The sequence below is a fragment of the Brachionichthys hirsutus genome, chromosome 3, assembly GCF_040956055.1.
Source record: "Brachionichthys hirsutus isolate HB-005 chromosome 3, CSIRO-AGI_Bhir_v1, whole genome shotgun sequence".
In the NCBI taxonomy this organism is placed as follows: Eukaryota; Metazoa; Chordata; class Actinopteri; order Lophiiformes; family Brachionichthyidae; genus Brachionichthys; species Brachionichthys hirsutus.
The window spans coordinates 11,918,502-11,980,795 of NC_090899.1; the positions used below are offsets into that span (position 1 = coordinate 11,918,502).

The window sequence follows — 62,294 nt, forward strand, 5'->3', positions numbered from 1 at the left end:
CTTATTTTTAGAAACTATTTGGTGAGACATCTATTTCACTGGCTGTAAGCATAAAACAGATCTCTGTAAAACTAACTTATTTTTCTGACCCTCTTGCAGTCCTCTTCAACCTTTTTGTGGAAACTGAAGCAAGTAAGGCCAGCACTTCAGACTTCTCTTTTACCTAGTAACAGAGGAACAAACACAAGCAGATATTTTGTTCTTCACAATTATGGCAATATCTGTAAACATGAGGCTTCGGCACTGATTGAGCCTGAAGTTTTTGAAAATCTGATATTATTTAGGCCATTTATTAGTGAAGACATATCTAAATGTCTGCTTGTCATTCAGTCACTATGGAAGCTGAAGTGAGTTTGTGTAAAATCTGTCTCTAATTTGTCTTTTCCTTTGTTATTTATCTTCCTCCTCTTGAATTTGTTCTTTAGATCCATTTGTTTACAGTAAGTACAAAGACTTATCTCATACATACATATCATCATTTCACATGGATCTTAAAGGATTCCTGCAGAGTATCCTCTATTCTGTTGTATTTTCTTAAGGCCAAAAGCAGCCACTGCAAATGTGACTTTGTGGCATTTTAAAAGCCATGCCAGCAATGTTTTAGATCACATTTCACAGTCTCTTGAATTATCTTTATACTTGGTCAATTTTGGAATTAAATAGTTATTTTGCACCAGGAGTCTGATTATTTCCAACATTTTTGTCTAACAGATTACGAAAGGCTACGAATCGCAGGCCTGATCTGTGCCTGCTTGTTGATGGTTGGAGGAATCAGCATTATAATTTGTAAGTCCTGACAACACACGGGTCAATAAACAGTATGGTAAGCCTATAAATGAAATTTATTAAATTAGTTATTCATACTGGCACACACAGACAGATTAAACTAAAATTAATTAATTAATTCTAAGCTTTTTTTTTATGTCACATATTTCATTCTGGTTTGTTTTAGTAGATTTGAATTTAAAAAAAAGTTAAATTGACTCAGTTAAAAGTAAATGGAAAACGCGTGTGCAATTTAACGTCCCCAGACTGTCATGTCTGTGCATGTTGAGGCTGAGGGACTTGTTGCTGGAGCGGTGGTTCGGGCACTTCACGCCCACAGCCTGCACACATACAATGCAAATGAAGTGGCGACTTTAGAGCTACGTTATATAGTTTCTAAAATAGTATATTTAACTCAATAAAGCATATTTTCCAGTGCAGCAAAATGTGTGTATTATTTCTAAAGTGTTTTGCCAGTATAAGAACCAGAGTTGTATTAAAGACATACATGTTTACTGAAATTAGTTCCGTGACACGCCCTGCTTTGCCTTTACAGATAACAGGTGTACCAGGAAGGAAAGGTAAGATTTCTCATTATCTTCTCTGCATAATGCATGTGTGTTAACGCTCTCTTTTTTTATGCATGACTTGTTCTCCCATTTGGTGTCTCCCTCTCTGTCTTTCTTTCCAAGCTGCCATGATCACTGCCTTTGTTCTATCCTTGTAGAAAAGTGGAAGATGACAACAGTGAAATCTGAAACCCAGCCTGACAAACCGGTTTGGACCAGGAAGAGGAGCTGACAGACAATGCAATGGAGAGATTTAGCGTGTGGTGAGGGGGTTCGGAGAAAACACATCACTGCTGGTGATTTTAGCTCAACAGACCAGTGGAAAGCATTACAGTAAAGTTATGTGCTGCAGCAATTATGGAAGATATGCATGCAGTCCTATATACTCACATGTCATGAATAAGATTAAATAAAAAGAAGCCCCCATCATGTTTTCCTACTTTCAATCTGTGTCTGTATTGTGTGTAAATCAGTGTCATTTGCCTTTCCCTACACATCAACCTCCATAGCATATTTAATGTGTCTCACATGTTCTGCTCCGTTCAGTCTTTAGCATAATGCTGAATATAATTATTGAAGTAGAACATCATTCAGAACATAATTTGGTGTTTAGTCATTCAGGCCTTCTGCTTTCTTTTATGATTAAATGAAGACTCAGATTATCCATGTGATGAACCATTGCATTATAGAGAATATAATAAGTACCGGTAAGTAAGTCATCCATGACCTACAGTGACCTTAACTACTACTGACCTTCAAAAGAATTAATTATCTCTGAATTATACATGAACTGGAACTTTCGTTATTACCTTATGTAATTAAGATTTTGAGCTTTTGTTACAGCCGTTGCGTCATTTTTTTTACCTAAAAAAGTAAGCAGCCTAGAATTTACATCTCAAAAACATCTGCCTCAATTTTACAAATTTCGACGACTTCGTTCCCGTCAAACCGAATATTTATTCTCCGCTCCTCCTCCTGGCTTTCTGTCCTGACTCTGGATCAGCTTCCGCGCCTCTCTCGTCCCCAGGACGGACCACAGAAACTGACCCTGGATCAGGATTCAGTGAACTTGGTTTTTAACTCGGCCCCCTTTGTGAAAACCAAGCCAACCTGTTGAGCGTCGACCTCGGGAGGGACAGCAGGGCGTTGGCGGACTGTAGGTCTGAGTCTATCCGCGTCTTCAGACACGTTTCGTCGCTTTTACCGCTGCTAAATACAACCTAAACGAGGTACGTGTTGATGTAAAGATTGTACACTTCGACAGAAGACGCTCCCATCAAGTGTTTTTGTTTCTAATTTGAGGAGATTAGTTTGTGGAGCTGTTCAACTGTGCTTGTGAGCATCTTTCTGGACAAGGACGACATTCGGCTAATCTAAGGATGCGTTCAAGGTTTTCTTTAGTGTGGTTTTTATCAGCTTCTTTGTTCGAATGAAAACTGCTACAGCGGTGCGTGACAGCTGGACAGTCTTCCGCTCCGTCGTGTCTTTATTTGTTTGTTGCTGTTGACTTAAAGCGCTCTAATTTATGCCGGTAGATTATAATCTCTGTTTTCCCTCATCTCGAGTGGACTCGTGATGAATGGGATGGAAGAAGTTGCTCAGAGCTCTGAATACAGATGAAGAATCTTTCCTTGTGGAATCTTCCAGTGTTTTCATGCTTGTTACATCAGTGAACACATTCTGAAGGCTGGAGTGTGTGTGTGTGTGCGTGTGTGTGTGTGTGTGTGTGCATGTGCGTGTGTGTGTGTGCGTGTGTAAAGAGGCTGATAAGAGCTGGGGTGATAACTGCTGTGGGGCAAGGACAGAAGGAACTGGCCGAACTGCAAACACGGATAATTTGTTGGATTTATCAAATCAAGTATGCAGGCTGGTCTAAAAATATCTTTCTGCATCTCACGTAATGTCAGCGATCTCCGCTTTCTGTCGACTGATCGTAACTAATCGTGTACATTTACTTCACATTGTACTGTTTGCACCGTCTTATTCCTCGAGCAATCGGCTGCTTAGGAAGAAATAAAGATGCGTAAGTCGTTAAAAACCATCCCAAGCCATTCATGAACGTACGTTTTAATATGGATTTAACATGGATCACGTTTGCTATAGCAACAAAAGTTACATTTCAGTTCCCTCAGTCTCAAATTAAGTTGAAGAACTCTGAATTCCGATTAAAAATGATTCCAAAGTTAAAAAATGACGTAGCCAAATAGAAATGACTGCAGTCACTGAACCGGAGACGGACACGGAGGAGTGAGCCAACGAAACGTGACTAAAAGAAACATTCCATGTAGTCAAAGTGCATATAATTCCTGTAACGGCTCGGCAGATGCAGTTTTTCATCTGTGTACCGGGTCGGGCTCGTTCTGGGACCCTGCTCAGATACTGAAGAACGTTTCAGCACCCTCTACATCTACACGTTGCAGGTTCTGACTGTGAGCGCCCAGATGGGTTTCTGGCATGTTTAGGCATCTCTGAGGCAAACGACGTTTGAAAAATCGCTTTTAATGGATCGAAATGCAACTTGATGCTCACAGATCTTAAGAGATAAGAATAAGAGCCGGTGATGGAGATGATGGAAGGAGGAGAGACAGAGAGGGAGCCGAGATGGAGTCAGTCAGAGTTGTTTTTATTCTGTCGGGCCTGTGAAACAGATTCCTCAGCTGTCCTCACATGACCAGAATCAGGTGAGGGAGGAGAAGGAAAGCAAGGAGAGTGTGAGAGAGTGTGAGAGAGAGTGAGAGAGAGAGAGAGAGAGAGGGGGGTGAGACATTTACCTCACCTTTCGACACAGCACAGGAGGCTCACAACTTTAGAAACCTCACCAAGCAGCCGTTGATTCTACAGAGGTGACGTGACTCACCTTCAGCGCTACCCTCTACAGGCTATTAACCGTTTATAGCACCGTTATAACACTTCATCGTGCAGATGTAGGCGGCTGCACTTACACCAGGTAATAGAACAGTTATTACCGGTCATGTGTCTGGTAGCTGAGATGAGAGAGAACTGAGCTTCGTCCTGTGTGTCCCTGACTTCAGAGAGAGGCGCTAGCTTAGCGCTAGTCTTGTGGTAACTATGTGTGACTCATGGCTGCAGTATGCTCCACTCCCTCTTGTCCTCCGTCTGTCTCTCTGTCCTCTCTCCTTCCCCTTCTTTCGTAACGGCACCCTCTCCTGTCTTCCTGCCTATCTTCCGGGTTTGAATTCTTCTCCTCGTCTTTCTCTCCTGTTTTCCGACCTCCCAGCGTGATGTCTCGTTTATCCTTCTCTTTCTTTCCCTTTGTTTTCCATTGCTCTTTTTCTTCATGACCAAACTGTCTCCACTGATTCCCCACCTTCTTCCTTCTTATCTCAGTCTGCTATCTATTTAGAAGCTTGAGAAACAAATATTTGTTATTTACGACGTTTTAAGAAGCTCTTAGCTGTCAAGTACTTTATTAGTGGCATTCCCAGAAAGATTCCACATGTTGTAGTACATTTACCAGCGAGCTGATGAAGTGAAGAGAAGAACAAATCAAATGTGCTGCTGAGATAAAAGTTATGTAATTCATGGCAGAGAATAAAACATTGTTCAGTGTCTCAAGTGCAAGTTCCTCTGTCTGTGTCCGTGTGTCAGAAAGGATATGCTGCACACTGGAATGCACTGCTGCTAATTTAGGAATAAAAAAAATCCTCTGAGAACAGACAGCTGTCTTTGTAGTGCGGCACAAGAACACACACACACACACACACACACACTAATGATAGAGAAGAAAGGGATTCATAGGAACATTTCAATATTTAAACTTTGAGTGGGTTCCCGGCTGCTGCATAGCTTCACGTTTGAGCTACAACTCTGTTAACAGCATATTGTGTGACATCACAGGTGGATTAGAGACGAGAAAAAGAGTGGGTGAGAAAAGAGGGAATGATGTGTCGAGCAAGAGATGGCATATAAGCTAGAAGACGAGGGGGTCAGAGGAGAGGAAGAGGCTGGAAGCGATTGAAGGGTGGAGAACGGAAGCAGACAGAGCAGCGTGAAGAAGAAGTTTAAAACAAAAAGCCGTTTCTGAAATCTTTTCACATTAAGTGGAAATGAGTGTCAGAGAGAAGCAGAATGAGGAACGCTTCGGGTTTAAATACCGTATTGGCCCGAATATAACACGATGTTTTTTGCATTGAAATTAGGCTGAAAAAGTCGGGTCGTGTTATATTCGGGGTCTAGACATTATACCCATTCTGAACACTAGATGGCGCCAGATATCGTTACAACTAATGGTGAACTGAACTCCCCAGGCCAAAGCGAATGCCTATCATTATTTTATTGCGATGTTTTTCCTTACTCATATGTGGTGAGATGTGTCTGTGTGGATGTGTGTGTGTGTGTGTGTGTGCACGCGTCCAGCTGGGGCGTGTCCTGCTGGAGCAAGCCAGTGTGTGTGAGAGATAAAGAGAGAGAGCACACAGAGCAGCAGCAAAGAGAACTCTGAGACAGAGATATGCGAGCGATAGGAGGAAACGGAGTTTTGTTTAACAGTGCAAGTAAAATAAAGCAGCTTCAGTGATTCAGCACGTCTGGCCGGCGTCCATCTTGTGTTGCTGCGCTTCAGCCTTCATCCCCAGCGTGAAGTCTGGAAGTTAACCCCGGAGGCGCTGGAGAACAACGATCCCCCCCAGTTAGACTTCGCTTTGATGGTTCATGCAGTTATTGCAATTTTGTTGTTTTATCAGTAGATTGGTTTATTTACATTTTAAAAACCAGAAGCCATTCATTTACAAATGTGATTGCGCTTTAGTTCACATATTTAAATGTTCAGATATTAAGATGTGAGACAGTTTTTGCATGATTTGAATGTGGCAAAATAACATGCTTTTTCTCTCGAATTTATTGTTATAATCATTTGTTTCAGATGTACTGTAATTATTTTCTGTATAAAAATTGAAATTGGTGTTCAAAAAGTATTTTCTCAAACTTGAGTCTTGAAAAAGAAGGGGTCGTATTATATCCGGGGTCGTGTTATATTCGGGCCAATACGGTACAGGAAGAGACAATAAAGTGCGTGTGTGGTGGGGGGGGGGGGGGGGGGGGATTCCTACACACTGTAAACAGAAAACAAGGCAGAGCCAGAACAAAAAGCTCTTTATGCATGGAGAGGCAGCGCCACAGGGAAATAAACTACACGCAACATGGCAGCAGGGAAATAAACTACACGCAACATGGCAGCAGGGAAATAAACTACACGCAACATGGCAGCAGGGAAATAAACTACACGCAACATAGCAGCAGGGAAATAAACTACACGCAACATAGCAGCAGGAAAATAAACTACACGTAACATGGCAGCAGGGAAATAAACTACACGTAACATGGCAGCAGGGAAATAAACTACACGCAACATGGCAGCAGGGAAATAAACTACACGCAACATAGCAGCAGGAAAATAAACTACACGCAACATGGCAGCAGGGAAATAAACTACACGTAACATGGCAGCAGGGAAATAAACTACACGCAACATGGCAGCAGGGAAATAAACTACACGCAACATGGCAGCAGGGAAATAAACTACACGCAACATGGCAGCAGGGAAATAAACTACACGCAGCATGGCAGCAGGGAAATAAACTACACGCAGCATGGCAGCAGGGAAATAAACTACACGCAACATAGCAGCAGGGAAATAAACTACACGTAGCATGGCAGCAGGGAAATAAACTACACGCAACATAGCAGCAGGGAAATAAACTACACGTAGCATGGCAGCAGGGAAATAAACTACACGTAACATGGCAGCAGGGAAATAAACTACAGGTAACATGGCAGCAGGGAAATAAACTACACGTAGCATGGCAGCAGGGAAATAAACTACACGTAGCATGGCAGCAGGAAAATAAACTACACGTAACATGGCAGCAGGGAAATAAACTACACGTAACATGGCAGCAGGGAAATAAACTACACGCAACATGGCAGCAGGGAAATAAACTACACGTAGCATGGCAGCAGGGAAATAAACTACACGCAACATGGCAGCAGGGAAATAAACTACACGTAGCATGGTAGCAGGGAAATAAACTACACGCAACATGACAGCAGAGAAATAAACTACACGTAGCATGGCAGCAGGGAAATAAACTACACGTAACATGGCAGCAGGGAAATAAACTACACGTAGCATGGCAGCAGGGAAATAAACTACACGCAACATGGCAGCAGGGAAATAAACTACACGTAGCATGGCAGCAGGAAAATAAACTACACGTAGCATGGCAGCAGGGAAATAAACTACACGTAGCATGGCAGCAGGGAAATAAACTACACGTAACACGGCAGCAGGGAAATAAACTACACGTAGCATGGCAGCAGGGAAATAAACTACACGCAACATGGCAGCAGGGAAATAAACTACACGTAGCATGGCAGCAGGGAAATAAACTACACGTAGCATGGCAGCAGGGAAATAAACTACACGCAGCATGGCAGCAGGGAAATAAACTACACGCAACATGGCAGCAGGGAAATAAACTACACGTAGCATGGCAGCAGGGAAATAAACTACACGCAACATGGCAGCAGGAAAATAAACTACACGTAGCATGGCAGCAGGGAAATAAACTACACGTAACATGGCAGCAGGGAAATAAACTACACGTAGCATGGCAGCAGGGAAATAAACTACACGCAACATGGCAGCAGGGAAATAAACTACACGTAGCATGGCAGCAGGGAAATAAACTACACGTAGCATGGCAGCAGGGAAATAAACTACACGCAGCATGGCAGCAGGGAAATAAACTACACGTAGCATGGCAGCAGGGAAATAAACTACACGTAGCATGGCAGCAGGGAAATAAACTACACGTAGCATGGCAGCAGGGAAATAAACTACACGTAGCATGGCAGCAGGGAAATAAACTACACGTAGCATGGCAGCAGGCTGCAGGAAGGATCGGGCTCTAACTGTAAATGTTGCACAGAACCCCGTCAGCAGCTTCCTGACTCCACCCTTAATATTTGCTTTAGAATCGGATCTATTGAGCAGAGAGGTGCCGTTCACTCCTTTCACTGTTCTCGTTCTCTCCTCTGCCTCACCCTTGGAATAGTCTCACCCCTACTGCCCTCTGAGTCTCACCCCTACTGCCCTCTGTAATAGTCTCACCCCTACTGCCCTCTGTAATAGTCTCACCCTACTGCCCTCTGAGTCTCACCCCTACTGCCCTCTGTATTAGTCTCACCCTACTGCCCTCTGAGTCTCACCCCTACTGCCCTCTGTAATAGTCTCACCCTACTGCCCTCTGAGTCTCACCCTACTGCCCTCTGTAATAGTCTCACCCCTACTGGCCTCTGTAATAGTCTCACCCCTACTGCCCTCTGTAATAGTCTCACCCCTACTGCCCTCTGTAATAGTCTCACCCCTACTGCCCTCTGTAATAGTCTCACCCCTACTGCCCTCTGTGAGAGTCTCACCCCTACTGCCCTCTGTATTAGTCTCACCCTACTGCCCTCTGAGTCTCACCCCTACTGCCCTCTGTAATAGTCTCACCCTACTGCCCTCTGAGTCTCACCCTACTGCCCTCTGTAATAGTCTCACCCCTACTGGCCTCTGTAATAGTCTCACCCCTACTGCCCTCTGTAATAGTCTCACCCCTACTGCCCTCTGTAATAGTCTCACCCCTACTGCCCTCTGTAATAGTCTCACCCCTACTGCCCTCTGTGAGAGTCTCACCCCTACTGCCCTCTGTAATAGTCTCACCCTACTGCCCTCTGTAATAGTCTCACCCTACTGCCCTCTGTGTCTTCCCTCTCCCGTTTCTGTGTTTGTCCTCGTTCTCTGCGTGTGTGTTCCTCCTGAGCTAAACCATTCTCCAGTGGTTGTTGGTTTGCTTCCCCTCCTCTACGTTCCCCCCGTCCTCCTTTGCGTTGCTGTGGAGAAGCTCCAAGAGAGAAACACTCTCTGACGCCGCCTGCACTTCCTGCCAAACTCTAAATACCAGCAGCAGAGTCGGGGAGACACATGGTTTTACTTTCATACTCCATCACCGGGATGTTTGGGTGGTCTTAAATGACATTACAAACTGAACTACCATAGATGAATGCTGTATTATAACGTAGTGAAATTTCATCCTGACTCAAACCTTAAATGTCCCCTGTAGTACTAATAACTGTTCCGCAGTAAAAGTCATCATCTCAGTAATAAAACATGCGTCAAAAGTATTAGCGTTTGTTTTCTGATGAGAATCTGTGGATTAAATCCACAGTATTTCACAATATAGGGTGTCAAAAAGCAATCATTTCATCTACATTTCAGAAAATGACATAGCAAGTCAGAAGATGCACACATTCTGGGTTTCAGATGTTTCATTTTTATGCCATTTGGTGTGTCAAAGTGGGAAAGAAAGCAACGGCCCGAAATGCGCACGTGTGTTTTCTGCTCTTCATTATGGTCGACTCAGAGCACAGAGGTGCAATAAGTGGAAAATCACTGACGTCTTAATTAAGGTGTCTCCTTTCAGTGCATGTTCTCTCCCACATGGCAATCAGCACAGCCGTGTGTTCAGAGTACGACACGCACAGTGGTGCAATCAGCTGTCAGGATATACAGGTTCTCAATAAGGGTGGCGTTGTTTAGCGGGGAGGGGGGGGGCTTTAGCTTTGGAGAAATAAAAATAGCTCCTTTAACTGATGCCGCTTCAGGAAGCTTACGTCTTTACGCTAATGCATGCTACAAATATGATTAAAGTGATGATGTCCCAGACAGGGATAGCCTTGAAAGGGTGAGTGGATTGGATTCGTATGGATTTCTTCTTGTTGTTGTTTTTATTTTTTGGTGGGGGGGCGGGGTTGTCAGTCAGTACAATCTAATTAAGGAAGAGAGAGACGCACATTGATGTGTGTGTGTGCTATACGAGCGCAGAGATGTCGTTTTCCTGTTAAAGCTCCATTAGAGCACTTTGTTCCCATCAACATCGGATCAAGTTTCTTTCTGCATCTGAGCGGGATGGAGAGCAATAGAGACTGGTCTAAATTCAACCAGATATCTGTGTGTGTGTGTGTGTGTGTGTGTGTGTGTGCGTGTGCGTGTGTGTGTGTGTATGTGTGTGTGGTTGCATGTTCTTCATGAGGGATGGCTGAGTTTAAATGTTTTTACCCCTCAGAAAACACAGAAAAGCTAAATGTTGCATTGGTCACTGAAAGAAAGATCAAAGTTAAATATGCGTGCCGTTGGGACTGGAGGTCATATGTGCTGCATCAAAGCACGACCGGGGCCTTCGATTGGTCCGTCGTCTCACCGGTCGACCGTTCATGTTTTCAAATAGCTTGCAGAAGCATGTCCGTATGTTGACATCTGCCTTTACCTCCGCAGGAAACAGCCTCAAACTTCAAAGTCGAAGATGTCAAAGATGTGTGTTTTGGTGATGATGGCGCGTGAGTAAACCTGTTTGTCTTTTTATGTCATCTCATTCATTCAGTTCAATTTCTCTCTGTAAACTATCTATTGTTGGTATATTAAAACCAGTTATATGCAGTTTCATTTTAATTTGAGTGTCATCCCTTTTGAACCGACCCCAGGAAGTCAGGCAAACACTTAATGCAGATCCGAATATAGAATCAGGTCTCGTGACCCGGGAGCTCCGCTTCCTCTTTATAGAGGAAGTTCTCATCTCGAACCACGACGCCAGAGCTCTTTCAGGCGTTGTAGAAAAGGAAAGGTGGAGGATGGAGATCATGTAACACCGTATCATGCAGCATACGTGAACAGATCTGAACTCCCACAAAAGACAACTTACTTTAACAGACTTTCAAGGCTTCACTTCAGAGCATCTATTTTCCAAAGTCACAAAGTGCAACGACACGCTTTCTCCAAACAACCTGCTTCAAACCAGCGTTTGACGAAGCGCGCCTCTCTCTCTTTCTGACCCTCTGCAGTTGTGTCGCTGGTGTTTGCAGACGAACAAAACTGTAAGTGCATTAGAGGAAATGTTTAACTACAGTGTGGTAAAGTTATTTCTGCTCAAATGACAGTAATACGTATGAGAAGCAGAAAAGTGTCTCCAATGTTTGAGAGGAATCGATTTGATGTCAATCATTAATGGGACTCAAACTCGGTCATTGATTGTGTGCACTCATCTCACTCGGTGCTGTTGGCTTTATCATGCCACTCTTTTTTTATAACAATGTGTTTATTGATTTGATATATTAACATAATACACACAGCTGTATACCAGCATTACACAAAGAATGTGTTCTCATCAGCCGTTTGTACTGGTACACTTGCATTTCTGTGTAAATCCTGACCCTCTCATCTCTGATCCCGCAGTGGAAGATGACCCCTTTACCTTCGGTAATTCATTCCTTCATAACTTGTTTCATTTGTTGTTAGTGGGATTGTGTCTTTCACGTCAAGGGAAATTCTCTGTAAATCTTTTTCCGAAATGTAGCTTTCAGGTTTTGTGCATTAATTTATTTACTGCTTGTCTCTGAAAGCTGCTTCAGCTGAAATCTGTATTTCTGTATTTCTCTCGTCTTGAGTGCAGCGATTACTTCTGTTAGTTACACGTAATATAAAATAATGTATATATGTACGTTACAGAATGACATAAATGAATTATAATTATAATATAATGCCACCATGTCTATGCAGATTACCACAAATTGCGTGTTGGAGGCCTGATCCTTGCTGCTGTCCTCTGTCTCATTGGCATCACCATCCTCTTCAGTAAGAAGCGCATTACACACACACACACACACACACACACACACACGAGCACTTAAATACACGGAGGACAGTTTACAGAGAAATCCAGCAATTATTTGGTAAAGGAACTTTTACTACACACCAAACAGGTTACAGGTTACAGGTTGCCAGGGTAACACCATCCCAGCAGTAAAGGTGTGACGTGTAACTAAATACTGTCGGCATGTTATGGGACACGTCTGCCAGTGGCTTTGCTTTCTAGCAATAGCTGGTGAAGATTTGGTAATCGATGCACGACTTTGAAACATGAGTATTTATCTGTGCATCATATACAACACGATAATGAAAATACAAATGGCGTACCGGTAATAGTGGATCATGTGTAATCATAAGATGAATATAAATGTGGATCTTCTGCAGGGTGGAAGAGTAAAGACTCAGACACATCCAGATCACGGAACGAGTGACAGCTTCTTTTCTCTTGTTCCAGGTGGCCGCTGCAGATGCAAGTTCAACCAAGACAAGAGGTAGAATTACATGTTTGTGTACTGCACTGGAGTCTTCAAAACAAGCACTTAGGCTCTATTGTTACTTGGGTAAAGTAGCCGCAGCTAAAAGCCATAGTCCCTGATTCACCCTCTCTTTTTGTCCTTGTAGGAGGAGGACAGGAAGCACTGCTCAACAGATGCTGTCTGAACAAGGTAATGCTAGTACTTCCTTCACCAACTGTGAGATCCTGTTTTAAAAGGCTAACAATGAAGATCGTTGCCAGCCATAGACGGATGCCAGAACAACGGCTAAATGCATTTTATTGTTGAATAAATAGGTCGTTATGATCTTCCTGGACCCCCCAAAAAAACAAGTAAAGTTGTAGAGTTAAGACACAGAGCTTCAGATATTTGACGTTTCATAACGCCGTTGACATCCTGCCAAGGTCTAAAGTTATATTTGCTCTGTCCATCTGTTTCACTGTAAACAGCCTCAAACACACACACACACACACACACACACACACACACACACACACGCACGCACAGTTTGGGAGGATCCCAAAGGCCGCACTGTTCAACAGGTGGTGTAGCTGTAGGTGCCAAGCAGGTGGAGGAGAGGAAGATTAAGGGTGGATTCTATGTTACATGCTCTGGTGGTACGGCTGCATACAGCATACAGTACGAGTATACTGTTTGTATTTGTACTTTGTTTGTTTGTATACTGTTTGTATTCATGTTACTTGGAGACTACTCCTGATTCATTTAAGGTTGAATTGAAGAGTTTGGGTGATCGTTTCTCATTCATCTGCCCTTGATGTCGGTCCTTCTGGCCTACAGGGGCCACAAGGTAGCAACAAAGGGAGATCATTAAATGCAAATAAACCTTTAAATAAATAAATATAGCCACAGTCTGAAAGACATCACTAGTGAGAGCAAGCTTTAATTTCTGTTTCTATTCCAGCGTTTCATGACTGATCGAATTACAAAACAAGAAGTTGCCCATCTGAAATTGTAAAGTCACCCTCCTGTCTTGCTGTCTGCTTTCAGCTCGTTCCTGCGACTGCTAGATGCCAGAGAGAACACACACTCACAGAAAACACGGTGGATCGGCAGCAGCATGTCCAACAAGAGGCTTTTGTTCCATTGTTAGACAGCAATGAGAGAGTCGTGTGTGTTTACGGGATGTTTTCTGACTGATGGCTGAGGTGCCGACCTGCAGCCTGCACCGTCACACAAACACACAATTTGTCACTTTCATTTCAATCATTTGAACTTTATTTGGTATTTAGAAGGTGAAAAGACTTTGATATGAAGAAGCATTCATCCTGTTGAGAATTATCTAGTTTATCGTTCATTGTTTGATAGATTTGATTGAGCTGAAAGTGACTTCTACTTTTAAGTTAATAACAAGCCTATATCACCAAAAGCCTCCTCCAAGGGTCCACAAACCGTAGATCGAATGGATGCATCGCGATGCTGAACTGTACAGTATGTAAAACATTAACGTTGATATTAGTTGCTTGATGTGACCGAGCTAACCCACTGGCCATGCCTTCGTGTTAAGTATATGAAATCCACGTAGTCATGAACGTTTCAGGTGGTGTTGATAATTGATGTTCTGTGTCTAGCTTTATGGAGGAAAGTAGTGAAATGCACTGTTCAGAAATATGGAACGACTCTGTCATGTTTCTATAAAAGAATTACTGAAACAAACCCTAAGTATGGAATTTGTATCTTGTGTGTGTGTGTGTGTGTGTGTGTGTGTGTGTGTGTGTGTGTTAGGCCAGTGGATTACTGTTGACTGAGGAAACATAAATCCCCATTACGTAAATCATTCATTTTAATGGTGGGAATTTGTTTCAAATGTTGGGATTAGGTTAAAATGAGGCTTTGGTTCTGTCAGATTAGGTTAAATCTGTAATGTCCCCAGTCATGCTGGAATCAGGAAGTGTGAACACAAATTCATGGGTCCCATGATCCTTTTCAACCCTGGATTACATATTTACAATCTATTCATGGAATTCTGTTGTTTTTTTCATGTTATTGTTTTATCCATGTTCTGTATTTCACAGCACAAAATATAAATATGACAATAAGATTGAATATGGCAAACCAATTCAATGAAATTGATTGATATAAAACAAAGGAATTAAAACTGAATAATTGAGATCACAAATCCAGTGCTGATGTTAAAGAGTAGATAGACCCAGCCCCTGTGCTTGCAGTTACTGTCTGATCAGAAGTTAATGACTGATGATGAAAATTGTGTTGTATGAGAAAAGTCGCCGTCTCTGCGATGCTGTATTTCATCTCTGCAAGTTTAAAGTCTCACCATAATTAAAAACACTGAGATTGCACTTATTGCAATTATTAAAATAAAGGTAATTCAGGAAATTTCCCACTTGAATTATATAAAACAAGAAGGGTTAGTTGTTTTTTACTGTTAACATACGTAGCTGTACTTGCACCATTGTGCAGAGCCCCTGTCCGTACCTTAGAGAGGCTCTGCCGCCATCTAGTGGACTGACTGTCTGGTTTGTGTTGAGTTTCCGTTTCGGCTGTCATAGATACATAGCGTAGAACACATGTTCGGAAGAAATTTCAGAACGGAGAAGACGCCAGGCGTGGACCTATTTAAGCTCCACAAACAGCCAAGACGCGACTTGTAGTATTCGTGTGTGTGTGTGTGTGTGTGGAAATATTGACGCATGCACGCTTACAACACACAACACTTTCAGTTGTTTACTGCTATACACTTTGTATCAATCGCATATCAAACTAATAGACGGCGCTGTATCTCGGTATCTTTATACACCAACCATTGAAAGTTAAAGTAAATCGGGGTTTCTGTGTATTTTTAACTGCCACCTTTCTTGCTGTGAAGCCACAGCGCTACCCACTAGTTGTGTTTCCATAAAACTTAATTCATGCTTTTAATTTGAATTCCGGAAGTTACTTCTCATTCGTCGTCTTGACCGAAGAGCCGCCCATAAAAGCAGCGTATAAAAACGAACACTCGATAGTCACTTCCGCATTTAAGTAGTCTGGATGTGCGAGGGAGACTTCTGTACTTAGAGAGCTCAGAAGGTTTTTGTTGCTCCATGGATCCCGACGCCCCTCCAGTGAGATGGAACGATGAGAACTCCCCCATCGACCAGCCACAGTGATAATCCCCATGCGGATGATAATGATGATAGTTCAAAAGGCCGGAGTCAACAGAACACCACTCGCATCCAGACCGTTCATCCCACCCCCCCCCCTCCTCTTCCTCCTCCAAGTCTAACCGCCATAGCCCACCTGAGCATTGAAATCCCCCGGAAGAACAATGGAGTCTCTAGTCGGAACACTATCCAGTACCCCTCCCAAAGGCTCTAAGAAGTCCCGGTACTCTGCGCTGCTGTTTGGCCCGTAGGCCGAAACAGTGAGACCCTTGTCCCTGAACAGGAGGTGCAGGGAAGCGACCCTCTCGTTCACTGGGGTAAACTAACATGGCGGCTGAGTTGTGGAACTATAAGAAAGCCCACACCAGCCCGCCGCCTCTCGCCGTGGGCAACACCAGAGAAACACAAGAAAGAAATGATTCATCTCATTCATTCAGAAATTCAGGAAAACCTAAACTATTTTTTCAGATGTACGCAGCAGATTCCGTGCCGACGACGTAACGACCGCCAACTACAGAATGGCCAAACCAAGGTTTAAGGAGAAGGAGAAGAAATACGGGGTCAATGGAGAATGCTTTGTGAGAAAGAGGGGACATAAACTGAAGCAGAAACAGCTAGCCAGCCCTCCCTCAACACCAATGACATCCGGCTACGCCAGTCAAGAGGCCTTTTTAAAAACCATCTTCTATAGCTGCTCAGAATCAATTAGGCCTTGTGGGAGAACACTAACCAGAAACCCACAAAGCCCAAACAACAGATTCCCTAGAACATATTCTCCATTTTCTGTCAGAACAGACACTAAAACCTGGAACGAAGCCACCAGCTCAACTGTTGACGCGCCGTGCTGCGCTGTGCTGTGCTCAAGTACACTTTGGTAGATCCATCAGACCAAACTAATCTCAATAACACACCAAGCATCACAATATAAATACTATTAACCTGAAGGCCATGAGTGGTTAAAATAGAGACTTCAGTAAGTCTTACAGTATAGCTCAGCACATTTATTGTACATTTATGCAATATTAACATACTTAAAACGTCTGTTACACAATGATATGCGCATTTCAAGGTACAATCTTAACCACAGTCTCAGCTTCAAAAAGCAAAGAGTTACAATTTAACAATCATTTAATACAAAGCAAGAAAATTAATGTGGCGTCCTCACCAAAGGCTAAGCTTGAATGGTGCAACGCATCGGCCCCTTCAGGTGGGATTATCCACTCGTATTGATATATATATCGACATATTTAAACATGCAAACAAATCACTGGGCTAGATTTGTTGCAGGCAGATTAAATCAAGGCAAAGGACACAGAGCTGAGGAAGTGGAGGAGACAAGTGGAAGCTTTAAGACAAGACTGTTTTGTATGGAGCCAATATAAATTGAAACACATATGCAACCAGACGCATATTTTGTCCTTAAATGTCATCTATAACTGGAGAATATCACCATAAATAGAAAATACACGATGTAAGAGAAGGAGATCTCAGTAGGAGCGGATGGCAGGAGGGACTTGGGCACAGTCCTGCTCATCCAGAGAGTGATCAATGACAGGGCGATACTCCAGGGTCACCTGCGATGACACAAATCATGAATCGTATTATTGATGCTGCTCTCGATAACGTCTTAATGTTCCGCTGTAGGCATCACACGCACTGACAGCCTTTACCTTTCCGGTGCTAACGTCGACGCGGGACATGGTGTGTTTCCTCCAGTGTTGCTCAAAGGGCTTCTTCTCCTGACCCTGCAGAGGCTTAGAGTAATCGTACTCATCCACACGATCCTGAAATCCGGCCAAGAAAAACAATGTGTGAGCAGACTGCCAGCAAAATGGAGAGATTACACTCGCTTTTCTTTAGGGAAACGCGAAGGTCTGTTACCAGAAAATGTAACTAAAAGCAGGTGAAGTTAACAGAGGAAACTGACACTAATAAAAAATAAGAAGTAAGAAGTCGCAGATGTAAAATACTGCCACGACACTAAGGAAACATGCACATGTGAGGACCGACCTTGAAGTCCTCTCTGGCGTGGGCTCCCCTGCTCTCCTTCCTCTGCTCAGCGGAGTGGATAGTCTGGACGGCGTTCAGCATCAAATTTTGCAGCTCCAATGTTTCAACCAGGTCAGTGTTCCACACAATACCTGGAGGACAGCAGAGTTCTTTAACTACCGGCGTTGTAAGACTAGAACCTTTTGTATACAAAGGAAGGGGGGAAAAGAATTACGCAGACAGAAGCAGGGGCACAAACACCAGTGAAGTACCTCTGTCAAAGGTCTTGAGGTCATCCATGGTCTGGTAAATGGCATCCATCTTGTCACATCCCTCTGTCAGAATGGAACCGGTACGGAACACGGCGGCGTGTTCCTGCATCGTCTTCAAGAAAAGGCAAGAAGAGACGCACGGTTAACGCTCGCCTAAACTCAAAAGGGAAGGCGAGGGATTCAAAAACACGGCATACAATCCGAAGAGGACTGATTCAGTGCACGCTCGCGTGCTCCGTAATGCAATGCAACCTGTCAGAGTATTTGCGTTCGTGTGTACCTTCTGCATGTTGAGTCTGATCTCCGAGGTTCTGAGACCGCCATTTGCAAACCTCAGCTTGTCCAGGTTGGCCACAGACTCTTCCCCTGCATCGGGCTGCAGAGGGGACAGTTTCTCTCCTGTGAAGAGAAGCAAGAACCCTGCGCTGAAGCGCGCCGACAGAAAAACAGAGGATGCACTCGTGTTTCCAGAAGTTGCTGTCTGATTTGAGACAATAAATAAATAAAAACAATCATAACCTAGAAAAAGACAATCAGAGATTGCAGACCCTCGCCTCCAAAAGACTATTGGATCTTGTGAGACAGTAAACAGGGCTTCCGGATCAGAGGGGCCAAACCTGCTCTAGCTTGCTGCTCCGGAACGTACTACAAGACTCCTTCTGGACTCTTTTTCCCATCATGCCATTCGTGTCCCTCCCTCTTAAAGTGACAGTTTACAGCAGAGGCACAATTCCAGATGTAAAAATAATTCTAGAATCTGGATCCAGATCCGGATCAACGCCATTCTCGGGGAGGACCGAGCCACGGACAGAACCTTGCTTGTGTAAAAATTTTAAGTCGATTGGGTTCCTAGTTTTTGAGTTATGCGCTCGGACAGACAAACAAGCAAACAAAAAACAAACAAACAGACAAACAGACAGACAGACAAACGCACACAATGGCAATACCCTCGCCTCGTCTTCGGCGAGGGTAATAACAAAAGGTGGCATTCCCATGAAAGCCAATAATTGAAATCCTTACCGGGCTTGTGCTCTTCCGCGATGGTTAGGGCGCAGGCTCTGCCGAACACCACCAGGTCCAGCAGAGAGTTCGCACCGAGCCGGTTCGCACCGTGGACGCTGGCACACCCCGCCTCACCACAGGCGTACAGTCCAGGAACGACTTTGTCGGCTCCATTGGAATAAGTGATCGCCTTAAGGGGGAAAAAAAACAACAACATGTGTTCATTTAGGGAGGATGCTCACAGTGAAGCCCTGACTGGGATGCAGAAGGCTGTACACCGTACCCACCTGTCCCTTGTAGTTGGTGGGCACTCCACCCATGTTGTAGTGGACGGTAGGCAGGACGGGGATGGGCTCTTTAGTTACATCCACTCCGGCAAAGATCATGGCCGTCTCGGAGATACCAGGAAGCCTCGTGGCCAGCTGCTGGGGAGGCAGATGGTGAAGCTGGAGGTGCACATGGTCCTTGTCAGGACCAACACCCCTGAAGGGATAAAGACAGGAATTAGCTTTTGAAGACGCAACAAATCCACCAGCAAAGACAGAATCTGCTTTATAAGAGCGCCATTATTGAAAGGGTCCAAAAACAAAATCGTTTTGTTGTGAAAGGGTACCCCGTTTTCACCTGGATCGGTTTCCGCAGGTATTAAAAGACAGAACATGCTCCGATGTGGAATTGACTCGGCTATGAGAAGACGCTCTTTAGAAATCTCTATCGCTAATATTAAATGCACAGTCGGCTGAAATGCATGTGTACCACCATATTCCAAAAAATCTTAATACAAATAATCCTGATCCGATCCGAATGAAATCCGGTGTTGAGATGGAGATCCCAGCGTCACCCAGATTCGTCCAGAACTCTGTTACCTTGCTCACAGACGGGCAGACAAATGCTGGCAAAAACAAGACCTCCTTGATGGAGGTAGTGAAACATATTTCGGCTCATACCTGCCCTCTCTGATCTCTATGGTCATAGAGCGCGACACCACATCTCTGGAGGCCAGGTCTTTGGCGTTCGGCGCGTAGCGCTCCATGAAACGCTCCCCCTCACTGTTGATCAGGATCCCTCCCTCACCACGGCAACCCTCTGTGATCAGACAACCAGCTCCGTAGATCCCTGTCAGGATTCACACAGGCAGAGGAAGAGACTCAGCTCAGTTATGAAAAACAAGAACACACAACATGAACTCAACACAGGGCTTTATGTGGAGAACATCCTTTACCTTGGTTACAATGGTTAAGTAGCAGTAATAGTAGTAGTAATAATTTGTATTTCAGTCAGTATCTTAAATGAGAACAAACAGTATTTCTTACAAATGTTGAAGAATGAATAAGACAGTCATATAACATTTACCGTTGAAATGAAAATCATTCATAGGACTTCCAATCGATGTAAAAGATTTTAAGGACATGCTCATCAGTGAAGAACAAAGTAAATATGAACATAACATCCTTCAAGCTTTGGTTTTAACATTAAACTGCATCAATAAAACCTGTGCCCACGTGCTTTATTGACCCAAAGGTAATAAATCTATCTGACTGCCACTTGTCACCGTTTCCTATAGAGATCGCTTTAGTGCTCCAAGTTTTCCTGCGTATTTAATAGTAAAAGGAAACAAACTTTCATGCTGAAGTTCTAATATAAAACTCAATAGGTAAGGACAACATTGTTGCACAATTTTAAGATACTTTCTTTTTTTTACACTTTACTTGCAAACACTCACAAATAATAATCTGGACTCCAATTCAATGAAAGGTGGGTCAGCTTTTAGTGGCCTCTCACAGGCTACTTCATTAGACAACAGAGGAGTCTGGTGTCAAATGTCAAGCAGCAACAAAAATAAAGACGGTCACTACCTTCATGCAAGTGAGGTCTATTACTAGAGCCTATTGGAAGCCACCAGACCTAAACAGCCCGCTGATGCTTCAGATTTAGTAACTTTCAAACAGACTGCAAAGTGAGAAAAAACATCAAAACAGAATACATGACTTATTTCTGACATTTTTACCCCTAGTAGGCAATAAAAACTGCACGTTGAACTCTCACTGATAGAACGCCCTTACTGTCTGATATCACTTTAAGAATATAGACATTTGCTCAGGCACCTTCAAGCACCACTTTAACAAGCTGCTATGGTCCTTTCTTTCCTCACCAGTAGGATGGAATTGAACAAACTCCAAATCCTGGCAGGGCAGACCAGCTCTGGTCACCATTGCATTCCCATCTCCTGTGCTTGTGTGGGCAGACGTGCAGCTGAAATAGGTTCTCCCATAACCCCTTTAATTAAAGATGAGGGAAAAACTATAAACAAGATGAAAGAAAGACAAAAGGCAAGTTTGAGGGAAACTGTCCATGCGTTTCCTACCCAGTGGCAATGACCGTGTTCTGAGCTCGGAAGCGGTGAATCGACCCATCTTCCATGCAGAGCGCAATCACTCCTTTACACTCTCCATTCTCCATCAGCAGGTCCAGAGCAAAGTACTCAACGAAGTAACTGGTGTCGTAGCGAAGCGACTAAACACAGCACAGATGTTTTAATAAAAAGGGTGAAATGATATTCCACTGCGAAATTATTTTCTTTTTGAACGAAAATTGTTTGAAATGGTCGTAGAAAAATTGAGAACGGCTGCATCGATTTACCCTTCCATAAAGCGTGTGCAGGAGTGAGTGTCCTGTCCGGTCCGCCACACAGCAGCAGCGGTGGGCCTGGCCTCCTTTCCCATATCTGAGACTCTGACCTCCAAAGGCACGCTGGTAGATCCTCCCATCTTCAGTACGGCTGAACGGCATACCAAAGTTCTCAAGCTGGGAAAGAGGCACGGCGACATAAGGTCAGGAGTTGCTGGAGAAATGTACAGGAGATGTGTAGAAGAGAGCAAATTTAAGAGTGTGATTGGAACATTTGTGTATAAAAAAAAACCTCACAGAGAGACATAAAATAAACTTACCGGTAATTGTTAGTATTCTCTTTATTCCAAAGATAAAAATTAAAAAAAATTGTCAAATAATATTAAAAGTTAAATACAAACCACAGAAATGGTTGTAAAAATAAAACACAATTTCTAATAGTGCTCATCATGTTAAACTAAATGATACAACGCCATGCAGGTGGATAAGGAAACTTTCTTTTTTTAATATAATTCACATATTCTTATCGAATAGAATTACATTCTATGGTTTCATCCTTTGGCGCAACGGAGAGTCAACCTGCCCAACGCGCATTAGCTTTACCTCCACTACGGCTGCAGGAGCCTGCTCTGTCATGTAGTGGATGGCATCCTGGTCCCCCAGCCAATCAGATCCCTTCACTGTGTCATAGAAATGCCACCTCCAGTCATCCTCCTCCATGTTCCCCAGAGCAGCATTAATGCCACCCTATGAAGCAATTTAATATCCAATTAAAAAAAAGTATCAGCATTGGTGTTTATTACATTTATAAGATGATTTAGATTATTTTTTTTTTAATAACTATTTTCTAAGTGTACTGTACTGCAGTCTCAAGAACACAATTTTTGCAGAAAAAAAAAAATGACAAGGTTATACATATCATCAAAACACCAACACGCCGTTATACCTGCGCAGCAACAGTGTGAGACCGGGTGGGGAAGAGCTTCGTGACGCAGGCAGTGTTGAATCCAGCCTCCGACAGGCCGAACGCCGCCCTGAGTCCGGCGCCTCCAGCGCCTACGACCACAGCATCAAACTCATGATCCACGACCGGGTACTGAGTGGAGATCTGAAAACAGCAAAGAGCAGTCACTGGGAAAAGCTCCAATAGAGAGCACAGCTTGCTTGAGCTCGAAATACTACAAACTGACTACAATTGTATACCACGTTACAGTGTATACCAAATAAATGCTCGTTTACACACAAGTGCAAACGAAACTCACATCATCGGATACTTTGCCATTGCCTTTCTTGCCATAGATGGAGAAATGAAAGTTCCTGGAGCTTTGGACAGCTGCAGCAGGGACCTGAGCAGACGAAACAACTTAATGTGATTACATAGACACAATTCTGATCAATTCAATTTTAAGCTAGCTGTGAGTACTCATACATTGAAGGCATAGACCCTGAATACTCCACAATAAAGTATTAATCCACTATTTATCGTTATGCACATTTTACAGAAAGATTTGGATTTGGTGAACACGGTATTGTAGTATCACTGTAGGATTTGGTGAACACGGTATTGTAGTATCACTAGGATTTGGTGAACACGGTATTGTAGTATCACTGTAGGATTTGGTGTACACGTTATTGTAGTATCACTGTAGGATTTGGTGAACACGTTATTGCAGTATCACTGTAGGATTTGGTGAACACGGTATTGTAGTATCACTGTGGGATTTGGTGAACACGTTATTGTAGTATCACTGTAGGATTTGGTGAACACGGTATTGTAGTATCACTAGGATTTGGTGAACACGGTATTGTAGTATCACTGTAGGATTTGGTGAACACGTTATTGCAGTATCACTGTAGGATTTGGTGAACACGTTATTGTAGTATCACTGTAGGATTTGGTGAACACGTTATTGTAGTATCACTGTAGGATTTGGTGAACACGGTATTGTAGTATCACTGTAGGATTTGGTGAACACGTTATTGTAGTATCACTGTAGGATTTTGTGAACACGTTATTGTAGTATCACTGTAGGATTTGGCGAACACGTTATTGTAGTATCACTGTAGGATTTGGCGAACACGTTATTGTAGTATCACTGTAGGATTTGGTGTACACGTTATTGTAGTATCACTGTAGGATTTTGTGAACACGTTATTGTAGTATCACTGTAGGATTTGGCGAACACGTTATTGTAGTATCACTGTAGGATTTGGTGTACACGTTATTGTAGTATCACTGTAGGATTTTGTGAACACGGTATTGTAGTATCACTGTAGGATATTTGTTTACCTAAAGTAGCCTTTAAGCATTTCGCTAGCTAAAACGCCATAGCTAAACCCGCTATTGCTATATGTTATAATAATCACATGGAAAAACCCCTATAATGCTTACTAATAGTGGAAAACATCAGCCCCTACACAATATGAAACAGGAACATAGGTTATAGCCATTTACGGATTATTCTGGACTCTTAAAATAGCGTTTATTTAAGGTGTCACATTGAAACACTTTAGCTGCACTTAGCCGTAAAGCAGAACGTACTGGTTATGAAAGCAAAACACTTTTCCAGCATTAAATTGATAATAGACACAAACACACAATGAACAAGTAGATTATTTTAACATTAAACATGCTCGTAACTACTTACTGTTCTTGTTTTATATAGTAACCTCTTCGAGAGGAGACAGGACAGCGAACGAACACCCGCCATGTTGCCAGCAGAAGGGCCTATGCGGATGTTCGGTGGTGTTCATTTTCTCCGTCGCACTGGACTAAACCATTGTCCAACCATGGGGGTAGCACTTATAAAATACCCAATGGTTGTCCTTTAAAAAAAGAACATCAACTAGTTTCAACATCATTAACTGATTTATAAATTGACTAAATGTCATAATAATAATAACAAAGTCCAATTTCAATGTACATTCGGACGTTTGCACGAGTGTCTTTCTTTGGTCGCCCCTCAATTGCAGTAGAAGAACTACAGAAGCGGAGAACCTGGGCTAGCAGCAAGATCAAATGTAAAAGTGAGTGACCTCGACTGTTCATTCAAGGTGAGACGCAGCGCGCTGCCTTAATAGATAATAGATAAACACAGACCCCTATCAGAAAGCCTACAGTAAGCCTACTGGAAGCCTACTGGAAGCCCACTGGCCTATTCTGCCTCGGCTCATGCTTGTATACTTTACATTACTCTGGCGAATGTCAGCCAGTAAGCTAATACGTTGGCTAGCGTTTTAGCTGATAGTTAGCCTTGTATGCGGTTAACCGTACAGTGCAAGTTTTAAATCATGTCAGAATATTAACAAAATAAAAGATATTCCGTATTTTTGTTATTGGAATAAGAGGCTTACCCTGGTAACCACGTGGCTTGTTTTCAGCCACTGTTTAAACATTGATTGCAGAAGATGTGGTTGTTATTGTAGCATTAGAGCTAATGCTACAATAACAACCACATCTTCTGTGCTCTAAACAAGGCAACTTTAGAGCACAGTCTGATCTCTAAAATTAACATTTAAAGCAATTAACGACACATAAATAGTTTTGTAATTTAAATACATATTGTCAGTAGTTTGCTAGTAGTTCAGCTACATTCATAGCAAGCATAGAGATTCAAGTATCATTTTTTCTGCATGCATTTAAACATTTATTTTCCAATTGTCTGACTGATGGGGAATTTATTAAATGAAGAGACAGTTTTACCGTCCTTTATTGTTTATTTGTAACCCGTGAGTTGCACTATGGCTTCAAAGTTGCTTCACCCAGCTCTTGTCATTCATCGCTTGTGTTTTTGTGACAGTATGAACAACTTGAATGACCCCCCCAGATGGAACATCCAACCAGATCCTAGAGGAAGAGGCGTGGGGGCCGGTGATGGGAACCACTGGAACTATGCCCTGCTGGTCCCAATGCTTGGGCTGGCTGCCTTTCGTAAGTTAGCCCAGCAGATGCGTCTGGATGTTGATGAGGCGACAGACAGAGCGATACTGTTGGTCTATTGAATGTGTGACTAATTCAATCCTGCATACACAGAAATATGATTGTGTGTAATCTCATACTATGTGTTTCTGCCTGACACAAATATTCATTTAACAATTTAATAGATGTTCTTTAAATTGTTTATTTAAATCCAAGATAATAGTGATTCTGGGTTGTGTCGCATCTCCCGTCCTCAGGTTGGATTTGGACTAAAGAGTCTCAGAAGGAGATCCAGAAGGTCAAGGCCCAGTACGACAAGGATGTGTCCACAATAAAAGTGGAGATGGAGGCTCAGTACCGAGAGACACTGACAGAGAGGCGCAGGGTAGCTGCTACACTAGAACTGAAGTTGGAGACGGAGAGACAGAGGGTCAAAGGCTACAAGCAGGCTATAATCTCTCAGAGCCACCAGCTGATGGAGGAACGGAAACAGTTGCAGCAGGTAAAATCTTGTCTTGCTTCCACTTTGATGATCTCTTTCTGCTATTTTCCACACTTTGCTTCTAAACTATAGCCTCTCTTGCGTAACCCAAAATGTCTTCTCCATGACAAGGAGTTTGAGGCCTTGGAGAAAGAAAAGCAAATGCTGGTAAAGTCTGGCGCTGCAGGGGCCGTGCTTCACCAGGCCCTAGACAGAGAGAACACCTGGTACAATCAAGCCGCCGCCACTCTGAAGGAACTAGAGGGTCAACTTGTGGAGCGCCAAAATGCCTACTGTTCACTCATCCATCCTCGAGAACAACGCCTAGAGATGGAGAAGAACATCTTGCTTAACGTTGTCAGGGAGCCCGTCGGGGCGGGACTGGATCTAGAAACTGATCTGGAGGATATTTTCAAGAGAGATACACACTGTGCAAACCTGCTAAACATGGACAAGAGGAAGAATGGAAGCCTCATGTGGGTGTACCTGAAATACTGGCAGCTGCAACTTACTCTCCAGAAACACAAGAGAGCCGAAGAAGCCCTGTTGGGGGAGAAAATCCAGTCTGACACAAAGTGACTAAAAAGAAAAACGCAAGCTGGTGTTTCATTTGATATTAAGTTATTGAACTAAGAAATGAAAAGCATGTGCCGTCCCCTTCCTTGGTTGTGGAAAGTCGAGAGAGGTAATATCAGTACGATAATGTTCAGCTTCCAAAGGGTCCTCCCTTATTCTCTGTATGGGCTTGTTAGCGGTTTAGCATTTTAGCATTAATATCACCATCACTGTACAAGCCACAAATAAATAGCCTATATCAACAACAATAACACTAGAGCAACCAGTTAAATCTTTGGTGTGAACTTTATTAATCCATATTGGGGAAATTCCATTTTACGCTTGCTTGATATATAAATACATATAAAGGCCAGAGCATGCGCGCAAACACACACACACACACACACACACACACATAAATAATGCAGTGATGGGCAGCCGTGCAGCAGGACCCTGGGAGCAGCTTGTGGGGTTAGGTGCCTTGCTCTAGGGCACCTCAGCAGTGCTCAGGAGGTTAACTGACACTTCTCTAGCTACCAGTTCCTAATCCATACTTGATCCGCCCACCCTCTGGTCCCAAGGCCAAATCCTTGTGGACTGAGCGGCTGCAGCCCATAATCGACCACTTCAATATTTTTGTCCGTTTAGCTCACTTGGTAATTATTGGCCAAATATTGGTGTCATAAATTAGTGCCAGGTCCATATGCAATCATATGTCAGACAGATCTTTGCTGTAGAAGAGTCCATAAAGTCTATCTATGTTGATATCATGGATTACAGAGGAATGATACAGTTGTGGAGACATTTTTCACAATAACTGAGGGACATTATTTGTTTTAACTTGTACTTTCCTTCCACCGAGGTCTCTCTGTTATCATTTCTGGTGTTTGTCCTGACGCGGTAGAACAGATGATCTGTTCCTGGTCCATGATTTTACATTTTAAGTCTTTATCGCAGCTTTGAGAGATATTTTCAACTATCTGGGTTGCAGGACGCAGAAGGTGGAAATCAACCCAGGTAAGGTGGAAGAGTTTCTAGTCATGCTCAGTGCTGGAATAATCTATACACACTTTTCAATAACTCCTGGATGAAATGGATGCTGCTCAAATCAAAGAAAGAATCACGACCCTAAAGATACCTCACGCTAAAGCGGTAACCCAGACTTAATCCCTTCATTAACTTAGACAATAAGCACAAAGGTGAGACAGAAGCCCTACACCTACTGTATCATTCCAAAGAGAACAGTTGGTTAACCTAAGTGGGTATGAAATCAGTATTAAAACTGTCCCTCTGTGCCCAGTCTCTCTAAATACAAAGTGCTTCATTAAACAGCAGGACACGAGCTGCATCCCTCAAAGTCAGCCGCCATGACTGACGCTCTCCTGGAGCTTAAAGTTGCGTACTGATGAAGGAACATGTTACACAATAGCTCAGTGGAAGTAGAAAACACAATGTATAGAAAATGTCAGCATACAAAGGAACCACATATGTGAGAAATTGAGTCGTGACACAACAATAATGAGCTAATGACCCAACAGGCCCCTTTAATTATGGTACCTGGAATCAAACTCAGCCCTCCCAACACAATGCAAGCACTGGATTTATCACAGACAGGATCTGGCTGCTCCAGACTAATATTTGGCTCTGAACTAATTTTAGTGCAAATCATTCGATGAGATTACTGCTGTAATCCTGCTGGAAAACCAGTCCAGTAAAATGAGACCATAACTTCCACGAAGGAGTAAATTTCCACACTAAGAAACATGAATGAACGTGAAGTTATTTATATTTTCTCATTTCATCAACTTCAGTGTAAATCAGGAGTTAAAATGAAGTTCCGGACTCTTTCATGAGGCTTTGTGAGACACGGAGCTCGTTGGAACTGTCTCCAATCATCATCAGGGATCTGTGCCATGTTCCAATCTGCAGCACAGTATTTCATTACATTTGATACATTCCTGCATTGATTCTCCTTCTTTTTGATAATGTCAGAGAGGAAAAATCTCATTAGCATTTCTTGGTTTTTTGTGCAGTTGATAATAAAAATCTAAAGTTATACATCAGACGAGGAATCAGGGAGTTTGTCAATTAGAACGACGCTTTGAAGCAAATCATCAGGACATATTTTGACATGAATGCATCGATATCTAAACTAACAATGGCTGCACTACAGTTCCCAACATTCAGCATGTTACACCCCCCACCTTCACTCTCTCCTCTGCACCCGATGGCAACTTTCCCTCGGTGAAGACATCAGGCTCGAGGCTCTGAAACTCTCTCTTATTGGCTTGCCGATATTGTGAATTATGGCAGTCACTTCCTGTCTATCCCCCTTCTTTAAGCACCCAAGGGTGGCCGTGGCGCCTCCGAGGCCCCTGCTTGTAGAGCCGTGCAGCTGATGCTTTGTCGTGGCTCTGCCGTTGCTGCCCAGGCTCAGGGTCTGGTTGGGATTCCTCTGGACCATGAAGTGGACCGCCTCTTGGCGCCTTTGACTCTCCTTGCTCTTACCGTCTGTCTCTGACAAAGTCAGCCTGGAAAACATGACATACAACACATAAATGATTTTTCATTCAGTCTCTGGGATGCACTGCAGTAGAGCGTTGCCACGAGCGCCAAACTTAAGCCCTTATCCTCAATAAATGGTTCAAGATGGAATCTGCTGCTTCACTGCTCCTAATTAGATGCATTTTAGAGGGTTTTAATTTTAGACAACATAACTTCAGTCCAAACAAGGCGGTGTGAAACTACACTACACAAACCAACAAATACTTAACAGTTTACGGTTTCGGTAAGACGCCTACTTGTACTGTGGCCTTGTTTCGAGGACGAGGCTCAGCCAGCAGGCTTGGTAGCTCTCCCTCCTCGTGTGGTCGTCCTCATGAAGATCACAGTAGGAGTTCACCAGGTAGCAGCCCCCTCTGCTCACACACTGCATGGTGCGATTTATGTCACCAACTTTGGTTTAAAATAACCACAGAAATCACACCAAAAAACAAGAGCTCAGTTCATTAAGTTATAATCATCAACGCGTGTCGTTGTACCACTCCGTTTGAGGGGTGAGTGTGTGTCGGCCAATGTCTTAAATATAGCGTCTTGTTTCTATTTATGCTCCTCTGCATCACTTTGAAGTGATCCCTTCAGGCACGAAGGTTGGTTTTCATGTGAATTCTTTTCTCCGGCTCTCTCTCATGACACGGCAGATGAGCCAGGCTCATTTTAGTTATTGAGTGTTGGAGTTGTATCGTGTAGCTGAGGATCAAGCACAGATATATTTATTTTTATTTTATTTTAAATCATCCAAACTTCTTTGGTGGTTTAAGATTTTTGGGGGAATATTCCTGTAATTAGTGTTGACAGCAATCTGGAATGACGTGGATAGAAAGTTCATCCCATCAGGTCAAACCCCTCTCAGATGTCTCTCACATGGACAGGAAGGAAACAGCTGAGAGCAATAACACCAGTGGCATAATCCGGCCCATTCATTCATAGCAGATAGATCATGGCCCAAAATTAAAATCTATCTAAATCTTGGAAATGTATCTTCTCTGTGAAATGGTTTCCTTGTGGAACGAAGTGATGGACAGCGAGAACAGATATGCTCCAGATATCCTTATTTAAGCAATAAGTTCAGGGAGCAAGTATAACACCTCGTCGGATGTTAGACAAATGTTTGCCAGGACATTGAGGTCATAGTTGGGTTTGGCGCTTCGGCTTCTGTGTCACTTCTTACACTCGATTTAATCAGATGTTCTTCAAATCACATTTTTATTCATCAGCGGTTGAATTACTTCCTCTTCAGTACTCTGTGAATATTTGAGGATCCTTGACACACTATCAGTGTAGACTTAAGTCACAGAGAAACCAAATAAGAGGGCGTTTGATGGGGTGTCAAAGGGAGTGGAAGTTGGCCTCATCCCAGCAACGACTCTGCTCCAGCAGCAGGAAGTTAATATGAATGTTATTTCAGGGATAGCAAACAAAGCTGTCGTTCATTACCTACCAGTTCTAACGTTTTTACATTTAAAGGTGTAAAACTGAAGTCAGATTTCAGTAGTGTACACATTTTTTTAACTAAGCTGAAACCATAATATTTATATCACTCAACAGATTGTGTCCAATTTCCTATTTTAATGTTGAACAACATAAAATAAGGTTACCGGTAAGTCATTGGGTGATAAAAGTAGTTTTACTAAAAGGGCCATGCTCGCACTCTGAATCCTCCTTTACTGAAAGCATCGGGACACAGCTCATTAAAATACAGTTAGATACATAGATAGATGTCTGATACCAAACATCCCAAAGGCGCTGGTGCTTTCAGATGTTTCATCCCACAACAACATAACAGCAGAGGTGGAAAAAAATTCCGTTTCCGGAATGTTTTTGTATTTTTGTTTATATTTTCGCCACACTCTCTTTGTGCATATATATTGTTTCTTTAAGAGAGAGAATTTAGTTTTTGTTTTTGATTATGTTATGTGTGCCTTAAGCCGTGGGCCTTCACACGATTTTATTATGTTCGCATAATGATAATAAAGCATCTTGAATCTTGAACGCGTCTGATCTTCCTTTATTTAAATTACCATTGAGTGCAGGTCAAACAATTATTTGGTAGAGTTGATATAAACCAAAGTGACATATCTTCCTCAAACTGGACAAACACGCTGTTTACTATATCAACCAGAGCATCAGTGTTCCTCTGAACAGTCTGGGTCAGGATGAAGCTACGCATCACACATCCCTAACATCTCTGAATCATTAGCTGAACCAGGTAGGCCTCTTCCGGGGTCTCTCCACAATCCTCTTGTCTTTGTCCTGCTGGCTTGGTGTCTCGCCGTCATAGAGGACGACAGTCTCCACAACCGGGGCCCTCAGCGGGCCGCCCTCCATTGCCGCGGTCTGCTGACGAATCAGACCCGTCTCCTTGCAGATCTTAGCGTAACAGAAGCCACATAACACATGCTTCTGCTTCAAGTGGCCACACTCCAGACACGGCTCGATGTTGGTCTGAGGGAACGAGACAGAGGGGAGACTGTGGGTCAAAAAGCAAGTTATATTATTCTATTACATTATTATATTAAAGGCAGAGTGACAATAATAAAATAACTGTGTGCAGGACAACATGCGTTCAGGTTTAAAAGCGATGCCGGTCGTTTTTGAGTAGTCCTGTCGATTGTACCTTGACTTTAATGAGTTTTCTGTCAGCTCTTCTTCTGGTGCGATTAACTTCAATCGTGCGCCTCGTCTTGGGTGCTGCCATCCACAGGAAGCCGTCTAGGAGGCCAGGGGGCTGCTCTGGGCTCGGCCTCTCGGCCTGAGGCAGGAGACTGTGGCCATTCACTGCCAGAGCCGGAGCTGCATAAAGGTGAAATAAACGACACGCCAACGCAACTAAAGTCAGCAAGCTCAATAAGAGCAGAAAAAATACACGATGGCAAAGGAAGCAAGTTAAATTGTGTGAGTGTGCATCTACGTGTCAGGGCAGGAGGCAGTTTAATGAATTGTGAATAGTTTAATGTTTTTTTAGACAGCTGGTTTGGACTCAAGTCAGTTATTCAGGGTTTTCCACAAATTCTGTTTGGTGTTTTTTTTTTTTGCAGCTATAAAATGTGTGCTCTAATGTATTTGTTTGGCAGGTAAGTATTGTTTATAGTTATAAGAACAAAACGTAATCCTAGAAGGCAGTGAGTGTAAATATTTTAATCTCAACACCAGCAATTAGATCCATTCCAGACGTGAGTTCGTCTGTCAGCGTTGCTTTTAGCCACATTAGCAGTAACGCTAGCAGCCACCGCCCTGAACGACGGTCGCTAAACTCACCTAGTTGTCGCTCTAATCCCGCGAGAAGCCTTCCTTCAATGTGTAGCAAAGAGCATCCGAGGCGGTGCACTAAAGCCGATAAATTCATTATGCTAGTAGTTATTAGCGAGTCTTATTCCTTTCAACATGTCACACAACTCACGGTCACTAAGGTTCCATGCGTCATCAAACAGCGACTTCGAAAAACTTCTTCATCTATTTAATATTACAACCAACAGGATGAATTTGTTTACTTTACTACCATCTAGCGGTCATCTGTGCAACTGCACTTTTTTACAAATAGTTTTGGAAATGAGACACACGCGTTACTTGTGATCATTTAGCAGACGCTTCTATACAAAGCGACTTAAAAGTGAGAGACACGATCAACCTATGATGCAACAGGAACGTATATAAAAATTTGTTTTGATCTTGTTGTGACCGATGACACCGGATGTTTATTGTAACTTCCGGGTGGCAGTCCAGGAAGTTGATTTACAGAACTGCCTTAGCAGAGTAGAAGAAGAAGAAGAGCAAGATGGCGGAACGAGGCTACAGTTTCTCCCTCACCACATTTAGGTAAACTTATTTAAATTGTTGTTAATTTGGGTAGGACTTTCGGACGTGCAGCCTGTAGATATACTTTTGGAATGGCAGTTTGCAACACTTTCTGCTTGTTTTTTTCATTGTGCTTGGAAGGCAGGTTTTAGAGGCCGCTGTATTTGGTGCACTGTCATCGCCGGGTAATAATGAATCGGCTAACGCTGACATTAGCATGTCTTATTACACGCTTTTAAATGAAACTGATTAGATACAGCTGTGCTTCTGTTATCGATAATTGAAATTAACATATTGCTGTATTTGTTATCCTCTGGCTAAATGACTGAAAACACGTGATTTTACTTGCTTATGTTTTAGAGACTAGCTTGCTCATCTCCGTTAGCATCAATGAGTCGGTTGTGTTAGCTTTGCTTTCTCTTTCGTTCTCATTTCACTATTTTAGTTGTCAAACCTTGGTCGGAGTTGTGTTTGCATGTAATTTTAATTGATTCGCGGTGTGCAGCTTGATGGGATAATAACGCAGCGGCATGTTGTTCCTCTCCTGTAGCCCCTCGGGTAAACTGGTGCAGATTGAATATGCCCTGGCAGCGGTAGCAGCCGGAGCGCCTTCAGTCGGAATCAAAGGTATCAAACTGGGCTTTGGAGCAAAGCGTGCAGCGTGACAGTTGAGCTATCAAACAACCTCAGCCTTCTAAAAGAAAGGTTTTTGATTTATATTGACAAACCACATAATTTGTCATTTAAATCATATTATGTTTCATTATAATAATAATGATGCATTTTTATATAGCGCTTTTCTGGACACTCAGAGACGCTTTACATTGTGCGTTATTCATTCACTCCACACTTGGTGGTGGTGAAGCTACTACTGTAGCCACAGCTGCCCTGGGGCAAACGGACAGGAGCGAGGCTGCCATCGGCCCTCCTGACCACCACAGACATTCACTCGCTCACTACATTCACACGGGCAATGTGGATGAAGTGTCCTGCTCAAGGACACAACGTGCGGGAGCCGGGAATCAAACCGCCGACCTCGCGATCATAAAACAACGCGCTCAACCACTTGTGCCACCTTCGCCCCCTCTGTTTCATTTTTTTATGTATTTGTAGACGTTTAACCTGCTTTTTAATTATATGAAGTGAAGGTTTACCCAGAAAACTCAGCGGGCCAACCTAGCGGCTGCTAGCTCTGCTGCCTCAGAGAAACCAGCTCATCAGTTCAGATTAAAGAAGACACTAATTTTGATCTTCTTTTTTTTTTTTTTTTTCAGCCTCCAATGGAGTTGTCCTGGCAACTGAGAAGAAACAAAAGTCCATTCTGTATGATGAGCAGAGTGTCCATAAAGTGGAGCCGATCACAAAACATATAGGCATGGTGTACAGTGGCATGGGGCCTGATTACAGGTGGGGATATCATATACACGGATTTGTGTGTGTGTCTTTTGGAGTATTAATTAGATGTTTTTTTAGAGACACCTCTTATAACCTTCTTTTACCACCTGAATTAGAAACTGAACGGTGAAGTTTAAAGCTCGGCTTCTTACTTTTGCTGAAACATTATTGAGGGAATCACAGCTCTTACCTTAATTATGTTTTTGAGTCTCTTTGGAAGGCAGACTGGATTTTATCTGACCCTCCCCTTGTGTTAAATGTATTCTAATAAATAGGCGTGTCTGGGTTCCCGTTTATGGAGTGTGTGTGTGTGTGTGTGTGTGCATATATATATATATAATAGGTTTTGTCTTCACAATATTGGGGATAAATTAGTTTGACTCCAGAATCACAGATTTGTGTCATTCCTGCAGGGTTTTGGTGCGACGGGCCCGAAAGTTGGCACAACAGTACTTCTTGGTTTATCAAGAGCCGATCCCCACAGGCCAGCTTGTCCAGAGAGTGGCCTCTGTAATGCAGGAGTACACACAGTCGGGGTGAGTTTACGCAAAGATGCACTGGAGCACACGCTGGTTGTTGTCGTGCTCTTACATTTCAGAGAATAAATGTGTTCTGTACGAATTTTATGATATTGTCTTTCCGTTTCCTCCAGTGGAGTGCGTCCTTTCGGTGTTTCACTGCTGATAGCTGGATGGGATGAAGATCACCCCTACCTGTTCCAGTCAGATCCCTCTGTATGTTGTGTTGACACACACACACACACACGCCCTTGCCTGTTAATGTCCTTGCTTTAATTATTTAGTTGCACGTCCTTGCCAATATTTGTTGTCACTCATCATTGGTTCTACTATTGTAGGAGATTAACTTTTTTATTTAGATGTTAATTAATTTTTTTCTGATTTACAGGGAGCATATTTTGCATGGAAAGCCACAGCCATGGGAAAAAACTACGTTAATGGAAAAACATTCCTTGAAAAAAGGTAAACTTCAAAAATTTAAGGCATTTTCCGGCAGAATAAAATAAATGTGTCGTGTGTGGATTCTCAGCTAACTACAAATCCGGACTTTAGAGTAATTTATTTACGCCTCTTCCCAGCATGCAATCTGAATGGAATGAATCTGGTGCCATCCTGGCTAACGTTGCCGTATAAACTCTGGTATCTTACCATGCTTCAACAAGTCCATGACCCAGTTTGGGTCTTGGAACATGTTTAATAAATTCAGAAATATTGTGATTGCACGTACATGTATGTCAGGGTGGTCTCTCTGGTTACTACGGTACTAGTTTTTCTGTTTGATGCGCACTACACAGATTTCAAATGGCTATTTTGTTTTTCTGCAGGTATAATAATGATCTGGAATTGGAAGACGCCATCCACACAGCCATCTTGACATTGAAGGTAAATTGTTGTTAAAGAAACACCCAAGGAAGCGAATCTGAAGCGTTCCTTTGCTGTTTCTTCCTTTCGGTCGGTCTTTTACATTCCCATGTCCTGGTGTTTCAGGAGAGTTTTGAGGGCCAGATGACGGAGGAAAATATTGAGGTGGGGATCTGCAACGAGGCCGGCTTCAAAAGGCTCACTCCCGCAGAGGTGAAAGACTACCTGGCAGCCATTGCGTGAAGACAGCCTCCCAGATGATTGGGCTTTCAGGCTACTTTTCCAGACGAGTGCATACCTACCTGCACAGTAGCCAACTGTCGCATTTTATTACCAGTTATTTAGATAACACTGATTCTGCCCTGCGAGCATGAAAGGATGACATAAGGATAAGACAGCCTGTTTCCTGACCGTCTGTGTAACTTTGGTTTTTACGTTGACCAAACTCATTTAATCCCATAACTAATTGGCTTTGTTGTCCAGCCATGCCCAGGTTCTGTGAAATGTGACAGTTGGCTACCGTACGTATAAAGGGGATGGGTGAAATCTCAAAACGTCCGTTGGATCCTTAATGTTATTACTGTTTTAAAGGCTATGCTTTGTGTCTAACGGGCTTATTAGAGAGCAGACGGGGCTTTGGCTAATGAAACCAACAGCAGAAAGTTTAGCCTTAAACACAATTAGACAGAATGTAAGAAGCTAATGAGGATGCAATGGATTTATTTGAGATTTGCAGGCAAGAGCAGTTTGAAAAGTTTGCTTTTTTCACACTCAGACTGTACTAGTTTGTATTTTCTCTTCTGACATCTGTTATTTACTCAAATAAAAAGGTGAATTGACATTGGCCCCCTGTGTTAAAGTAAGTTATTATAAGTTTGAACAAATGTGTAATAAATTATGTGGCGCGAGAAACGTCACAACATGGCTTGTGTGTACGCTGAGCGCGCATTGATAAGCGGTAGGAAAGCGCGCGTAAAGAGGAACCGGGAAACCTTTCTAAATCGTACATGTATTTTCGCCTGCGTTTGGTTCAAATAAATGAGAGTGAGACATTAATGGTTACAATGACCAGCGATGCGTTTCACGTTGGTAGCGTGAAGAAAACTATTCTAAACGCAGCGTTACATACATTATTTCCGGGTGGATCTATTTTTCTCGGCGGACGTTTGGAAGCAACGACTCTATGATGACGTTAATGGCGCCAGAAATCAAGCGTTGAGCGCGGAGTCAGCTGATCACCGCCTGGGCTGTTAGCGGTAGCATCGCCGCGGAGCGAGCGGACCTCAGCCCGCTATTCGTGCAGGCACAAGGCCGAGTCGAAGTCAGGATGGTGATACTCCGTAGCAGCGGCAATGCCGGAGCTCAGCCAGCGGCAACAACTCTGAAGAGGACCGGGGAGCTGGATACGAGCTCCGTGTTTCTGTCGCTGCTCCCCGCGTCGCAGGAGAAGTCGGGCCGGTCCGTGGACGGCACGGCCAATGTGAGCGTGTGGACCGAGACCGCCGCGACCTGTCTCCGAATGACTAGAACCCCTTTGATCTGGTTTAAATAAAATATCCATAAACACAACTTCGCTGTGCTAGAGTTAGCATGCTAAGCTAACTAGCTACCGTGCCAGTTTTAAGCTAACTGACCCGTTTTGATTCATGGAATTCTGTCTGAATGAGTTGAGATATAAAGTAAGGCTTTATACTGCCACGTGGTACAATACTGCAGTATTATCTACAGTAGTACACTTACTCGAGCAGCGCAGAGCAATGGGAGTCATTGAGCTGTGTTTGTTCAGGCTCCATGAACTCATGAACAGCGTTCTGTTGCTCTGGGCTTTCATGCACTCTGCATTAGATGGGCTTGAGCTCATCCTTAGAAGTTAATGAATGAATGAATGATTTTTTCATCTCAGGGAGTTATCGATTTGATTTCCGATGTAATTAAAATGATGCTCATTCCTTCTCTCTTTGCTGTAATGTCAGAACTCATCACGTGGACTGGCTGATCTGAAGCAGGATGAAGGAGGTGGTCTTCATCATTCACTCAGGACCCGGAGACGGAGAGATAAACCCGAAGTGTCATTTTCTGACATGGATCCAAAGACCAGCTCCCCTCTGGATGAAGTCCAGGCTGGAGGAAACGGTCCCAGGTAGAGCTCCGCTCTATTGAATGCAGTTCCTTTTCCCATCAACACATTCAGAGTTCTCCAGGGGGATCCTTCGGCATTCCCGGTCAGACGGGACACTGGAAATCTGCCGTGGGAAGAAACTAAACTCCCAACACACATTTGGGTTGCTTTAATCCACAGAACCGAATTTGAGGGTTATCATACCATGAATATTTTATCAAAAGAAATTGAGAATCTCCGATGTGCGGCTCAGCTTTTTAGCTTGCCTGTTAGCAGCTTCTGGTCTGCGTAATGTTCTTTGTTCCCAAAGGGCTCACGCTTCAGGCTCATATTTTTTTACATTATCTGGCATGAGGCGGTCCTACAGATAAATCCTGAGCTCCATCAGAGCTGCCTATATTGTGGGCAGCGCGGTGGCACAGTGGTTGCAGGTTCAAATCCAAAGAAAAAGAGAATGAATTCTCAATTGACTTAGTCTTACCGGGTTAAATAAAGGTTAAATACAATTTGTATACCAGAAGCTAAATGTTGAATCCTGGCTTTTCTGTGTACTTCCTGCCTTGATATGTTTGTTTTAGTTTTGCTGCAGTGACATTAAAGCTTAGAAACCTTTGGTGTTTCCCTTTAGGGTAGGTTCATCTGTGGTTTGAATTCTGTAGATCTTGTATATAATTTTTCCACACACAGTTGTACATTTAAATAAAAAAAAGGTGGTTGGCTCAAATATATTGATTGACTGGTGAATTTTTGAATCCACTATCCAGATGGACAGAAAGTTGATCTCCGCCTCTGCTCAGTAAACGTCAGCCAGCAGGTTTTTAATGGTAAAAAGTATGTGAGGAACTTGTTTTTGATTTCATCTGTTTCCTCTCCTCAGAAAGTCCTCCAGGCTGCAGAGGGAAGGAACCGCATCTAGTGGCAAGCAGCAAGCGGGTAACGTTTTCTCCAGCGTGAACACTTCACGATGATAATCATTGTATAGCACAACAAGCGCGGGGAACTGTTTGAGGTTTATTTTATTCGTGACCTAACTAAAATGTTTCTGTTGTACCATAGAAGTTCCAGATGAAGTAGAAGGCTCGGCCACGCCCAAGAGAAGCCGCTTTAATTTACAGAGCAGAGATGTTGAGGAAGAGGAGAAGGATCGCTCCGTGCGGCGTAGCTCCCGTATTACCCGATACAAGCTACATTCCCGTAATCAGTCGGTGCTCTATGACCGCCTCATCACCAAGTGAGTCCAGCAGCATTCGCTTAAGCATGTTCTAGCTGCGAATCCGCCGATTGAGTTCAGAATGAGGCTGATCGATTGCCACGAGCAGTAAAAATACCAACTAATACATTGATGAACGCAGTAGAGCCGAGATTGGAATGTTTGCTTGTATGTTGAGTGAAACGTTCATATTTGAGCTGTATTTCCTTTTTGAAACGCAATTGATCTCGATCACGTAGTTTATGGGAAATGATTGTGAGATGAGTCGTTTCCATGTTGAACAGAGAGGTGGCATCTAATTTGTTTGATCTTAATTGTTCTGTAAAAGCGGCCTCCCTAGAACACAGTGGGCTGTCGGAATGGATTTAAGGATGAGCAACGTTCTCTTTCTGTTCTCTCTCAGCACTGCTGAAGCTGTTCTCCAAAAGATGGATGACATGCAGAAGATGAGGCGCAGATTGAGGGATAGAGACACTCAAGAAGAGGTGCTGTCCACATTAGGAACATCATTTTACACCCCTAACGTTGGATTATGTACCGGTAATCCTTGTGTTGGCGTCGCAGTGTTTCGCTTATGTTTTACTGGTCCAGAATGAAGGCGCGGTTAAATTTTGATGAGTTTTCTCTGAGGGTAATTTTGCTGTTTTGTGATGTGTAACTCTGCAAAGTCATGCATTAATCAGCATTTGATGTTTTTCTCCGAGCAGCTCGGCATGTACACCAGGGGCAGAATGAAAAGGTCTCTGAGGACAAGTGTAGACAGTAAAGATAAAGAGGAAGACAACCAAGGTAAGATGGCTAGCCTGAAGATAGCACTCGCGTCTCAAAGCAAATATTTTGGTTTGAGATGCGAGTATAAATTTGAGATACGAGCAACTTCCAGATGCTGATGCGAGATGGCCGAATGCTCAAAGCGCATTTCACTCGTTCAGTGATTTTCACTGTATTTGTGAATGTTCTTTATATTAAGTGAAGGGTCCAAACAAAGCGCGGCAGTACGAGCGGAATAAATCGACGATATGTACAATCCTCAAACAGAAGGATGCTGTCAAGAACACAAAGCCTTCCAACAGTATAACTATAATGTCTAAGTTTATGTACCTGTAAGTGTAAATTACGTTTACGGAATAAAGTATCTACGTACCGTCCAACAGGGAGAACATCATCGTCGTCAGCGCCGCCTCTTCTACCTCTAAATAGACTTTTCCCTTGAATGAACAGGAGGCGACAAGGAGCATCATGACGAGGAGGAAGATAGGGAAGATGAGGAGGATGAAGATGATGGCGATGAAGATGGCGTGGACGAGGAAGAAGAAAATCAGAGACGTTATGACTTGAGACAGAGGAAGACTGTGGTTCGCTACCAGGCCCCACTGGATGGTACCGCTTTAAGTTCTGAAACACTTGCAGTTTAAATTTAATCAAATTGATTTTGATTGTGTTTGTAGTTTCTATCAACAATATAAAAGGCATTCCACTTGGAATTAAATATAATTCTTGAAACAGATTTGGCACATTTTCTATTTCATGTGAGAACTGTAGATTCTATAATACTATATCTTTAAACACTCTTAGACATGTTTATTCAAGTTTTACACGGTGTGCTTTTGCTTTTTAGAGCCCAGAAAGCGCAGCATGTACTTCAAAGACCACTCCTCCCCCACCAGACGCAGATACCGTTTCAGTTCCACGGCCCCCAGGAGCCCCTACAACAGGAGAACCAGCAGGTTAGAAAAACCTGAACCTGAACACAATCGTTGTTTGAACAATTTTAAAGTGGTGACAAAGACTCAATGTTCGAAAGGTGATGCCACCGAATTTAATCCGGATTGGATCCAGAATAGAGGCAGTAAAACACATTAATTTTTAACATTGAAACCCATTTATGGATTCACAAATCTGTTACAAATACACATCAACTCTGATTCACTTTTGCCTTTCATGGTTTGTGTATAAAGAACAATTTAGAACCTTTTGATGATGATCCAGATCACCATGTGGACGGTGTAAATCCATGCTATGCTTTAGTTTACGCCGTCTTTCAATCATAAATGTCTTTGCTGACTTGCAATCGATTCCCTTTTTTGCTGCTGGTTGAGATTCCGTGCTGTAGGTGAGGTTATAGATGAAATGATAAAGAACATCTTTTCCCTTTTTAAAGGAGGAGACACGCCATCCATAGTAGTGACTCCACTTCCTCATCTTCAGACGACGAGCAGTTCCAGAGACGGAGGAGTAAGAACAGGAGCAGGTCAGTCAACAGGTGAGTCCATGATCTGTTCACGCACACATCTTTGGTGCAATGATAATTTCCTACAATAATGTGCATGCATGGAGCAGGATCAATGGTTTGATCAATGGTTTGATGTGTGCTAAGGTTTATATTAGTGGGGCAAACTCTCAGGAAATGCCGTCTGAATATATTTATTCTTTTATTCACCTGCTTCCTCCCTTGTCTTTCCTGCAGATGCCTCCCGATGAACCTCAGGAAAGAGGACCTGCTGGGGATCCACAAGGACAGGATGAAGATTGGCGCCAGCCTCGCCGATGTAGACCCGATGCAAATCGACAGGACGGTAAGCGGCACTGATGAGCACCGATACGTAGAAGTCTTTAAAACGGCGTGCATTCGTTGACATGACGACGCTTTTATCGCTTAACGACGGTGTTACGTTCCGAAGGCCGTCGTTTACAGACAACTTGGCTGACCTTTTGGTCAAAAATGTTTCTTTATATTTTCACATGTTCAGGCCATTTATTATGTGCGTGTTTACGCAAGCCAATGCTTGCCGCTCGTCCAAACGGTGATTCCTTGTCGCTAATATTTAAAAATTTCGGAAAGCCCCTCGTAGCTCCAAGTCGTAGTTAAGTGAGGACCATCTGTAGAAAACAAATATCAATATTAACAATATACCTGTTGATGGTGCGTCTTCAAAAATAGTTGGGATGTCGATATTACATTTTTAATACTATGAATTATATTAACACATCTAAATAAAGTAGATTGTCAGCCTTCTCTACTTCCTGAATCGTGCCTGCTGTGGCAATAATAGGCCGTCATTGGTCATTTGACATCTAGGTCCGATTTGATGGCATAGGAGGGCTGAGCAGACACATCTCGGCGCTGAAGGAGATGGTGGTCTTCCCTCTTCTCTACCCAGAAGTCTTTGAGAGGTTCAAGATACAGCCTCCCAGGTAAACAGTGAGTCTGACGTGAGACGATAAGTTGATGTGCAGTTGTATCGTCGGATAGAAAAACGAATGGCTTCGTATTTCCTTGTGTCTGTAGGGGTTGTCTGTTTTATGGGCCTCCAGGCACTGGGAAGACGCTTGTAGCTCGAGCGCTGGCCAACGAGTGCAGCCAGGGTGAGAGGAAGGTGTCTTTCTTCATGAGGAAAGGGGCCGACTGCCTCAGTAAGTGGGTAGGAGAATCTGAGAGACAGCTGCGACTCCTTTTTGATCAGGTAAACAAAGACTCACTGAAAGCTAAGCTAAGCTGTAGGCTATTCTGTTGGTGGCTGCACATTTTCCAGTTTGAAGGAGGTCTGCCAATGACTAAATTGATTCTAGGCGTACCAGATGCGTCCCTCCATCATCTTCTTCGATGAAATCGATGGCTTGGCTCCAGTCAGATCAAGCCGTCAGGACCAGATCCACAGGTGAACGGTGAACTTTCTTTCAGGCAGAATGTAAGCCTCGATCATGACATTCATGTTATTACAGAAAATGAGTACCAGGCCACAGATGAGGAAAGGGCCCAGCTTCTGGGAGTTCATAGTTCACTGCCTCTCCCTCCGGCACACGACAGTCTGCAAATTACCAAAACCTGCAGACATTGTGGATTATCAAAAGGCTCAAATAATGTTCACAGTTAAAAACAATCTAATACTGACAAGTACACAGATAGTATTCATCGGTCATGAGACGAGTTATACTTTAAGATGGAAAGTTACGTAAAATGAAAATTATTTTACTGTTCTACCAAAATCTGCTCCGAGGAAGAGCTCTGTGTGCTCGGTTCAAAATGTTAATCCAGCGTAGTAATTAAGAAAACCTGTTCAGTTTGAAGTGTGACGTGCTTTTGCGCACGCACACACACACACACACACACACACACACAGAACATTTGGCACACAACGAGCTCACACTTGACTTGACACCAGTCACAGTTCAGTTCATATAATGCAACCGCCACAGTTCAAGCTTCGGGGCTGCTTGCATGACAAAGACTACTGTTTGACTTTTATTTACATAACTGCAGGTTCAGGTTTGTAATCTTCTGGCAATGCCACCGTCTCCAGGTAAAACAAATAGACTACTGGTGGCATGGCTTTCATGTTTCCAGCCGTGCCCTGGTGGAACACACGGCGCGTTAATCTGCATCCTGTCGCTGCTGGCCTTGAGTGCGTTCTGTTAGTTTATGCAACAGATCATTTTTGCCACACAGATCCAGAAAAAAACACCTTCCTGTTTTCACCAGAACTATTTTCTAGAGGACCTCAGTGTTGTGTGCAGTGAAGCACGTGGATGCAGCCGCACACGCGTTGCTCACAAACAGTATCAGCAGCTCCTACGGACTTTATTGGGAATGTGAGAGGCCAATACCTTTTCCAAGGATTAAATTAAATTCATCACATGTACAGTATCTGGCTCTGTGCGCTGCAGTTATATCCTTTAGTTAAAATAGGGATATGAGACAGCAGCTAGAAAACCTCGTCTTTCTTTCTCTGCAGTTCCATCGTATCGACGCTGCTGGCTCTTATGGATGGATTAGATGCCCGAGGAGAGGTCGTTGTGATCGGAGCTACAAACAGACTCGACGCCATTGACCCGGCTCTGAGAAGACCAGGGCGCTTTGACCGGGAGTTTCTCTTTAGCCTGCCAGACAGACAGGTGGGGAAACATAATCAATTGGAAAACTGTCTCGCTTTGTTGCACTCAAAGGATTTTGGGCTGCAGCAATAGAAGGCTTTCCGCTTGTAAATGCTGGCATGTTGTTTTGTACGGCAGGCGAGAGAGGATATTCTGAAGATCCACACCAGACAATGGTCTCCTCAACCGTCCGACACTTTCCTTGCAGAGCTGGCAGATAAATGCGTTGGTACGTATGTTTCACGTTTCATGGGGATGATGGCGAACCCGGGATGAAACCTGCGTCTTACAACCTAAAAGATTATTCATCTCCTTGATCGTTTTCACGGTGCACATCACTAGACGGTAATCTTTAGCCTCGGTTGTCGTTGTAAAGGTGTGTCTGTTTACTGCCAGGTTATTGTGGAGCAGACATCAAGGCAGTGTGTTCAGAGGCTGCCCTCTGTGCACTAAGGCGTCGCTACCCACAGATCTACTTTTCATCACAAAAGCTTGCGCTTGATGTGAACTCCATAGCCATCACCAGCAGAGACTTCATGTCTGCCATGTCTAAGATGGTGCCCGCGTCGCAGAGGTACACGAGTTCAACGATGAGATGACTGTAGCGCTTTTTAACGGAACGCTGTTGATATTTTTCATGCATTTCCAGTGCCCGGTTCCTGCCTTACTGACATGCTAATTGTGATTCCTAGGGCAGTGGTTTCACCAGCTCGGGCTCTCATTCCTGCCATCCTTCCTCTGTTGAGTGCTGCCCTGCAGGATATCCTCCTAAATGTTCGCAGAGTGTTCCCACATGCCGAACGCGGCTTGAAAAGGAGAGCAGAACAGGGTTAAGTCTTGTATCATTTTGGTCTGTTTTGTATTGAGTTATTCCAGCGTCTATCTGTTCTGCTCATGGTCACGCATTCAGTCATTTAATTTAAGAAAAGCGTTTCTCCTTTGCCCCTGAGCAGTGTGCGTCTCGATGAAGTCGGGCAACGGGACTGATTGCCTTTCTGTGTGCTTCCAGATGCAGCTTGTGGTCTGTCGGAGGACGATCTCATGCTCAGTGAGGAAGAGGAGGAGGAGGTCGTCTCCATTGCACAGACTTCTCTCTCTCAAATCAAAACGTCTTCTGTAAAGAGTCACCTCAGCCTCAACAGGTTGGTTAACGACAATGAAATGATTAATTACTTTGTTTAATTTCTACTTGTAGGAAAACACATGAATCCTTCAGTGGAGTCACGCGCCTTTATCCACTTCTTTTGTCCTTGCTTTACATGAGAATCATGTTGAGCTGGCTGGTGTCCCAGCGACCTAAATATTCAGGCAAATTGATTCCACCCTAAAAAGAAAGTCTGAACATTCCTACCACTTGACTCATCTCAGTGTCGATGTCGTGTCTCCTTATGCAGAAGTGTGGTGAGCCAGCCGACCTCCTACCGTCCCCGTCTTCTTTTGGAGGGCAGACCCGGTTCAGGTCAGAGCTCCTACTTGGCTCCAGCCGTCCTCCATGCTCTGGAGAAATTCACAGTGTATACTCTGGACGTGGCTGTGTTATTTGGAGCAAGTGCAGCTGCGCCTGAAGAGACCTGTGCTCAGGTAAATTAAATACTATGCATAGAAAAAACAAACCCCATACAGAAGTAGTGGTTGGCTGGAGCTGTTTTCTCCTCTTGCAGCTTTGTCAAATTCAGTGTGTTCCTTGCAGTGGACTTCGCTGGCCTATATAGCTGCGACAGAGACTGGTGGTTCATGGGCCCCGCCTCCTTCCACTGTGGGGAGCGGGGATAAGAACGTGCTGCAGACAGTTACTCATATGGGTCAATCACGTCTGGAAGTTGTATTTGGTCTATAGATTTATTTATGCATTAGTCTCTTTATCATGCATTACATTAAACTTGATTATCACATCATCCTGATCCCCATCTTGCATCAGTGCCACTGTTCTCTGATTTACATCATCCTTCTGTAAATGTTTTCTGTGTTTCAGATCTTTGTTGAAGCCAAGCGGACCTCCCCCAGTATCCTGTACATCCCTTACATTGGACAGTGGTGGGAAACTGTGGGTCCAGCCTTGAGGGCCACCTTCCTCAGCCTACTCGGCTCCATCCCTGCTTTCGCTCCGATATTCCTTCTCGCTACGTGCAGCCTGCGATATGATCAGCTCAGTGTGGAGGTATGGAAGGAGCATCCAATGAAAAACACGTTTAAATATAAAGTGGTTCTCCCTTACTTGGAAGTTTTCTCTCACCTTTTTTTCAGGTGCAGGAGTTGTTTCGGGATGAATATGGAGAGGTTTTCCATGTTCAAGTCCCCAGCAGCAGAGAGAGAAGAAACTTCTTTGAGGATCTCATCCTTAATCAAGCTGCCAAGGGCCCCACCTCAAAAAAGAAAGCTGGTGAGAAATATCTCAAGTTTAATTGGGCTTAATCTCCGAGTTATTTTAGAATTGTTCAGATGTTAAATTTTCAGTTTCATAATCCTCGCCTCGCCTCGCCTCGGCGGAGGTAAATAAATTCACTTGCCACTTTGTGCATCAATCAATCCCTCACTTTTTGCAGTGCTGAATGCCTTGGTGGCACTTCCTGTTGCCCCTCCACCTGCGCCACGTCAATTGACGAAAGAGGAAACCCAGCGACTGGAGGAACAGGAGGAAGACACCCTCAGAGAGCTCCGCCTCTTCCTGCGTGACGTCACCAATCGCCTTTCCCAAGATAAACGCTTCAAGGCTTTTATAAAACCTGTGGATTTAGAAGAGGTAGCTGTTCCAGTCTCATCCTCAAAGCCTCATCTGAAGCTGAATGCCTGTTCTCATTGGGTTTGTTGTGTTACCATAGTATAATCCCCTCTTACAGCAGCCTCTTTTTCATGTGTCAAGGTACCAGATTACGCTGGCGTGATCACGAAACCCATGGACCTGTCAACAGTTCTCTCCAAAGTTGATCTCCATCAGTACGTGACAGTCAAGGAGTTCCTCCATGATGTGGATCTCATCTGGCAGAATGCGCTCGAATACAACCCAGACAGAGACCCCTCAGGTAGGCCGACAATAACCACAAGATGCTCGTGAAGAACCTAAGAAGGGTCATTTCATTGGTGCAGCCGACGAGGATATTGCATCAGTTTTGCTTATTCGTGCGTGTTTGTTTTCTGCAGACCGCCAGATTCGCCACAGAGCATGTGCGCTGAAAGACACGGTCCACGCCATCATCACGGACGAGCTGGACGAAGATTTTGAGAAGATTTGTGAAGAGATGAAAATATCACGCCAAACAAGAGGTACATTTTGTGTGTGCGTGTGTGCGTGTGTGCACACGCTGACGGGCCAGAACTATGGACTTGTATGTAGTAACTAAATTTGACAACCTTTTTCATGGAGACTAAATGTCGACTTTACTGACCCTTATGAATCATCCTGAGGAACAGAAGGTCACATGGCTCTTTTATATACTATCATATTCTTCAGTTTTCACTGGAAGTGTTGTGTTTTCTCAACCTCAGGTTGCTCTACTGTCCAGTTTGCCCCCTCCTTCTACCACGTCCTTCCAAAACGACGCAAACCGTCTACTGAGACGAAGGCCATCGACGCGATCCCACAAGGAGAACCGTCGGGCCCCGCCGCTGCAGTTATCCCCAACACAAGCGTCTCTGCCGTTGCAGTGCTTAAAAACACCGGTAAAGACTGCTGTAGGTTTTAGACATGAACGCATAATTATCAAAGCATCACAAACCCGTTCCTCTTTTTGTTGCTCCAGCACAAAAGAAGAAAAGAAGGAAGAGTCGCTGGTCCACTGGCTCGTATGCAAAGAAGAAGTCTACCGGCTTTCTTCATGCATCTAGGGATGATGTTCATGTCGGGTCTGATGAGGAGGATGGGGACGACGATGACGAGGAAGAGGTTGAGAAGGCAGGAGGGAGAGAGGGTGATGGCAGTAGAAGAAAGGAGGAGCAGGTGCTGCTGGTTGATGCGGAGTCGGGGCCTGCACGAGCTCAGGAAAGTAGTTTTGGGTCAACTAGTAGGAAACTGGGCAGTCCGAAGGGAAGGGAGAAGAGTTCTGCTGAGGAAGAGGTTACCCAGTCTGACGCAGTGAAACTAGAAAATAAAGACCAGCCACAGAACAACAAAGGAAAGGTGGATAACGGTGCGGAACATCAAGGACAGACGGCAGAGAACAAAGTGTTGACAAAGGCAGGAAATGAGAACAGCGAAACGATTTCAATGACCACAAACCACAAAAGCCACACTGAGACGGAGGCAGAGGAAGTTAGCGAAAGCAATGAGCAGAACCTGAAAAAAACGAAACGCAGCAAGGTCTTCATCATAGATGAGGCATCGCAGAACAGCCCCGCTGACCCAATGGAGGCTAAAGCAACAGAAACTAGATCCACGGATGAATCGGGAGCTGTCAGATCGGAGGACGCGGCCGCAGGTTGGGCATTGACTGACATTCTTTCAAAGAAAGCCGTTACCCTGTTAAATTTAAGTGTCAAGGAAATGTCACTAAATAAAGCTTCAACAATTGTGTCTCACTGTGTTGTACACAAGGGCGGAGCACAACTCGATCTCTGGAGAATGGCGTGCAGCAGCAGCCGGTGATCGACACGGACGAGGCGCTGCAGATCCTGGACCAGGAAGCTCCTCCTCTGGTGGTGGACAGGAGGAAACTAGAGGTGCGATAGCGATGCTGCGTCAGCCTTCCAGTAGTTACTGGGGAGTTTGTCAGCATCATGACTTTCCTCGTAGAAAGAGAGATTACTCTTTGCAGTGTTTGAACAGCCTTTATGCTCATTTCTTCAGAGGATGTTGGAGCGAGCAGTGACCAAGACGAATGGCCACGAAGTCTACAAGCTGGAGAAACTATATGCTCTCCTCTGTCAGAGCATCTATCGGCACAGGCGGGACTACAACAAGACGGCCTTGATACAGGTTAGTGGTCAAGTCATGCCTACAAGACCAAAATCAGGGTCCTGATGGGTCAAAACGTTTTTATGTAATGATGCAGTGAATTGTAGCCGTCGGATAGAATACTTGAATTGTAGTATAAATTTAAACTATAACTGTTACTTATATATTTCCAGCCGACATATTTCATTGTTTCTAATTTATGATCCTTTGTTAAACCTTTTTGATTAGGAGTTGGGACAAGAGATTGAAGACTTCTGTTGACTTTTCTACGGGAACATTGTGACCATTTTTTTTTTTTTTATCATTTTAATGGTGTAAATATATAAACACTGATTCTATTTTCTTAGAAACCTACAGGCATTTCTATTTGTGAATTAACTAGAAAAAAACCCATTGTATTAACATGATTGTGTTATACGTAATTAAAAGTATTCCCTCTAATCACCTTTGTGTGCCTTTTGTATTGTCTACAAAGTTTTCAGTGAGAAAAGGTTGGAATTTCACCGACACGCTGTGAGTCCGGCTGTAATTATGATTCAATTCGTTGCAACAGAAACAATTTGTAACGACGTACTTTCTTACTGCTACAAATCCTTCCGAAGATGATGATTGGTGCATTTTCTTTAAATTTGAAGTCCTGACCAGCTGGGAAGAAACAATTAAATGCATACCAGATGTGTTAAATGTTTAATTGCATTATGGTAATGATTGGATCCATTATTACCGTTCTCTATAATGGATGGTCAGACTAAACTGCATTGATCTCTTGCCTGGAAAGTTTCCATCTGTTTTTGGTTGATGCGAGAAGAAAACTACATTCGGAGTACAATATGTTTCTATTCGTGTTATTCTCTCACTTGTGTTACCATAATACTAAAGTGCTTGTGAAAATGTAGTTGGCAAAAAAGCAACAACAACAATACAGAGCAAATAATGGATCCTGATTGGAGGAGGGAATGTGAAAGGGAATGCTGCAACGTCAGTCTAGAGGCTTGTCCTGAAGTAGCTTCGTCGGGTCATGTGAGGACATCCAGCCAGACGGCGGGGTCGGGATCGTTTATCGGCCTGCCTCGGGTCATTCCCGAGCCGATCTTTTCCTCCTGAACATAGTTAGTTCCACCACAAAAATAATTATATCATGTGATAATTATTATATGTTGTTTTACAAGTAAACCGCACCGGTTACATGTCCCGAAATTACAACGCAGAGTCGCCGAGTAATGACGTCAGGACGTATCACATTAAATGATGACGCCGTTTGATAAAAAATACCAGAGAATTGGGTCAGCAAACTAACGCGATGCCGCCGGTCGTCATGTAACCGGACCGGCCGCGGTGCCATTAATTCGTTCATTAAAACTGCTTCGACGGGAGAGACATGTCCAACGTGTCCAACGTGTCCAATGTGTCCGGCATCTGGAGACGCATCCGCCCGGACTGTCTGTCTTCCTCCGCCGGGTCCGCTGTAGTCCCGTTCAGGCTGGGGCTGGATGGTTAGCCCGGGGAAGCGGAGACACGGACACGCCGAGCCCGGGGGCCGGTTCTGCCGACACCGAGGACATTAGCTCCCGTCTTTCTTCGACAGACCAGTGGAACCATAGATCCATATTCCAGTAAGTTTACCGCCAGACATGATCAATAAAAACGAGCCCCGGCTAATATTAGCTTGCTGGCTTGATGCTGCAGAACTCTCTCTCTCTCTCTCTCTCTTGTTTGAGCCCGAGTAATGTTAACGTCGCTCGCTCACACCACCGCGTTATTACTGAGATGCTAACTGCTAATGCAAATGATCTGATGGACCCGGATAATGACGCTGTTCACGCTGAGCTAATCGTGTAGCAGATGTTATCAGCAGTTCGGACCATGTCCTTTGAAGTAGAAATGAAACGGTAACATCTCCATTTGAAGTGAATGACCTTGTAAATATAATCGTGAAGTTAAGACGTGCCTTTCATGTCGTGAATTAGACGTGAATCCGGTACCTGCCCCAATCAGACAGTGTCTGCTAAATATACATGGTGGTATAATGTGGACCCCGCAAAAGCTTTTAATACTATTCACGGGTATTCACATGTATTACAATATAATCAATAATAGCAGATGGATGCAGGAATGTTTGGTGTTTTCACTTGTGTGGTTTGTGAAGGTTAATTTGAATAAGTGCATCATGTTTTCATTGATCCAGAGAGGAATCCGGGTGTATACAAATGTGAACACACCAACCAATATATACAATATCTATTCACACATAAGAATGTATTCTGATCTTGGAATGAGGAAATGGAATAAAGACAATTAAAAACAGGAATTGTAAGAATGGATCATTTAGCCTATAACAGTTCTGCGGTGGAAGGAAGGTGCTAAAGTGGCTAAATGAACAGTACAGACGCATTTCATTATTGTTATTTTTTTTTTCAAGTATAATACGGAGAAGAGTCAACACGACCATTTGTTCATCGGTTCTCTGTCGTGGAACTGAAAGGTTTAAAGACTTCCTCCGTCTGTCTCTGGAGCCGGCCGGAGATGCTCCCTGTAAGCTTCTCTGCTGGGGATGGTGGACATTGTCCCTGATGGAAGACAGTTTCTGAAGGTTCCTTTTCACTGAAGCACCCCCCCCCCCCCCCCCCCCCCCTTAAACATCTGTTCCTCAGCACATCACAGCTCAGACAGGAACTCCGGTGGCTGGTAGAACATCAGCAGGACCCCAGTCCTCTCAGGAAACACTGCCCCCCCCCTCCCCTCCCATGTTTGCTAAACCGGTCCTGTCATAAGGGCCAATACACATGCAATTTTTTTCCATGCTTGTGTTTGGTAGCATGCATCCCGAGATGTTTAGATATTATTCTTGTAGCAGTTTAACTGAAATATCACCAGAGTGAATGGAAAAAGTGCTCTATTTATTAAATTCCAAAAAGTGTCGCATAGAACTATTGATATCACACTTTATCACGGCTACAAGTAACTGTAACTTTCTTTACTAACAAATCTATTGTTTGTTTTTCTAGTATGACAAAAGTCATAAAATACCAGCTTTGGATCACTTCCTTTGTCTATAAAATCGTTACCGGTACTCTTCCAAGTTGTAAAGCTGCTTTGAATCGGAATTTTAACACCGAACGAGCAACGCAGGACGGATGGACTAAAGAATAATCCAAGAGTGGAACGGCCAGAAGGAGAGTTACCGTTTGCAAGCCTGTAATCCATTTGCAACTTTGTTGTTTCCTCCACCAGATACACAAAATAGAAACAGCTCGAGCATGTGATTACCTCCGCCTGAGACGGAGCCTCGACATTTCTGTCCCAAATCCCGTTTGACTTGTGAAGTGGAGTTTGGTTTGACGATGTCGAGCCGCAGGAAGTCATCCACCCCTTGCATGGTGCTACCCTCTAACGTGGTGGAGCAGAGAGACGCGGAGGAGACGACGGAAAGGTCGAAAGAGGAAGAGGCGGCAGAGGGGATGGTACCGGAGGGTCCAGAGGAGCTGGATCAGGCAGTGGGGGTTGTCCCCACCCACCCAGACACAGGTAAGACCCTTCTTGGAATGTTCTCCCATGCCAAGACGACAATAGCAATTTAAATATGAAGGAATGGGAACTGTATCCCTGCACTGTAGATCAGCCGAGTGTCTCTGCTCTAGAAGACGACAGAGTCCTCAGTCCCCCTCTGAAGCGAGGCACCACAAACCCTCCTGAGGATCCAGACAGCGACCAGCCGACCCAGGAACCTCACGGCGATACGCCCGAGGAGGGCGGGGCAGACGCTGCCGCAGTCGCTGCCATTTCTCTCAGCAAGACGCCCATTATGAGGATGAAGACCAAAGCTGAACCCAAGAGGATCGCCGTGTCCCTGAAGTCAGCGGAGGAGACGGCTGAGGGTTCTGGAGGGGGCTGCGAGGCAGAGGTCGGAGGAGAACAGGAGCCCATTGAAGCTCCTCTGGGGCCGATGACACCTGTGGAAATGCTGCTGCGTGACTCCATGAAGCTTGGGGGAGGCGGCTTGCTGGCCAGCCCACCCTCGGTGCAGCAGCGGAAACCCTCCACCCTGAACCCCTCGGTTCTGCCTGCTGACCTGGCTCAGGTAGGTCCTTGAATGAATGAATGAATGAATATATTTATTAGATAGAATGTTAGAGTACAAGTACAGTCACACAGTAGCATGTATTACAGTACAAATAAAGTCAAACATCCTGTCTAAGAGGAGCATTTCAAAAAAGCCCTTGCGGTCTTGTTTCCGTTGAAAGTCCTTCGTACATAAATCATCCACAATTAACAATACAAATTTAACAATATTTAACAATACAAATAAAAATAAAACCAATATTCAATAACTCAATTGATGCAAAGTAACATTAGAAATATAAAATGATTTTACACCGCCGATGCAAACTAACTAATCTAAAATAAATTACACCACTGATGCAAAATGACAATGACCTTTTGGTTATATCAGAGAAACGGATGCACACTTGAAGCAGCAGGTAGCTTTTAGATGTTCAGCTCGGGGTCTGGGCTCTCTGCCTGCAGTGATTACTGATCGTCCCCTTTCTGTCCTTTATTTCAGGTGCTTTCTGCCCTGCAGGCCCAGCACACTGCAGCAGGGAAGCAGCCACAGCTCCTGATTCCCCTCAGTAGCATTCCTTCCTATAGTGCAGCCATGGACACCAACCCCCTGCTGGGCAACACGTATAAGAAGTTCCCTTACCCCTCCATGGCAGAGATCAGCAGCCTGTCGGCACAGACACAGTTCACAGAGGAGCAGATCAAGGTAGGAGCCAGTGGCACAATGGACCCTCATAGGAGCTCCTCCTCACTGGAGGACATTTCTGCAATGAAATACACAAAGATATATTGTCTTGTACTTATTTTGTAAACTCAAATACACGTTGATCTCCCACCAGGTGTGGTTCTCTGCCCAGCGACTGAAGCACGGCGTGAGCTGGACCCCAGAGGAAGTGGAGGAGGCCAGGAGGAAACAGTTTAATGGCACGGTGCACACGGTGCCACAGACCATCACCGTCATACCTGCTCATCAACTCTCAGCTGCTGCCAACGGCCTGCAGTCCATTCTTCAGACCTGCCAGATAGTGGGCCAGTCCGGCCTGGTGTTCACACAGGTGGGTGGTCGGAGCAAACGGGACCGACTTGCGTCAGCTGGACTTGGTCTGATTGGATTTCGGTTTAGTCCATCTTATCTGACACAAGTCGGTTAAAAATCCTCGAGGTCTGAGACGATTCGATGGATTTGACCGACACGATGGTGTGACGGTGCTTTTCTTCAGTGCTGCGTGTAATTATATTTAACAGATCCGTGTCTGTGTTTGCTTTGAAGGATCTTGCCGCAGGACCGGCTCATTGAAATGCTAGTTCGGTAACAATTGATCGGGTATTCAGCCTCAGGTCATTGGCTGACAGTTACTGCTCCTATGGAGAGAAGCTATAACAACAGTTTTGCTAACCAAGCTAATACTGGGTCTGATTATCCTCTAACACCCAGTGCATGTTATTTTATTTATCTATAGAATTTGTTAATACTATCTCCTACGCACTCTAAATACTCCTCAGACTGAAGATACGTCTTATAGTGTGAACTGAGTTCTTGCACTTAGTAAAGGTTGATTGAACTGTTGCGTTTGACATAACTGAAAACTAGTTTTCATATGATCACGTGTTAAATACCAGCGGTAGTTGCTTCAAAAACCAAACGGTAGGTTCTCAGTCAACCAGGTCGAGGTAAATCGCGAAGAATCAACTGGACTTAAGTTTGGTTGAAGACGTTTCGCCTCTCATTCAAGAGGCTTCTTCAGTCCCCGAAACATCCCCACCAGAATAGAAGGAAAGGTCAAAGAGCAAAAACGCATCTGGAACGCTCTAAAGGCATATGTGGGTATCCAAACTGGGCATTTGTCAAGACCAGCAAATATATCAACAAAAACAGCCAGGAACAAACCCGCTGGCGTCCCCTACATCCGGGGTTTCTGAGAAAATTCAAGAGAATTTTCAGTAAACGTAAGATTTCCATGCACTTCAAACCTGGCAACGTCCCTGGGACAGATGCTGGTCCACCTGAGAGACGAAACACCCAGAGCGGCCGGTACATTGGGAGACCAAAGAAACACTCCATTATTATTATTATTGTATTGGTGGTTTTGGTCCTTTCTTTGTTTCCTGCTCCAACAGCAGTACAAGTATCTAAACTCTCTACCAGCCGTTTGGAACTGAGGAAGCCTCTTGGGCGAGAGGTGAAATGTCTTCAACCAAACTTGAGCGAGTCCAGTTGATTGTTTGTTTTTGCTCACCGTGATACACCCTTAGTTGTTATATGTCTCATCCTCTGTGTAGGTCAGTCCGGGGGGGAACCTTCCAGTGACCACCCCCATCACACTGACAGTGGCAGGACTACCCAGCCAGTCCCAGAGCTCCAGCAGAGTTTCCTGCCAGCCCACCCCATCCAACAGTGAGCTAAAACGGGCAACCACAGTCCAGCCTCCCTCTCTTTCTCCACAGGTAGAGTTAGCAGTCCAGCATGTGTTTCATCATAAGGTGTGATCTTGATGTTTTGATTCATGGATCGATTTATTTTCCAGATCTGTCACTAAAAAAAGTATTGCATGTACTATTAATTATACGTATAATTATTTTCTTATTTCCTTTCAGAAATACAATAAGTAAATATTGTAGATACCATAATAAATCCATGGTCACAAGTTTGCGTTCTACAATCAGTGGTACATTTAGTTGTGAATTACTCATTGGTTTACATGGCAACAGTGTTTTAGGGGCCTGAAAGGGGAGACCTTTGAAAATGGGTAATGCAATGTAATGTTGTGAAGGCGACACGCCTTTATTGTTGCTGTGTAAAGTGATAAGAACAACATTGATACAGCCCCACTTCATGCTTGTTTCAATCTAATATCCTTTGATGCGTGACTTTCTCCTTTCTAAGGAAAACTCTGCTCTCAGCGCCGATACGTTCAGTTTGCGGCCTAAAAAGTCCAAAGAGCAGCTGGCCGAGCTGAAAGTCAGCTACTTGAAAAACCACTTTGTCACGGATGCAGAAATCCTCCGGCTCATGAAGCTCACCAACCTGACTAAAGGAGAGATCAAGAAGTGGTTCAGTGACACCAGGTACAACCAGCGCAACTCCAAAAACAGCCACATCATCGTTTTCCACGACGGAGGGCGCAGGGGAAGCTGCAGCAGTGCCAGCACCACCATTGTTATCGATTCAAGTGATGAGACGCCTGCGTCGCCCCTTCCTCCACGCACTCCTCCCGTGAAGGAGAAAGAGACGCGGCCCAAAACCTGGAATCCGTTCCCCGATTTCACCCTGCAGAAGTTCAAGGAAAAGACTCCGGAGCAGCTGGTGGTGCTGGAGGAAAGTTTTGAGACGGGCAGCACGCCATCAGATGAAGAGCTGAGCCGCCTGAGGACGGAGACGAAACTGACACGGAGGGAAATCGATGCCTGGTTCACCGAGAGACGAAAGATGCCGTCGATCAGCGCTTCCTCCCTGGGTTCTTCGGAGGGAGGAAAGATCGGGGGAGAGAGAGCAAAAGCAGGAGGAGGAACTGGAGCTGGCGCTTCTTCTCCATCTGCCTCCTCATCCCGTAGAGGGAGTCAAACTCCTCCCGGCAGCCGCAGCAAAGACATGAGAGACAAGAGTAAAAAGACTCCGGAGCAGCTCCATGTTCTGAAAAGTGCCTTTGTGCGTAGCCAGTGGCCCACGCCGGAGGAGTACGACCAGCTGGCGGAAGAGAGCGGCCTCCTCCGCTCCTACATCGTCAGCTGGTTTGGGGACTCTCGGTACTCGTGGAAGAACAGTAACCTGAAGTGGTTCTACCACTACCAAAGCGGCAGCGCGGAGGTGCCGAACGGCGGAGGAGGCCATAAAACGGGAAGCGGCAGGAAAAGGCGCGTCCGAAATCGCGGCTGGGGTCGGTCCCGAACCAGAAAGCAGCCGAGACGGTCTGCCTCCTTCAGCACCCACGTCAACATAGCGCCCCCACCAAAGAAGATCAAGAGCGGCAAAGAGTTCCTGAAGGAGTACTACCTGAAGCACGGCTTTCTGAGCGAGCAAGACCTGGACGAGCTCGTCACCAGGACCAACATGAGCTACGAGCAGGTGACCGGAGGATGGTTTTCTTATTGTTGTGAGATATCGTCCTGCTCATGTCAGCCATGGGTTTGCTTCTTAGGAGGGCTAAGGCTGGCCCAGCATGCCGGGGTAAACTCGAGATGCGTGATTCGCTCGGGTTCTTAGGAAATTAAATCCTCATTCAACTCTTTTGTCTGAAGCAGAATGGATAATATCTACCGTTCTAAAATGTCTCCACCTGAAATGCTTTAGAATTACAGTTGAAAGTGTATGTGCGGTCATCTATGATGGTTTTAACTGTTGAATTCAAACCAGTCTTCGCTATTCAAGACCCAGCAGCAGGTTTGAATTCCCAGAAATGAATTGACCTGCTCTCAACAGGCGGTTAAAGTTGGTCTGTCTCTGTCCCGAAGGTGAGGGAGTGGTTCGCCGAGGTCCAGCGGCGCATGGAGGTCGGGTCGGATCCCTTCCAGGATCCGGCAGAAGAAAGGACAGGCAGAGAAGGAGAGGAAGATGGAGCCGAGACGCTGGGCCACACGCCGGCCAACAAGGAACAGACCAGCACAGGGCTCGACGATGAAGATGAGGACGAAGGAGATCAGGAGGAGGATGGCGAAGACACGGATGACAGCGAGGTTTGGGAACCGTCTCGTAGCGTCAGGAAATCCTTGTCCGTTTCTGAAGACTGAAGACTGTGTGAAGCCCGGCGAAACGAAAACGAATGTTTGAAGAGAGGGAGAGAGAGAGGGAGAGAGGGAGAGAGAGAGAGAGAGACTGGCGTGATCGATGCGGGAAGGTCGTAAACTGAAGCAAGTCATCTCTCCGCCGCTGACACGCATGCGTACGCGTTCTCAAACTATTGCTTGAATCATGTCGACATGAAAATAATAGACGGTTTGTTTGCATACGGTCGATCTCAAAACTCTTATTTAATGTAGGGACGTTCTAGAAAGATCATGGCAAAAAAAAAAAAATGTTTTTAAGAAAACCTGTGAATCTTGAGTGGCGCTCCAAACTCTTAGCTTTAAAGATACCATTTTTCCAATATTTGGTCGTTGGGAAATACCATCAAAATTCAATCTGAGCAGAAGATGAAGTGTCCAAACGCACCCGTTCGTCCTTGTTCCTTCAGAAAACCGCAGCGCCGGCGGCAGTTTTTGGCTGTCCAGCGTGCCCCTGGTTAAAAACCTGCACTCGGGGAGGGAAACGATGTTTACACCTTTCTGCTTCGTTCTCCCGAGGAGGCGTGCCGTTATCGGCACTGGCCTGATTTCAAATGTCTGTGTTCAGTCTTAGGAATGTTCGTCCCGCACTAACGGCACAGACAGCAGGAAGAAGAAAAAGACTTGCTCTGTCCGTGTTTCCAAAGGTGCTAATGAACGAGCGACGGCTACACGGCGATCCTCGGCGATCTGCCCGGTGACTCGAGCCCACTGTCTGCGTGCGGAGCGCATTCGCGCAGCTTCCTTTCTGGCACGCGTTAAATCAGCAGATTGATTGATCTGACCGGATTGGAAGGTCGCTTGAAGGTCAAGCCTTTCATCACGTGTGATGGATACCACGATGCTGTTGACTAACACAGGATGTCTATTCAAGTCTTCCCTTTATAGTGGCGTGTTGTTTCATGAGTATTATTAGCGTAGGTTAGCATAGCTACACCAACAAGTGTGATGGAGAAGTGCCACGCTTTGTTTTTAAGATGCACGTCTATTAACGTTTGAAGCTCGATTTTTTTTTTTTTACCTTTTTGATAGCGCACGTCCCGCGAGGTGTTTTTTAACAACCGATTCGGTTGCAGTGCGAGGCTGTTGTTCCAAAGATGAGCGTGTTCACGGAACAGCGTCCACTGTGAGGCAGACATCGGAGTCCACTTACCGGTCAAAAATAGAATTATTTTCGCTGCAGCATTTGGTTTAGAATTTATTCATGTTATGTTTCTGAGGGGTTGTTGATGGATGAAGAGATTTTTTTTTTTTTACGTTGAAGATGCTGCACCGAGTAAATCTTAAGCAACCAGCCGGTTACATTTTAGAGTCGACACACAAGTTATCGCCTTAGCGAGAACACAATCCCCTCCAAAAATCAGCGACACGCAGATAACCTTTGACCTTTGAATCCCTTTGGTTATTCAGCAGTACTAAAAGACTGTTTAGCAGCATTTCAAATCAGAATCTGACTGCAAGGCAGCACTGAAGAGAAAAAGAGAAGCACCAAACGTTTTATTTTATTTTTAAAATGCACTTTGTCCACTTGATTACATTGTGGACTGAATCCTGATTAGGCACCTTATCTCTTACACCATAAAATGGCTCTGAGAGACTAAACCTTTTTTTATTTGTATGAATATAAACTCGTGTTTTGCCTTTTCTGTCTTTCCCGTGTCATTGAGAATCAATTCATCCTTGTTGTTTCATAGCTGAATGTTTTTGAGGCTCACACAGTGGAACAATCGCCCGTTGCTTTCCTTTTGCTAAATTGCACAATTTGAGCCCCTTTCTTTACTTGTTTTGAAAACGCACATGTTTTGTATTTGTTGGTATTGTTTGTATTGTTGCTTTAAACGCCCACGTCCTCCCTTCTCCAACCCTCGATCGCCCTCCTCCAGTCACTCTTGTAACACTAACGCTTGGATTCTTGACGTGCGCTTCCTGCGACACGTTTCTGTAACTGTCGGCTTTATTACATTGGTTCTGTCTCATTGAATTGTCTACAACACAGACAGACGGCACTGTAACAACAACAACAACAACAACAACAACAACAAACCCCGCTAATTCAAGCAGACATTGTTGGAAATTCGCTTTCTCTCTTGGAAGGAATTGACGTGATGCCTGAAGGAATAGCACAGCCTTCCCGCTACGGCGGGAAGTCGACCAAATATGGCTCCTGTTTCCGGTTCCCTCACACATTTACGCTGCAACTCGACAGGTCAATAGAATGAAAGCTACAGTTCTTCACACACACACACACACACACACACACACACAGAGGAGAAACTCAGCGAAGCTTTTGCAGATAAACCTATGTGCCTACACGGCTCGTTCGCTTGTTCGATTCCATCGAATATCCGCAGAAGACGACGTTAAGAGTTTTCAGTACTTGGTAAATCACGAACTGCTAGAGGAGGCTTGATGCGGGAGCGAGCTCTGCTTTCTGCTGATGCTTAAGACACTCTTTACGTTGACATTAAGACTTTCGTTGCAGCGGATAACTTTGTGTTTTGAGATGTATTGTACTTCACCAGGCACTTTGTCACACTGACATGTCCTTTTATTTAAATACACGAGTATCTCCGATACAGCTGTAGCCTGCTCGCCGTAAACTAGATAAGATAGCTGGCGAAACCGGCTCAGTGAGCAGTGGGTGGCGAGTCGGAACACTTTTGTTGTAATGCGTGTGACGAGTGCCAGGCAATGAAAGAAAGAAAAAAAAAACACATTTTAAATGTTACATTATACATTTTGTCTTATAGTGCATGCAATAACCAAGACTAACTGCTCATTTGTACATACAATATTTTGGGTTGATATACTTGGCACAGTAGAAGCCTGATCAGGGGATTAATTATTCGTATCACTTTACTGATACGAGTTACTTTTCATCTCCAACGATGGGGAAACGTCTTTTTTCTTTTTTTTTTTGTTAGGTTGGCCGTGAATATCTCTCCCCACGCGTCCGTACCTCTGATCAACCCCCCCGCTGTGTGTTGTGGTTATTATGCTGGGCCTAAGTTGTGCTCTTTTAACCATTAGAATCCTGCGGATCCACATGATAATTCTGAGACCAGCTGCCAGCGGGCGTTTTGTCTCGGTTTAGTCCACAGATTAGGCTTCTACCTATTCCCGTGTATCCAGGCCTCGGCCTTTGACGGTGTGATCTTTCTCTACTATTGCTAGTCTGTTTTGAATGGTTTAACATGTTTCTATCTGTGAGCTCTTTCCAGACACCAGTGGATTGTTTAACAACAGACTCAGAGTATTTACTAGAGAGTAGTGTTTTTTATTTTTACATAGAATCCGTTTTAGAGTTCAGCCAGTGTTGCCCAAGTAGCTTTTTGGTACTTGAGTTGGCTAAAATATGGAATCGGAACTCAATATGATAGACGTGCACTTCAGTGAAAGAATTGCTAACACTAATGTCCGAGTAACAAATTTGAGCCTTTACAGCTACGGTAATTAGTTTTATAAACGTACAACCCGTTACATAAAGTTGAGATGCTGTTTAAGCAATGATGTACAAATCCTACACTTATCCAAAATTAAACGCAATTGAATATTGTGCAAGACAAGATACTGATCTTTATTCTTTTATATTTGTATTTATATTCATCAGTACACGCTCACTCTGAATCTGATGGCCTGCAGCACATTCATCAAAGGCTTGCACAGATTCATCTTTATCGGTTTGTCATCGGCGTTCCTTTTAACTGCATTGAGAAAGTGTTTGGAACTTTATATCCTTTCTATTCATTCCTTTCTTTTAGATACATTTGTGAGTTTAATGTAGCACATTATTTGCCCAAATGAACATCCCATCGATTTAAGATGGAAGTACGGTCATCATTAAAGAATGCAGCTCAGTAAAAACACACAAATAATGTCTTCTGTGGTTTAAGAGAGACGTTCTCTGAGTATTGGAGAAGTAACCATGAACATGTCATCTTGATTTTATGTACCGGTAGCTATACAGTATTTTTTAAAACTTGGAAAGTGAGCCTTGCTTTGTGGGAATGAACGCAAATCTGTTGAACTGTACAATCATGTGTTTTTCGGATCTGGAACCGTACTGGAAATAATCGCAGCCTCTGCTGCAGAGATCCAAACTCGAGACGACTTTTCCTTTTCTTGTAGTCGAATAAATGAATATCTATGCCTTTCTACTTTGACTCTGTGTCCTGTACTAGAGAAGGTCTCCCGGGGTGCTCGGTGCCATGTCTGCTTCATGTCTTGAGTTGTGATTTTATATTCAGCAGTCCTGTATTCCAGTTAAACTTGTGCAGTAGAGCTAAAAGCTAACATTGTGATCGGAGTAGTTTACCTGCTGTCCTAGTGTGCATATAATGTCACGTGTTTATCCTTCACTCTTCTCCTGCTATAGTCCTCACTTGTGTGGTGTATTCAAACAGGTTGAATGTTTCTCACAGCAATGAGAGGTTTGAGTGTTTCAGCGTTTTTTGGGGGGAAAAGACTTTTAGAGAATTATATTTTATTGTACGTACGGAAACGTTTTCTTTAATTCCATTTCCTTCGTTTTTTAATATGATTTGTATTTGTTTACTGTTTGAACACCAAGTTATCGTTTCTAAAGAGTGCTGATTATGCGTTTTTTTCTCTCATTTGCCTCGCTGCTTATTTCCAGACCTGTATTATTGGATGTCGACGGTGATTTCTCGAGTCCGGATTAAGTTACAGTTGGTTCCATAGACACAGAGAGCGTGGGATAACGCAGCGATCCAGCTACATAGTCTAATGAACAAGAAGA

At 44.0% G+C, this 62,294-nt stretch overlaps 8 protein-coding genes and 1 non-coding gene across 10 annotated transcripts; 6 read left to right on the forward strand and 3 right to left on the reverse strand.

Moving 5' to 3' along the window:
• Positions 1 to 2,429: 2,429 nt before the first annotated feature.
• On the forward strand, positions 2,430 to 14,226 carry LOC137916913 (FXYD domain-containing ion transport regulator 3-like). The gene is made up of 8 exons (XM_068759872.1): positions 2,430 to 2,563; positions 10,672 to 10,733; positions 11,235 to 11,267; positions 11,626 to 11,649; positions 11,950 to 12,024; positions 12,494 to 12,530; positions 12,661 to 12,704; positions 13,542 to 14,226. Exons 2-8 carry the CDS (start codon positions 10,700 to 10,702, stop codon positions 13,559 to 13,561), a joined length of 267 nt encoding a protein of 88 aa, XP_068615973.1. The 5' UTR covers positions 2,430 to 2,563; positions 10,672 to 10,699; the 3' UTR covers positions 13,562 to 14,226.
• Positions 14,227 to 16,615: 2,389 nt separating this feature from the next.
• sdha (succinate dehydrogenase complex, subunit A, flavoprotein (Fp)) lies at positions 16,616 to 24,257 on the reverse strand. Its single transcript, XM_068756256.1, has 15 exons — positions 24,195 to 24,257; positions 22,809 to 22,892; positions 22,493 to 22,654; positions 22,150 to 22,293; positions 21,559 to 21,723; positions 21,284 to 21,432; positions 21,071 to 21,195; positions 19,866 to 20,034; positions 19,206 to 19,401; positions 18,937 to 19,108; positions 18,197 to 18,315; positions 17,917 to 18,028; positions 17,666 to 17,796; positions 17,326 to 17,439; positions 16,616 to 17,229 (listed from the first exon to the last, which is right to left on the reverse strand). Exons 1-15 carry the CDS (start codon positions 24,255 to 24,257, stop codon positions 17,143 to 17,145), a joined length of 1,992 nt encoding a protein of 663 aa, XP_068612357.1. The 3' UTR covers positions 16,616 to 17,142.
• Positions 24,258 to 24,551: 294 nt separating this feature from the next.
• LOC137914891 (coiled-coil domain-containing protein 127-like) lies at positions 24,552 to 26,786 on the forward strand. Of its 2 annotated transcripts, none has more exons than XM_068758382.1 (4): positions 24,552 to 24,600; positions 25,347 to 25,477; positions 25,723 to 25,967; positions 26,079 to 26,786. In XM_068758382.1, exons 2-4 carry the CDS (start codon positions 25,348 to 25,350, stop codon positions 26,523 to 26,525), a joined length of 822 nt encoding a protein of 273 aa, XP_068614483.1. In that variant the 5' UTR covers positions 24,552 to 24,600; position 25,347; the 3' UTR covers positions 26,526 to 26,786. The 2 variants fall into 2 exon arrangements, with proteins under 2 accessions (XP_068614483.1, XP_068614488.1); XM_068758387.1 differs by having other exon boundaries at positions 24,570 to 24,600; positions 25,374 to 25,477; positions 26,079 to 26,785.
• A 1,884-nt stretch (positions 26,787 to 28,670) lies between these two features.
• On the reverse strand, positions 28,671 to 29,502 carry zmp:0000000930 (uncharacterized). The gene is made up of 2 exons (XM_068758392.1): positions 29,303 to 29,502; positions 28,671 to 29,032 (listed from the first exon to the last, which is right to left on the reverse strand). The coding sequence occupies exons 1-2, from the start codon at positions 29,434 to 29,436 to the stop codon at positions 28,708 to 28,710; spliced, it is 459 nt and encodes a 152-aa protein (XP_068614493.1). The 5' UTR covers positions 29,437 to 29,502; the 3' UTR covers positions 28,671 to 28,707.
• Positions 29,503 to 31,058: 1,556 nt separating this feature from the next.
• Positions 31,059 to 32,513, reverse strand: mrpl32 (mitochondrial ribosomal protein L32). The gene is made up of 3 exons (XM_068760317.1): positions 32,319 to 32,513; positions 31,678 to 31,853; positions 31,059 to 31,505 (listed from the first exon to the last, which is right to left on the reverse strand). The coding sequence occupies exons 1-3, from the start codon at positions 32,404 to 32,406 to the stop codon at positions 31,257 to 31,259; spliced, it is 513 nt and encodes a 170-aa protein (XP_068616418.1). The 5' UTR covers positions 32,407 to 32,513; the 3' UTR covers positions 31,059 to 31,256.
• Positions 32,514 to 32,808: 295 nt separating this feature from the next.
• On the forward strand, positions 32,809 to 36,475 carry psma2a (proteasome 20S subunit alpha 2a). Its single transcript, XM_068755170.1, has 8 exons — positions 32,809 to 32,876; positions 33,406 to 33,482; positions 34,130 to 34,262; positions 34,664 to 34,786; positions 34,903 to 34,984; positions 35,157 to 35,230; positions 35,593 to 35,650; positions 35,756 to 36,475. Exons 1-8 carry the CDS (start codon positions 32,836 to 32,838, stop codon positions 35,870 to 35,872), a joined length of 705 nt encoding a protein of 234 aa, XP_068611271.1. The 5' UTR covers positions 32,809 to 32,835; the 3' UTR covers positions 35,873 to 36,475.
• A 481-nt stretch (positions 36,476 to 36,956) lies between these two features.
• On the forward strand, positions 36,957 to 49,150 carry LOC137910621 (ATPase family AAA domain-containing protein 2-like). Its single transcript, XM_068755000.1, has 29 exons — positions 36,957 to 37,130; positions 37,603 to 37,769; positions 38,626 to 38,663; positions 38,805 to 38,979; positions 39,362 to 39,443; positions 39,666 to 39,747; positions 40,183 to 40,338; positions 40,577 to 40,685; positions 41,120 to 41,221; positions 41,426 to 41,534; positions 42,038 to 42,153; positions 42,248 to 42,422; positions 42,529 to 42,617; positions 43,692 to 43,851; positions 43,969 to 44,059; positions 44,227 to 44,404; positions 44,523 to 44,659; positions 44,840 to 44,972; positions 45,225 to 45,411; positions 45,803 to 45,988; positions 46,075 to 46,210; positions 46,374 to 46,570; positions 46,691 to 46,850; positions 46,969 to 47,091; positions 47,314 to 47,487; positions 47,568 to 48,242; positions 48,359 to 48,483; positions 48,611 to 48,739; positions 48,947 to 49,150. Exons 1-29 carry the CDS (start codon positions 36,957 to 36,959, stop codon positions 48,977 to 48,979), a joined length of 4,398 nt encoding a protein of 1,465 aa, XP_068611101.1. The 3' UTR covers positions 48,980 to 49,150.
• LOC137917863 (small nucleolar RNA SNORA5) lies at positions 45,487 to 45,622 on the forward strand. Its single transcript, XR_011106677.1, has one exon. It is a non-coding gene; the product is annotated as a small nucleolar RNA SNORA5 (small nucleolar RNA).
• Positions 49,151 to 52,059: 2,909 nt separating the features above from the next.
• Positions 52,060 to 57,629, forward strand: LOC137910632 (zinc fingers and homeoboxes protein 1-like). Its single transcript, XM_068755011.1, has 7 exons — positions 52,060 to 52,243; positions 52,333 to 52,796; positions 53,280 to 53,483; positions 53,617 to 53,832; positions 55,058 to 55,222; positions 55,662 to 56,840; positions 57,227 to 57,629. Exons 1-7 carry the CDS (start codon positions 52,060 to 52,062, stop codon positions 57,500 to 57,502), a joined length of 2,688 nt encoding a protein of 895 aa, XP_068611112.1. The 3' UTR covers positions 57,503 to 57,629.
• Positions 57,630 to 62,294: the final 4,665 nt, after the last annotated feature.

What these genes read in the sequence shown, in the direction of transcription:
- psma2a (XM_068755170.1), top strand. Translation starts at nt 32,836, where the DNA reads ATGGCGGAACGAGGCTACAGTTTCTCCCTCACCACATTTAG. An exon ending in TTCTCCCTCACCACATTTAG is followed by an intron (nt 32,877 to 33,405) that starts GTAAACTTATTT and finishes CCTCTCCTGTAG; the next exon opens with CCCCTCGGGTAAACTGGTGC. An exon ending in CAGGAGTACACACAGTCGGG is followed by an intron (nt 34,787 to 34,902) that starts GTGAGTTTACGC and finishes CGTTTCCTCCAG; the next exon opens with TGGAGTGCGTCCTTTCGGTG.
- LOC137914891 (XM_068758382.1), top strand. Translation starts at nt 25,348, where the DNA reads ATGAACAACTTGAATGACCCCCCCAGATGGAACATCCAACCAGATCCT. An exon ending in GCTTGGGCTGGCTGCCTTTC is followed by an intron (nt 25,478 to 25,722) that starts GTAAGTTAGCCC and finishes TCCCGTCCTCAG; the next exon opens with GTTGGATTTGGACTAAAGAG. An exon ending in AACGGAAACAGTTGCAGCAG is followed by an intron (nt 25,968 to 26,078) that starts GTAAAATCTTGT and finishes CTCCATGACAAG; the next exon opens with GAGTTTGAGGCCTTGGAGAA.
- LOC137916913 (XM_068759872.1), top strand. Translation starts at nt 10,700, where the DNA reads ATGTCAAAGATGTGTGTTTTGGTGATGATGGCGC. An exon ending in AGATGACCCCTTTACCTTCG is followed by an intron (nt 11,650 to 11,949) that starts GTAATTCATTCC and finishes ATGTCTATGCAG; the next exon opens with ATTACCACAAATTGCGTGTT. An exon ending in ACAGATGCTGTCTGAACAAG is followed by an intron (nt 12,705 to 13,541) that starts GTAATGCTAGTA and finishes GTCTGCTTTCAG; the next exon opens with CTCGTTCCTGCGACTGCTAG.
- sdha (XM_068756256.1), bottom strand. Translation starts at nt 24,257, where the DNA reads ATGGCGGGTGTTCGTTCGCTGTCCTGTCTCCTCTCGAAGAGGTTACTA. An exon ending in ATGGCAAAGTATCCGATGAT is followed by an intron (nt 22,655 to 22,808) that starts GTGAGTTTCGTT and finishes TGCTGTTTTCAG; the next exon opens with ATCTCCACTCAGTACCCGGT. An exon ending in ACGCCAGAGAGGACTTCAAG is followed by an intron (nt 17,440 to 17,665) that starts GTCGGTCCTCAC and finishes GCCGGATTTCAG; the next exon opens with GATCGTGTGGATGAGTACGA.
- mrpl32 (XM_068760317.1), bottom strand. Translation starts at nt 32,406, where the DNA reads ATGAATTTATCGGCTTTAGTGCACCGCCTCGGATGCTCTTTGCTACAC. An exon ending in GGGATTAGAGCGACAACTAG is followed by an intron (nt 31,854 to 32,318) that starts GTGAGTTTAGCG and finishes ACCTTTATGCAG; the next exon opens with CTCCGGCTCTGGCAGTGAAT. An exon ending in GAAAACTCATTAAAGTCAAG is followed by an intron (nt 31,506 to 31,677) that starts GTACAATCGACA and finishes TCGTTCCCTCAG; the next exon opens with ACCAACATCGAGCCGTGTCT.
- LOC137910621 (XM_068755000.1), top strand. Translation starts at nt 36,957, where the DNA reads ATGGTGATACTCCGTAGCAGCGGCAATGCCGGAGCTCAGCCAGCGGCA. An exon ending in TATGACCGCCTCATCACCAA is followed by an intron (nt 38,980 to 39,361) that starts GTGAGTCCAGCA and finishes GTTCTCTCTCAG; the next exon opens with CACTGCTGAAGCTGTTCTCC. An exon ending in AACCTGTGGATTTAGAAGAG is followed by an intron (nt 46,571 to 46,690) that starts GTAGCTGTTCCA and finishes TCATGTGTCAAG; the next exon opens with GTACCAGATTACGCTGGCGT.
- zmp:0000000930 (XM_068758392.1), bottom strand. Translation starts at nt 29,436, where the DNA reads ATGCAGTGTGTGAGCAGAGGGGGCTGCTACCTGGTGAACTCCTACTGT. An exon ending in GAAACAAGGCCACAGTACAA is followed by an intron (nt 29,033 to 29,302) that starts GTAGGCGTCTTA and finishes CATGTTTTCCAG; the next exon opens with GCTGACTTTGTCAGAGACAG.
- LOC137910632 (XM_068755011.1), top strand. Translation starts at nt 52,060, where the DNA reads ATGTCGAGCCGCAGGAAGTCATCCACCCCTTGCATGGTGCTACCCTCT. An exon ending in TGCCTGCTGACCTGGCTCAG is followed by an intron (nt 52,797 to 53,279) that starts GTAGGTCCTTGA and finishes CCTTTATTTCAG; the next exon opens with GTGCTTTCTGCCCTGCAGGC. An exon ending in CCGGCCTGGTGTTCACACAG is followed by an intron (nt 53,833 to 55,057) that starts GTGGGTGGTCGG and finishes TCCTCTGTGTAG; the next exon opens with GTCAGTCCGGGGGGGAACCT.